Genomic DNA, 72,089 nt, shown 5'->3' with positions numbered 1-72,089 from the left:
GTTAGTTTATAACTTTAAGAATAGTTAAAAATGTGTATTCTATTTTTTGGATATTTTTATATTATACTGTTTATCTTAACTATTATACTATTTACAATATTTATTTTATTATTTTAACATTATAGTTAAGATATTGATAGATGATAGATGTTCATTTTATTTTACTTTTTCATTTTTTTCTTTTATTTTTAACATTATATTTTAAGATATTTTACTCATTACACTAATTAAGATAATGTTATTATGATGTCTACTTAAAAGTATGTGATTTCTACTTTTTCTAAATATTTGGTTGCAATTTCATTTTATAAGATCAGTAATAAAATATTTAATATGACATGGAAAACTCGCATGACAACGAGGAAGATGAAGAGGAGCAGCAGGAAGGTTTGATGATTCGGGAGAAAAACTTGGAGAGTATGATTGCCCGACTTTGATACTCTCTGAAAATGAAGAACACGGGATTGGGAGGTCTTGGTTGAGGGTTGTTATTGTCAAATTACTTGGACGAAAAATAGGGTTTAAAGCCAAGGTTAAAACAAAGCTAAGACTGGAGTTATAAGGTTGGTTGGTTAGATAGAAAAAAAAAAAGTGTAGTTTTATCTGCTAATAAAAAAAAACTACATTTAAGTGTCGATAAAAATAAAAACAAACAAAGCTAAGGCTAATCTATGACCATTATTTGGTGGCTCGGGAATGGAGTACAAATTTTCATCTGCCATGTGAAGCTATTGAAAGGGTGGTTGTTTGGATTAGGTTTTCTGGGTTGCCTATTGAGTACTATGATGTAGGGTTCTTTGTGCTGTGGGAGATCACAAAGGGATCGAGGAAGGCCAAGAAGACCTAGTAAGTTAAAAAAAATAATCAGATAATAAAAAAAATGAAACCTAGTTATCTGATGTAAGATATATTATTATTATTATAATATAAATAGATAATAAATATTATAGTTTATCAATTTTCTTTAATGTTACATTGCATTATGATAAATCATATTTGCTTTTTTAAATGTTTCAATATCGATATGAACAATGATACCTATTAAATAATTATATTTAATTTATGATAATGCCATCATTAATCAATAGTATACTATAATGTATTAGGATAATAGTTATTTTGTATAGATATTATATGTAATTAAAACTAATATTATATACTTATGTTGTTAAGAAACTAGTGTCTTTTCCTCCCGTTTAATTTTAAAATTTACAAGAATATAAGATTATATAAGATGAATTTAATTTATAAATAAATAATGACAGTAAAATTATATATTTCTGTTTTATACTTTTATTCTTATCAGTATATCTAATTAACATTAGTCGGCCTTAAACTAATGAGTAAGGAAAACAAAACAAAAAAATTTAATAACATTACTTGTTTAAATACTATTACATAAAGTTAAGCATTTTGTTTGGCACACAATTCATACCATCAGAGTTATTTTTTATATGCCTTTCCAAGTTCAATCTTGTGGAAGCATGACAACAAGGATTCCAATTTAAAAATTAGTATCATTTTCTTCTCAGACCATTTTGAAAAGGACTGTACAACAAGGTTTGAAACTTCACATAAAAAGTAATTAAATAAAGAGTATCTACTGAATGAATGAGTATATCAGGTACATAAATTTTGGCTTCAATCTTTTGGTCCACACATTTCAAACTTAATAAGATGTGTTGAAGATATTGAGTAATCATGAGACCAAAGATCCTCAATTGGTACAATTGTTCAAGAACAACTAGAAGGGTAAAATACATAGGCTGTCCTCTTTCAGTCTTGAAGCACTATGGAAAAAAGGACTAGCAGTTGATAGACCTCCTCTCTTCAAGGGTCAACACTCAACACTATGAGTAACAGAATTCTTTGATGCTTGTCATATAGACGTGTGGGATGTAGTGGAAAATGAGAACTACATTCCCATAGATAAGAAAGGTTAAGAGAACCCTCGATCTGCATGGACAAATTATCATTAGACCAAGTATCTTCTACACTCAAAGGCTAGGAACTCATTCATGTATGCTTTGTCTGAAGCGGAATATGGAAAGGTTCATAGTCCTAAATTTGCTAAGCAAATGTGGGACACCTTAACTCTTGCTTATGAAGAAACCTCATAAGTTAAAGACTCTAAGATATTCATGCTAATTCACCGATATGAATTGTATAAAAGGGAGGACCCTGAAACCATCGAACAATATTGTTTGGACAATTCCAAACCATTATGAACAATTTAAGGTCCTAAGTAAAACTTATGATAATCTTGATCATATAACAAAAATTTTGTGAAATTTGCTTAAGCAGTAAAAACCATAGGTGATAGCTCTATGTGCCTCAAATGATTTTAAGTCTGTACCTGTGGAAGAGCTTGTTGGAACTCTCAAAGTTCACGAGTTGGAGCTGATGGAGGATGAAGGACAAAGAAAAGGCAAGTTTATTTCCTCAAAGGTCCAAAAAGCTTTAAAAAGGTCCTTCTCCAAAGCAAATGGTTATTTTCAAGCAAAATAAATAATTTTTTATTCTACTTGCTTATTAATTGGGCAGGGGATTTCAAAGACCTTTGCTTGTAGAGATTTAATATATTAATTACATATTTATCCGTAATCATATATATGTAAATTTTTCCTTTTTTAAACTTTTGGTTGGTAAAGGAATTGAATTTTTTGGCTTTTGGATTGAGATTTTCCGATTAATGTATTGGTTCATGTCTTTCAACTTAGGGATATTTGATGAATGTATTTAAAGAAAAATATCATGTTATTGATGCTATAATTTTAAAAGTTTTGTTGTTTTTAAACTATGCAATTTAAAAGCCTGTGTTGTTCTGTACCTTAGTGTGAATCAAACGCATTCTTTAGTATTGGAGAGTAGCAACTACTGCTCAAATCAAGCAGCAAAAGATCATTCAAATTCACTGTGTCCGTGATACTCTTCGTGGCTGCAAAATGATATTTCATAAAAAAAAAGAAAAAAAAAACAACAACAACAACAAATAGACTTAAGGCTGATCATTAGCGGTCTCGCGCTATTATGGAAGTATCTTAACAAAATATGTACAGTACTCAGTAATGTTCAATAGACTGATAAAGTCCTCAAAATTCAAGAGCAAATGTTTATACCCATTTCTGTATTGATCCACGTTTAGGAGTTCAACACCCTCTCATCTCTCAATGGCGGCCAAATTAAACTATATTAGCATGGTATCACATACAGTGTAACTGTAACATCTCCAGTCATTTTTGAAAAACAAAACCATTGGTACAGCCTTAATTTGCATTTCAGTGTCTGTGTTGAGAACATAGCACCGACTTTGCCCAGGGTGATCTGTTGCAATCTCATCAATTATGGTCAGAACATGGGTGCCTGAAGCCAAGGAGGAACGAAGGGCGGGAAAGGGGAGAGGGATGTCAATGAGAAAGAGTTGCAGAAGTAACTCCAACTAAGGTTATGTTTGGATTGAAGTTTGGAAAGTATTTTTGCGAACTTCAATGTAAAATAACGAAATGAAGAAAGAAAAAGTTGTTGCTTCTAGAGTAAAAATATTTTGAGCTCTCCCAACTATAATCCAGACATGTACTACATACAAGACAACAAAATAGGAGAAAATTGTTTGCTAGTAATAAACTAGTCAGGTGTTGAGAACAGGAAGCTAAGTAGACATCATTTACAAAATACTCAGCAACTCTAACTAGAAATCGATAGAATAATCAACTAGCCATCACGCAACTGCTTGGAGATTTAAATGAGCAAAGGACAAAAACATTAGAGGGATCCTGAGTTTTAGTTCTCCTAATTTGTAGTAACAAAAGTATATAATCAAGAAGGGACTTGTAAACTGGTTTTGTAGGTCTAAGCATCACAAATTTAGGTACCAAACCATACATAATTAGTAACCTGTCATTCCATTCATACGGTTGGTGTCATTTACAGTCAGCAGGGATCAAGTTTTGCATAATTTAGCCTCCAATTACCAAATCCTTGTTAACTTCAACTCCCATGCTTTGTGTGTGCAGTCTGCAAAGCACAATTTCTCATATTGAAATTTACACATTCCATCAATCTCTACATCCATCATCCCACAGAAAACCCTGAAGAAATTAAGTAAAACCAAAACTAAGGGCAACACAAACAAGTTCAATTGTCTCTGCAATTTGTTGAAAATAAAAAAGATTTGTCACATGGCAATATCAAATGGTTGCAAAGCAATGATTAATGAATCGAGAATGCACTCTACAAGCAGTCGTGGTTTTTTCTTTTTATTCTTTCAAGCAGTAGTGGTTTGTCTAAATGCTAATGGGGCCAACAAAACTAAAAAACTACGGTCACAAAAGGTGAGAAACACTTTCACATAAGCCTAGTACACCAAAGTTGGGTGCACTGTGATTCCTTTTGACACAAATTACCAAATGGGCAAGACACAACTAAACAACAGAAAACTCTGAGTTTGATCACTACTCATCAACCAAAACCCAACATAAACGATTAAAACTATCCATATAAACACCATGTCCATGTAAATTGAACCCAAAGGTGTAAGTAAAATAAAAAATATAAATCAATGGCCTCAGACATTGTAGACGCGGATCAATTCACTGAACCAAAGAACAACAATTTCTCGAGTAATAATTAAACAAAAAACCAATGCTCAAGAGGCAGTGATATTTACACTCCCCACGTCCACTCTAACAACAAATTGAGCCCCAAAAAAATCGCATACACCTGGAAGCATCACCCATTCACCAATCTTTAAACCAATCAAGAATTCTTCGAATCGCGACAAAACTCCTTGGCCATGTTAGCCAAATTGTCACGCAAAGCCAAAGCCACGGAAGACACAGCCTCACCCTCAAATGCAGCAGCATTACAAAAACCTTGATTACAATCCTCAAACTCGGAAGCCAGAGCCGAAAAATCCTCCCTCATCAGCAAACTATTATGAAGAATGGAGCAGGCGCCAATGTAAGCCACAGCCATCTTAAGCTCCTCAGTCACGGGTTTCCTCAGCACCCCCCAATTCCTCAGACTGGCCGATGCCCTAAGCGCGGCAAGCCGCATAATTTGATGAGCAGAGTTGAAATTCTCTTCAGCAGAGCCAGGAGCAGGGTTTGTGTAAGGAACCATAAGCCAGGGAAGCAGAGGATACTGTGAATCGCCGATTAGATACTGATTAAACGGTGCGTTTGGGGCGTTCAGGAGGGTTCCTTGCTGGATGTCGTTGTAGAGAGAGGAGGCATGTAGAATTTGGGAATCAGATTTGTGTCCAAGGAAGCCAGCGACGATGGTGAGGATCCGCGAGGAGGAATCCACGACTATTTGCGCGGCTACTTGAGAAATCGAGACTTTGTTGTTAGGGATGTTGGCGTTGACTAAGATATTGAAGCGAGAGCAAAGAATGGAGCCACAGCAATTGGGGAGGCCGGAGAGGGTTTGGAAGGACTGCGAGACGGATGGGAGGTCCGAGGGAGAGGGAAAAGAGACCCAGAAGCGGAAGTTGGTGCAGAGGACGCGGCAGAGTTGTTTGACGCAGAATTTAGCGACGGGGACGGAGACGGAGAAGCGGGAGGAGATTTGGGGGTAGTCGGAGCCTTCGGCGAGGCGGGAGAGGCCGATGGCGAGGCGGGCGCCGGAGGAGAGGTTGAGGGAGTGGAAGAGGGCGGCGGGGTCGCGGCACTCGAGGAGGGGATCGAGGAGGCCGGAGAGCCACTGGAAGGAGGAGGAGGACATGAGGAAGGTGTTGCGGAAGGAGTCAGGGGTGCGGGTGAGGGGATTGGGGAGTTGGAAATGGCGTTGGCGTTTGCGTTTGCGTTTGCGTTGGAGGAATTTGTGGGGTTCGGGGGAGAGGGTGGCGGCGAGTTGGTGGGAGAAGAGGAGGAGGGGGAGGATGGAGTTGTTTGGAGGGAAAGGGAAAATGTTGTGGAGGAGTAAGAGGAGGAGTTGGGAGACAAGGGAGGAGAGTATGGCGGCTAATTTGCGAGATTCCATAATCAAGAAAAGGGAACGGGAATCGAGGTTGGAGTTGGAGTGGGAGTGGCTTTCTTAATGTTCTGACACAACTGCCCTTTCATTGGCTCCAAGCGTATCACGATGAACCTTCCATTTCGGCGCAGGTCTCAGCTTTTCGAACCTTCCATTTCTGCCGCACGTGCCACACCTACGATTCTCAATTCACTATACCCAGATAGATACATCATTTCCACAATGTCTGTGCTAGTTGTCTAACCATTATGTCAATCTGTCGGATTCTTGGTGGACAATGCTATTTTTTTTTAGAAAAATGTGTTTTATTTGCGAATTTTTTGTTCCACTTGAGGAATATTAGGCAGAAGAAATTATGTTGGAATCCAATATAATTACTGTATGCAGCAAATTTTTATTTTTAAATATTTAATATAATTATGTGTTTTGGACTTTAATTCAAAACATCTAATATGTGACTAAACTTCTTGAGAATGAGGATAGTCATCTTGCTCCCACAATTTTCTTGTTCCCTTTTAGTAAATATAGATTTTTTTTTTATTAATATTATTTTTTAAGTATATTTTTTTAATCAATTCCCCACCCTCCTAATTTTTGGCCAAAATCCATCGGTGTCTTTGGATAAGCTTGAATAATTGCATGCCAGATAATCACGTGCTTAAAGGTAACTTTATTTTTTGTTCCTTATATTTTAATATTGATGATTTTAGTTTAACTTTTAAAAATATGTGAATTTAGTTCATCTTTTAATTTTATGATGCCAAAAAATAGCCACTAAATGCTGAGTTTTAATTAATATTATTTCTCTTATTTAAGTTCACTTGAATCTTAAAACTAATTTATTCATTTGAGTTATCATTAAAAGTTGAAATTAGACTAAAATTGTAAAAAAAATTAAATATGAGGGTCACTTGAACCCTATTGTACAATTAAATGTTAATTTAATCTTAAAAAATACAAATCAAATTGATCCTTGAATAGTATATCACATTAAAAAATGATCTTACAAAACTTAACAACATAATATAATTATCATACTTTTATATATTGAGTGACTAAATCAGAATTTTTATTGGAATCAAAATAGTTATTTTACCAATAATGAATACTTTCAAATCATAATACCATAAATATCAGTGCTACATGCCCTTCTGCCCTTACCGACATCAAATAGTTATGTACTTATTTTAATCCTTTTATTATTTATTTATTTTTGAAAGAGAATTATATTAATAAGGGTCGAGAGACTTAGCCCGATCCAAAACATCTAGTATTTTCTTACTATATATAACAATATTTGTTTTTCAAGAAAAAGGAATAAACACGAGTAAGAATTCTGTCATCTAAGCCGTAATATATTTATCTATTTATCTTTTTTTTTACAACATATATATATATATATATATATATATATATATATATATATATATATATATATATATATATATATATATATCATTCATATTAATAAATCTAACCATCTCCTGAATACCCCAAAAAAAAAATCTAACCACCTCCTGCCACATGTCAACTTCTGGCTTTTTTTTGTCATTTCTCTATAAAAACAATGGCAATAACTTGAATGAATTTGTTTTGTTTTTTGCCTCGCACTTTTTAGACTAAACTATTAGCTAGTTATAATAAATATGTCCTAGTATTTGTTTGATACGCATCAATTTCCTTAATTCATCCAATTATGATCTATATGTAATTTATTGAAAAGTATTTTATGTATAATAAATATAACCATCCTCCTGCTAAATGTCAACTTTTGGCTACTTGATTTCCTGCCAATTGAATTTGTTGTCATTTCTCTATAAAAATAATGGTCATTACTTGATTGAATTGCTTTGTATTTTGCCTAATGTTTTTGCTAAGAACTAGTAATAACTAGTTATAATAAATATGTCCTAGTAGTTTTCATGCACCAACTTCCTTAACTTGTCCTTTAAAAAAAAAATATTTCCTCCTTAACTTATACTAGTAACAATATCAATGTCATGTAGGGACAATTTATTTATATATATAATACTAATGTTTTATATATATTTATTAAATTCTTATCAAAATTTATGCTTGAATATCATAAAAATAATAATATAAATTTTATATTAATTAATAATATAAATTTGAATTCATTTAATAAAATCGTAAACATATTAATGGAAATAACTTTTTCTAATCGTAGACTATTAACTTTATAAATCATATAATATTTATGCAGCGCAGATCATAAATGACGTATTGGCATATCAAACAAATTTTTTTTTATCAAAATATATAAATCAATAATAAAGTTATTTATTCAATATTATAACAATTACAAATTTTCAATATTTAATTTATTTGGAAATTATTTTATTTGTAAGAATTAAAATACATTAAAACGTCACATAAAAACAATAGTATAAAAGAAAAGTTTCTGGTGTATTTAATTTTCATCCAAAATAATCTTTACTCAAAATCTCTCTCCCAACTTGGGATGAATATATGGGCTGACTCCATGGATCGACTCATCTGGCCTGTGCTTTGTGCAAATACAAGCCTAAAAAAATAAACTCATCTATTTAGAGAGGATTTCAAGCCCAAACTTGTTTAACCCGAAGACATTGTGGGCTTAATTCATGAAGCCTGCGAGCTGGCCCACCTAAACACTTACTCTAAAAAAAGTTATTTTTCTATACATAGCATTGATTACATATTAAATTATCATTAATATCCTTTACAAATTTGTAATTTCCAAACTCCAATTAATCCAAATCTTATCATAAATCGTTCTCTATAATTTTGTCTCACTACTAAAAGGTAATGAATAGTTTATCTTAAATTATTTTTTCCAACTAAAGCAAATTAATGCTTGAAATTAAAAATATTTTTCACCGTAGGTAATTTTAATTTCTTTGAAAGAGGTAGCTGAAATTTTTTTACATACCTAACAATCATGATTCCTAAGAAGGTATAAAATAGGTTTGGTTATTCAGAAATAAATATTTTTATATTTGGTTACATTATAACTTTTTTGGATATATAAGATTTTTTGCAAATATACTCTTTATTAAAAAATGCATCTTAAAGATTGAATCATCTCCTCAATAACTTAGGACGTTTTTTATTGTATTTTTGGCTTTATATTATAGAAGTCAATGATTAACTTTTATCGTCAAAATTAGTATGACAATAGGAAAATAAACGCAAGTGATGTATATGGTATAATGCTTAACAAAGACAATGTCAAATATAAAAACTTTAGACAATGAGAAGTTTAGAAATAAAAAAATTAAAATACACATACCATAAACAAAGTGTAACAATAGTTAAAAACTGAAACTTTTGAATAAACAACATACCATGACAAATTCTAGCCCCCTCCCTTGGGAATGTTTTTGTGGGAAGTGAGCTAAAATTGATTCCCAAGAATCATAATGTCTTGGAAACCTTTTTTATTAATTACATACCAAACTTGGGAATCATAATTTTTTAATGTAAGATTCCTAGAAAAGTATAAATTTCCCAACAATCAAATGCTTCCATTTAAAGTTTCAATTCTTACCAAAAATATAATCATGTACTTAATAGATTTTTCTTCCTTTTTTTATAATTTATTTTTAGGTATTAGTTTTGGGAATGTTCAATATTTTATTTAAAGTTAAATGTTTAATATTTAGGTCTTAAATGGGACAACCTGACCGGGAAACCCAAGCCTACCCATAACAATATTTTTTTTCTCATTCAAAATGTTCAAGATCATGGTTAAGGAGATCAAATTGAGTACTATTGGGATCAATAATTTATTGGTATTTATGATACTTTATTATTAATGTTATTGAAAATATTTTAATTACGAGCCATTAAATGTTGATTTAAAATACAAAATTGATTATGATTTACTATTTATTTAATAAACTTCAAAGTAACTACAGATTAATATATTAATCATTATATACTAAAATATTAATAATATATTCAGGTTGTTACGTTCCACCTTTGCTACATAACTTCTTTTTTTATCCGTACAAATCAAAGATATGTAGTAAGTAATTTTTAAACTCACATTTATTCAATCAAATAGGTTAAACTGCATTCGTTACATAATGAAGGTACAAAGTTTATTTTATTTAAAAACTCTCTAGGTATTACAATTGCATTTTTCTCAATTCCAAAGCTACAAGGTAAAATTAAAAACTTAAGATATAAACTACTCATACACAATTTAACTAATATTTGGTAATACAATGCACTTCATATATATAGCGCAACGTATTATATATCCATACATATTTTTACAAAGTAAATTCTTAATACTCTTAAGTTGGTTCATTCTATACATAAGACTAAACAAAGGAAAATATTATATCTTTAATTTCTACATGCTCCATCTATGATGTCTTTAAAAGGAAGATCCACCTAAAAACTATTTATTCCTCCAAACAAATAGGTCGAGATCATCACAATCACAATTCTATGTGACACATGCAAGGATAAACTTACTAAAACAAAATTATACCTATAATATAAACAGATTCAAGCACAAGAAAAAAAGGAATAAAAGTAAACTTAAAAAAATACTATGTATAATAACTAGAAATTCACAATAAAATTTAATTTATAAAAAGTCATCTCATGTATGTACATTTATAAACACAAACAAACAACATCATCCTAGTTCAATCACCAACTAATCACCATAAGACATCGTACATCTTGTTTTACATTTAAACATTAACTATAAAAAATCTTCATCAAAATTCATCACGACATAGTCTTAATTATCATCATCACATCTAACTAAGACAACATCATCCACAAAGACTCTATTCCATGGAATTTTCTACATTATATGGATGGTTCCTATAGATCCCATCCCTTACCATGGTCACACAATTCAAGGAGTCTCCTAAGCTAATCATATGGAGGAAAAGTGGTTGTATCAAAATAGACAAGCGTAGATATTTCACGATCTTATATCTATAAGAACTCACTGGCTCATCTATTTTATAAGTTCATTCCTATTAGCCATTACAAAAACTCATAATTCTAAGTTGAGAGCCCACCAAGCATTGTCAACTTATGTGTTCACCCATAATCAACACCAATTGTGCTCATACAACGTACCAACAAAAAATCATATTCAGAATCTCCTATGACCATAGATACGATACTCTGTACCTGTCATCTCTAATGACTTGATTTAAGGGTCCAAATACATCTCACCAATAATTATCTCATTGCTCGCGCATTTAAATGAGTCAACTAAGCCTTTCATAATTTAATTTCATCACTTCGACACACTAATCAAAGTTAAAGACATAGGGGGTGAATACTTAGGATGATATTCACTGAGCAAAATCCCTAGGTCACTTGAGTGGATCAAAGTTTTTCATTTAACTCTCTCTCCCAAAGCAATATCTTATTAAAATCTTATAAAAGGGCAGAGTTAGCTCATTTTTACATGTACAAAATAGCTTTAACATCAAAGTTTATTCACAAATACATATATCATCAACTTCAACAAATAACAAATATATTTCCTCATGGACACATAAACATCTCAACAATAACTTAATAATCTTATAATTAAACATATTACATTTATAACATCATTGGTTGAATTCACAACTTATCTAGGTTCACCTTATCAATGAATGATATTTCAACAAATTATATCACCTCAACCACAAGTAGATATCTCATGGATAAACTTACTATATTTGTTTAAACATGTATAGGATTCCTAATTATATGGATTCATCTTTTCATGACAATACTTCAATTAAAAGAAATAATCCTCATTTAGAGGTTTGGTATGTGCAAATGTAAGCGTTACTTTTTGTGGTGCTTATACTCCCTCTATTACTTTTTAATTGTCAAATTTTTTAAGAATTTTTGTTTTTATTTATCTTTTAGTTGTAAAGATCAAAATCACATTCATTATTCTTTTATCATGTCTCCTAATCTTTAACTAATTTGCACATGAATATATGATGGAGTGGATAGAAAAGAGGGTAAAATAGGAAATCTCACAATTATTTTATTAGAATAAATAAAATTGATTGTACTTCTTTATTTTTACATAACAAACTTAAAAGACAGATAAAAAGGAACAAAAGTAGTATATAACATTTATGAGCTCCAACTCACTAAAACACTATTGCTTGATGTTCTTCGTTTTTCAATTGAATCACAAATTGATCATCAGTATTGGAAAGTATAGGAGTAAAAGGGGAAAAGAAACCTTTTGTTTAAGTTTAGCCATAACTAGCAGTGCTAAATCAAGCTTAAGGTTTTTCACGTTTAATAAGGGTATTGAACCAAGCATTATGGAAAACTTCAAAGCATGAAGTATGAAATTTCCTAATATAAAATGAACCGCCAAAAATTAGTTAGCAGAAAATAATATGGGTAAATATACAAGAATATGCAAATATTGATCATCTATTTAGATATTTTGTTATATTACTCTTATTTCATTTCATTAGAGTTTGTCTTTCTCTCCATGTGCATGTGTGTGTGTGCATGCATTATTCATTTTTTAAAATTTTAGACAAGTTTGTTGAACATTTGTGTGTTTGATGTGTGAGTGTGTTGCATGTTATTCAATTTTTAACTTTGAAAAAGTTAGTTTATGTGTGTATTATGTTGGGATAAATGTATATACCTAAGATCCAATCTATCATGTTATCAATTTTAGTAAAGAATTATTTTTTATTTTACTATCATATTTATTATTTTGTTAAATTATTAATTTGACAAGTTCTTGATTAAAATTAAAGATTTATTATCATGATAGAGATTATGATAATGAGAAAAAATCCTTTATAATTTTAATATAAATTGTTTTTTATCGTAAGATTATTGTAAATATGATATCAATACTTTGGATAAAGTAATATATATGTAACATGTGCATGTGTGTGTGGTGTGCACATTTGTTATTCATTTTATTATTTATGTGTTGTGTATATGTGAATGCATGCATATGCCTATGTGATATTCATTTTTTAATTTTTTTGTATTAAAAATTGTGGAGAAGAAACTCTCTAGTCCATGGAGTTAGAACAACATGGATAAACTCTTTACCCAAAAAGAAATTTTTCGCAGGAATCGAGCCAAGGACCTTCTTGTGAAGTATTCTTGTAGACACTCTCAAGTCATGCATACCTAACATATTTCCACAAGACCAAAATGGGTTCATTTTTAAATCTTTAGAAATGTTAGCTATGTGTCAGTCATTTTCTAAACTTTAGAAAAAGTTAGCATAAAATATTATTTAACATTGTATTTTAAACTATGGAATTCATATGATAAATGTTTGTTTTATATGATTTTAATTTAAGATAAATAAATGTTGTTGAATATAAATATATTATAATTTAATCCATAATAAATAAATATATTTTAACATATAAATTATATTTTAAGTGATTAAAGGATCTTATTAGATGGGACTATGTTATTTTAATTATTTGATTCATTTATTTTAAAATAATAAAAAAACTGAAAAAGAATAAATAAAGAAAAATGGTTAGGATAGTTAATTAAAATGTTATTTTTCTTCCTATATAGAATAGAATAGAATAAAAAAAACAAAAAAGTCAAAAAATAAGATAGAACGTTGCAAAAGAAGACAATTTTTTTTATTAAAAACAAAAAAAATTATAAAAATATTAGAAAGAGTTCCATTAGTAATTGAGGATACAATTTAAATGAATTATCTCAATATTTTTATTTTAACTTTTATATTTTCTAGTTTTAGGTTTTGAATTTTTACGATAGTTATAGTTCATGTCCTCTAATTCTTCACATGTTTTATTTAAATATGCTAAAGTAAAATGAACATTAAAATTTATTTAACAAAAAATAATATGGGTGAGGTTATGTTTAAAGTAGGCGTTGGATACTGAAATAAAATAAAATAGTAGATTATAGATTTGAAACCATGCTACCACTTTAGATTTGTGAAGATTTGTGAAGTGATCATTGAACATGAAAAGTTCCAATCGAAGGATAAAAATGTGTCATGCAAAAGTAAGATTAATGAAATTGATTAACATTGACATCAATCTCGTAGTTGGTGATTCTAAAATTTGGCATAATCATTCAATTACTTGAAAATCAATGATGCATGCTCAAAAGTTAAATTAATATTTTTCTTATACATGGGTTACTTTAATATGATGTAGTATTATTAGGATCACTTAAATTAATATAACATAAATACTCAAAATGATAATCTTAAGTTGAAAGAATTAGAAACGCTCTTAAGAAATAACTACTACAAATGTTAATGTCTTTCATTTTTTTAGAGACTCATTATCATAGAAAAAAACATAGAAAATTAGTTTAAGAAGATAAATATATCTTTTATTGAAAGATATAACTTTCTTAAATTTTTTTGGATTATTTTATAAAAAAACACTAAATATGAAAGAACATACAAACATTCTTTCATATGTGTAGTGTCTTGCTATCCTATATTATTAGTCGTGTTAAGAGTGTCATGTTAGAGTGGAGTCCTCCACTCATTTCTTTCATACACCTCTCAGCACCATACAACAAATATTTCAAGTTACCGAGCTTGCTTTATGAAATATTTTTTACCATTGCCTGCTGCCACTAACATAATTCTAGTCACTAATATTTTTTTACATACAAGTTCTACATTCATTTGTTAAGTCTTCCCTCGAGACGCCTAACACAACAACTTGAGTAGCTGAGTTTAAGTTAATCTAATTCAATTTCAATGTTAGGAATGCTATCAACACATAATACATAAATTATCCTCCATCAGAACTCAATCTAAGACCTTAAGTACAAGTCCGACTCAATGTTGAATAAGGCTTAGCAAACTATAAAAAAGACTTTTTTTTTTTTTTTTTACTTATGTTGAGTCTTTTTGTTAACATGTGTAATCTTCAGCATGATATATTTTTTTTTTATCTTTACTGCTCTTGTAGCACCATGATATTCAGCATTGGATATAGGCTCTACATGGGCGAATTTGAATATATACAGCTATTACTATATAGTCAAACACACTAGGCTGATCAACGGACATAGGTCACAAAAAATAGAACAACGGTTTAACAAGGGAAACAAGCACAAGGTAAATCAAATCTTAGCTTCCGAATAACAACTGTTCGAATCAAGTACCAAAGGAACACTTAAATTTCAACTATGATATTCTCTATAGCTGAAGAAGATTTTCCCTAGGAAATATAGCTATTGAAAGTGGAACATTCATTACGAAAGAAGCAGTCTCACTTGACCATGCCTATTATGGGAAAAAAGGAAACAAAATATGTACAAGAACTCATCAATGCCTGCACTGATCCATGATTAGGGCTTGAGCACCCCCTCTATAGCAGCCACATAAAACTCCTTTGGCATGGTACCAATTACAGAATCACATTTCTTGCCATTTTTAAACATCAAAACCACTGGTACAGCCTTAATTTCATAGTCCTCAGCAATTTGCATGTCAGTGTCTGTGTTGACTATAAAACATTTGAGTTTCCCAGCATACTCTGTTGCGATCTCATCTATTATCCGGTGAACCATCCTGCACGGGCCGCACCAATTTGCATAGAATATAACAAGGACTGGGATTTCACTTTTCAGAATTGAATTATCCCACAGGTCTTTGGTAACTGGAATAGCTGCCAAATAACAACTCCACATGATTAAAGGGAAATCCTATTGATTCAAGCCACAATAAACACTGGCATCCCATAAATGATGAAACTGAAACCAGGACCAGCTAAAAGTAAGAAATAAACAAACAAAAAAGCATGAGCCTTGAATCACTGAGTGAAATATTTCAACAGAAATTCCCTCCTTAGTCAGGAACATAGTTACATAGAGAGGAAAAACTTTCTACTCATTAATAAACGCAAATGATTTCAGACGCCTTCTACATGGTTGACTTATTCTTTTCTTTTTGTGTCAGAGGGGACATTATGTATCTTATTCCATAGGTTATTCCATCATCATTATTTAATTCAAACAAACTAGCAGTCTGAAAAGGAAACGATTTAAATATATTTTAATATACAGTAATGAGATCAGGTAGCCCAAGCAATAGCATCCAAGCCTATTGATAAAATAGCCATCAGAAGGGGAAAAACATGGGGGGACAAATGAACTTCTCAAGCTCTTCAGATGAGAAAACAAATATGACAAGTCAAAATTGTCAAATTGACCTCAAAGTCCTAAAAACGAGAAGAAAAAAATCAACTATTACAGTAATGCTAGCAACTCAAACTAGGAATCAATACAATGATGAATGATAAACTAGGCTACACAATTTCCTTTGAAATTTAAATAAGCAAGGATAAAAAGATCAAAAGGATACTGAGGCTTATAATGCTTCTGATCTGAAATTACAAAAATCATCATTGTGACAGGTCCTGTATGCTGGGTTTTCTAGTGGAAGAAAGATAATCACAGGTAACAAACCATATGTTACACGCCAATCCTTCCATCATTCCATGCCTCTGCAGGTTATTTGGGGCACAAATGATTTACAAGGAAAAGTTTTGCAAAACTTAACCACAATTCAAAAGAATGAATCTATTCCAACTGCAACTTATACTTTGTGAGTAGTTCGGACATTTTTGACATATGCATTCATTCTGAAAAAATAAGAGTAAGAGAATACAAAAGGAGAACTATATTCTTATTTTTAAGAAGATCCAAAATGACCATTTCAACATTTCCAATGTTTCACAGAACTAACATTTTTTTCCAAAAGGTTTAATTAAACTTTCCCAGAAATACTTTTAAGGACATTGTTTGAGTTTATTTCTTCAAACTTGAAATGGGTACCAAAACAACACCTAAAATTGTTTTTTTCAGTCACTCCAAATCTATCATTCAGCTAAACTCACGAGGTAACATATTATACACACCTTAGTAAAAACCTAAGCTGGAAAATGCTAAAAAGTATGAAAGTTAAGCGACAAACAACACACTTTAAGTCTAAAATGATTAAAGGAAAAAAAAAATACATTAAAAAAAATCCCAAATGTTACCAACATAGACACCAAAACACAAAAGACAAAGCATCCAATCGATCAATAACAATCCAGAATTCCACAGCAAGAAAAACATTACCAATGAAAGATTGAAATCCAAATCAATAAATCACGAATGCGCTCTATAACACACACAAAACACAATCTTGGCCTCGATCTCAAGAGCTTAAAACAAGAAAACCCCAGAAGCGCAAAGAGGGAAAAAAAGAAAAAACCTCTAGTTTCGTTGCGCAAAGATTGAATCTTGGGCAAAACAAGAGGAGTTTGAGGGCGATGGGGTTGGTGGGGCATGCGTAAAACGAAGGGAGAACGGTGAGGGAAGGCGTGGGAAGAAGAAGAAGAAGGGTCGGTGATAGTGGCTTTGTGAAGGGTGGGAGGCGAGGAGGTGATAGAAAATGAAGCCATTAGAGAGAGAGAGAGAGAGTGACAAGTTAAAGAAGACAAATGCAAAACAAAGAATGGGACCGCACGCAACAACAGCAAAATGAAAACTCAGAAACAATAAAGGCACGAGGGAGAAAAAACGGTGGGTGGGTGGATGGATGGATTCTTGTGACTACTCACTACTCAACTTTTGAAGATTGGATTCTTTTTTTTCACTCTCAACAATCTCTATTATCCAAATGTTTAATAACTATGTTGCTATATTTGTCTTGTATCAAATCAAAATACTAGTAGTATCAAATTATATTCATTTATTGCACCTGTACTAGTATTTAATTATAATTACATGATGATGCACTTCTAAGTCATAATAACTCCTGTTTCCTCCGTACATTTTTATCTTAAAACAAAGTCTCTATTTAAATCTTATTAATGAAAAAAAAGTATAATTCAAAAGAAAAATCTCGTGATCATTTAATTTTTTTTTATAAAAATTAATCATTAATAATATTATGTAGCAGTAACATTTTTTATAATAATTTTAAGAATTTATAACATTGACACACATATTTAACCAATTTAATTTCATCTCTCAATTTTTTAACCAATAATGTGATAATCCAAAAATATATATTTCTAATTTAAAATATGCAAAGTGAAAGGTTGATGCGTAATGTGTTTTTTACTATTTTTTTAAAATACAAAAATACTAGTATTTTTGCATTGCATAAAATACATTTTTATTTTATAAAATTAAAATTTATAATAAGCAATTATTACTACTTTCTAAATATATAAATTATATCACAATTAAAATATGTAATAAATAAATGATTTATATTGTGATTTATTGTTAATTTTATTTAAAATATTGATACTTAAGTTAGAACTAAAGATATTAAAAATGTAGACCAAAAGATAAAATATTAAGTTAAATCATTTGAAGAAAAAATATATAGTTGAAATTAATTTCTGCTAGTCAATCACAAGTTTACAACTTGTTAAGCAAAGCTGGATATTAAAAAGTAATAACAAAATTTAAAACACGCCCAGTGGGACTCGAACCCACAATCGCTTGATTAGAAGTCAAGCGCCTTATCCATTAGGCCATGGGCGCTTCTTGATATTCAATTCTTTAAAGTATTATAATAATGTTAAAACATTGCTCCCACAAAAATCCTTCTTGTTGTATTTGCGACCGAACAACATCATCCATTCAATTCTGATCTTGCAGTAACGAATAAACTGAAAAAGAGTGAAAACCATCGCACTGTACGTCTGTACCATAACTTCCACCACCGCCGCCGGCGCCGATCACCACCATTTCCGGCGACTCCACGCTACAACAACCGGTGACTCTCTCTCTCTTTTTCTTTTCTTCGCCTTCTATTTCGGAGGACTCTTTGTTTCCCTTCATATTTATTATTATTAGCGCGAACGTGTTTGTTTTCGGTTCTTCGCGTTTGCGTTTCTGCCGCAGAGAAAGAAATTCGTGTTGCGATTCCTCGAAACGGTGGCGTGTGGTTGCTTACTTGTTTGTGTTCTCAACAGTTTTTTTTTTTTTTTCTACTGAAATTGGTTACTTAGAATGGGACAGTGGCAAGCAAATATTCACGCGGAAGCATTGGTTTTCTAGATTGTTTCTCTGTTAGGTTTTAGAAAAAGGTTAAAAAAATTTAATTGCTATGACCTCAATTAGGACCTGTCGCATTTTAATTGCCGCGATATCAGCGAACGCAATAAAACCGAAATGTGACCGCGATCGATATTTAAAACCCTAGAATTTTATAATTGCAAATATCTGCTGTTTGTTTTATGACTCTTCTAATCTCTAGTAGGTTTCATAACTTTTTTAGTTTGAAAAGGATGAGGTGTTGATTGTTGAGGCAGAATTTTTAAAAAAGCCATTAATGAATTTTGCAGTGTTTGAAGGACTACAAAAGTGAGCATACCATGGCTTTGTCCCTTTCTTATGCAATCACAAAGCCATTTTTGAGGGTCCAAGACAGAAGCAGCATGAACTGTGAACTTCAGAGACCCAAAAATGGTGTTGTAGCTTTGATAAGGTGTGAATCAAAAGAGTCATCATCAGAGTTGCCAGAAAAACATTTCAAGTTGGAGATAGGGTCACCCATTATTTTCATTGAAGCTCCCAAGATGATCAAGACTGCAGCTACTATGCCCTGCCTCAGGGTCAATTCTGGTCTAGTCAAACCTGGTGATGTTGGAAGGTATTTTTTTCACCTCATCATCCACTTATCTCTTAATAGGAAAATTCAATTCTCCAAATATTGTGTCAATTTAATTCATGGAACTAATAATAATTGAATCAGTAAAGTCTAAAAGTATATCCAAATACTATTTGAGTTTAATTTTTATAGTGTTGTAGGTTTTTACATTGTCAATAAATTAAAAATTATGATAGGTATAAATTTTAAGTAACTTTTGTAAAGGTCAATGAAATTACTATATACGACGAGTATACATTATTTATTTACGTTATCAGTACGTTGACTAGTTTCTCATATCTATTAACAGTGTAAATCCAATTACAAACCCCTAAATTTATTGTTTTTTATAAATTAAAAGTAACTTTAAAATGTGTTTGGATAAAAAAAAATTAAAATTATGAGGGTGAAAGAAAATGAATGTAAAGAGAAGAAAGATATGTTTGGTGTGTTTCCAAAGAGAAAAATATTGATGCAGCATGAGGAGTCACATGAGAACTGGGACACGATGGTGTACATTACCATACCTCGACCACGACATTTAGTAACGATGCAAGACATGGTACAGGCTCTCTGCACCGACGAGCACTTTCATCGCGTGATAGGCAATGGCGACTGCTCCCTTGATCAACGGGTGCAGTTCTATGTGCCCTCCTACGCTCGCATTTGATCAACGTTCCGCGAGCTCAGACGGTGTTTCTTGAAGTAAAGGATCATCAGTGTAAAGGGAAAAGTCGCGAGTTCGAGAATGAGATTTCAAAAACTTATGAAAGAGAGGATGAAGGTTATAAAAGAAATACAGTAACGTTTTGGAATGATCTTTTATCAAGAATAGAATTTCAATTTCTTACCTTTTAGAAGGAAATTAAAATTCCATATTTTTAGTTGTTTAAAATTCTGTTTTAAAATTCTAAAAATTTAAATTCTTCATAAAAAATATCCAAACAATGAATTTTAGATCAAAGAAATTTAAATTCTCTTGATAAATTATTTTTCTCAGTTAAAATTCTCTATCCAAACACACTTTTAAACTTATATTTAAGGTTTCACTGACAGTATAGATTTTCTTACAACAATAGTGCGTAGAAATTAATCTGATAAGTTCATGTAAATTTAAATCATTGAGGTCCGAAATGTTAGTTTAATTCACTACTATTTGTTTAACTCTGGCATATAAATTTGTGAGCATCAAATGCTTATAATGGCAGTTGGTTTATTACTTGCTGCAGGATTGTTTCAAGAAAACCCAAAGACGTGTGGGCAGTGCGGCTAAGAATTGGAACTTATCTTGTAGATGGAAAATATTTCAAGCCCTTGGATTTGGCTGAGTATAGCTGAATAATGACTGAGAAATTGCTCCCAAAACACAAAGACTCAATGCCAACTTGTTAGATGACCCGTGGCATACCATATTTTGTATATTTTTACTGCATTGTGCAAATTAGTTGAGCAAACTACATGAAATTAATGTTTCTCGTATTTCTTTTAAATTTCCTTATTTTATTTATTTATTGGTAAAAATGTTTACGTAGAGAAGCTTAATAATGTGTATAATGTCTAAATGACCATATTAATATTAAGCTGTTTTTATTTGGGAGTTGGTTGTAGAAAACTAGAAATCATAGTATTCTAATATTCTTTGGCGAGATTATAAATTTTAGTAAACAGAATGTGACATCCCCTGCATTCTATTTAATAACTTGCAAAGTTAAGTAAAATGACATTTTATTTTGTGTGCTATTGTTCCAATTCTTACACAGTGAGTTTGCTTTGGAACGAATCCGCATGCAAGATTTTGTTGTGAATACAAAGTGACGTGCAAGAAACATTTTTATTATAAAAATATATGGTGCACCACTCAGCTTGTTCCCTTTCATATCGTTGTCTTGCCCTTCATTTCAACAACGCGCTCACCATTTTTCTTCTTATTAACAGTAGATAACCACATATTTTAGGGCAGAATAAATTTTGAGATATGGGGCTATACACCGAAGGCAGTCTACTCGGTAAAGAATGCGTAAAAAGTGATAATGAATTAGCTAGTGGATAATGAAAACCTAGCAATGACTATTGATTGGAGGTTGATTTGGAAAGTGAATGTTCCACCATGAGTAAGAAATTTGATGTGGATAGTATGTATAAGTCGTATTCCAACTAGAGAAACTTTGAATTCTATAGGGTTGTAGTGTTCCATTATTTATCTGCTATGTGAAGTTGAAGTTGAGGCAACTATTCATGTGTTTTTTACGTGCACAAAGAATGAAGATTGTTGGCCAAAGTTCAACCTAAGTCATTGCCTGGAGGAGGTTGGTCTTGTTACAAACTGAATCATGTAAGGAATTCTTCTTCACATTGTGTTTGAAACTGCAAGAAGAAAGTAAAGATCAAATGGCTATCTTGTCATGGAGCATATGGAGGAGGAGGAATGACAAGGTCTGGGAAAACAAGGATGTCCCAAGTTAGTTTGTGGTTAGAAAAGGGGGGAGTTTTGCCAGAGTTGAAAGTGTGCAAAGACAAAAGATCAATTGGAGAGAATTGACACTTGAAACCACGTCATTGAAAGTTGACGAAAACCAGAACATGGATGACTCAAATGCAACGTGGATTCTAACTTTCGTATGATTTGCAATACCACTAGAATTGATTTGTGTGTTGGTGATGATCAAGGGAGATTGGTTTCAACAATGACATCATGGAGACAACCATGCATGAATGTTCAAGAAGGTGAAGCATGTGGTCTATTAACAACTTTTTGTTTTGTAGCTACAATGAATTTTAATCATGTAGTGTTTGAATTAGATTGTAAAATAGTAATTGAAAAAATAAATACTACATGTTAGGACCTCACGGAATTGGAAAATATTGTTGTTGGGTATAGAAAGATTTTAGTTACTTATTCATACTATGCAATAGGATTTGTTAAGTCACAAACTAATGGAATTGCTCATGAGTTAGTAAGGTTGACTCCATTATTACCTAGCCTCTACTCTATTGATAATACAATTCCTTGTATTGAGTATTTGATTCATAATGAAATGAGATAAGTACTATTAAGTAAAAAAAAATCGAATCTAAAGAAGTTATATTTTTTTGTTACTTGTATTAAGAGGTAGTGTTTTTTTTTTTTAAATTATACTTACGTATTATATATATATATATATATATATATATATATATATATTATGTTTTTAAAAAATTCTTATATTATAAATTAGAATACATAATATGGAAAGTGAGACTCCTTTTTTTTCTACTCTCTTAATTAGACATTATGAATATTCCCACTTTTCTTCCATTTAATTTTAATATTTAAAATAATAATTAAGTAAAAATAACATTATATTACAATTTAAACTTTTTATTGAAAATGTAAAATATAATTTTTATATATATATATATATATATATATATATATATATATATATATTCAAATATGTTTATCTATTATAAATTTTAATTACAATATGAGTTTAGTATACATGAATTATAAATATTATTTTTTGCACTACTAATAAAAATATTCTTAAAATTATTTTGAAGATAATTATTATAAAAACAATTAATTTATTATATTTGAAGTTTCCAACTGGACGATAGTATAAAGAGCTTTTATGTTATTAATACATATATTATTTATTTATCAATATAATGTATATGCTAAAAATATTTTCTAATAAATTTTAATCATATGAAATAAATATTTATTCTAAAAGTACTAATAATCTACTCATCAATATGATGTGAAGGATTTTGACATTTGTGATACACAAAATAAAATGGAGTGTTTGAGAATGACTTTTCCTTATAATTATAATTATAACAATTTAATAATATTACATTTTTGTTATAATTATCTTTATATGCTCAACAATTTTGTACTTAAGTACTTCTTCTGATTTTAAATATAAGAAGAAGAAAAATATGTCATGTTAATTAAGAAAGTTAGTTAAATAATTTAATTACATTAATTTCAATTAGAAAATATTTTTTTTTCAACTTATCTTTCTTTGAAACTTGGTATCAAGAAAGAGTCATTGAAACTAACAACTCAATTAAATGAAAGGTATTTTACATATAGTAACATTAAATAAGATAAACTTAATTGAAATTTTCTTATATTTAAAATCAAGAAAAAATGTATTTTTTCTTATATTTTAGACCAGAGGGATTAGTTAATAAAATGCTTAAATTTTACAAACCAAACAAAAACCATTGATATAGGTCTCCAAGGATGTTGGTGAGTGGATGATAATGTGAGAAAACTATAAGTGTAAGGTGGTTGTCAAGTAACAATTATCACAATTCAAATTGAAATTAAACAATTGGGAGAAGACTAAGATTTGATTTGGGAAAGATTTAAAAATTATGATTAAAAAGATAAAGATTAAACAAAAGATAGAGTAAATATTCAAAAAGGTTAAAATCAATAATAATAAAACTTTTAGGATTGAGTTTCACACCAAGACTTCCTATTGACTTCCTATTAACCTAAGCTAACACTTGTTCACTCATAGTATATAGAGATGTATCTACTTGAATTAACCTGTCCTCTTGTGTTAGTTATATTCAATTAAACTCATTAACTTCTTTGTCTATTCATTGATTCCTTGAAGGGTTAAACCTACTTTCCTGATTTAACTCCTAAGTTCCTCCTTGTGGGTCCAATTATTAGGTTTACTTTTCAGTTCTCCCCTAAACGTCTATAATTATGAAACGTCTATAATAATGAAAACAATGGTCATACGCTTTGCACATATGGAATAATAGACGAGAAATCAAGAGGAGAATCCAAAGGAACACAAAGATAAATTAATTATGCACCATTAGTTGTTAAGTGCTAAGCCTCAATCCTAGAATAAAGAAGCTACCCACAAATAGTCATGCAAGCAAAATCAAGAAAAAGAAAGAACATCAAACCAAAATAAAGAGAGAAGAAATATGGTGAATCTTATGCTCTCACTCTATGCCGTCAATGCATAAAGATTTGGATTGTGGAACACTTTTCTAAAGTTCAGACGGGTTCTTGAAGATAATGGGCTAAAAGGTTCAGTCCCAATTAGGATGGAGGCGCTGGAGCTCCGAGTGGGAGGTGGTGATGTTGAGAGGGAGATCGAGAAGAAGAGTGTTAGGCATAGATATTTTTTCTTAATTTTAATTTAAATCAGTTTTTAAAAATTAAAAAATATAATGATGTGAAAAATCATAAGAGAACAACTCATCATCCCAACTTGATGTTACAATGATGACATAACACTTCATCTATCATATCATTATTTAACATAATCAAATTAATGGTGGGTATCAAATGGAACAGATTAAAAATGTTAAAAGTACCAAAACCAAAAATATATTTTTTAGGTAGTAAATTGAAAAAAAGAATATTTTTCAAATATAAAAAATATTTAGAGAGAGAGAGAGTAGGAAAAACAACAATAAATACTAAAAACAAAACTTGAAAACTTTTACAAACTTTTTTTACTCTACTGACGCTGTATTGGAATAATATCAAGATTGTGGAGCAAACCACTTAAAAGAAAAACAAACAGACAGAAAAAATGGCATAGAATCTCTTAATAAAAAGGACATAGAAGAAGAGAATAATAAAACTTTAGGGTTTTGAGAAATAAAACCTTGCGTTTTTTTTGGGATGAAAATGAAAAACTTTTCAATCAGTAACTTAATTTATGAGTCCTATAACAAATTTTAAAGTAAAATAAAATATTATAAATTGGAATGAATCGTATAAGGATTATTAATAGAAATCAATTTTATGATATTTTCCTTATTTCATTATATTATAAAGTATACACGCAAAAATCAATTTAAAAGCTTAATTGAATTTGTAAGCAAAATAAAATATTAAAATAATTGATTGGATGAATCGTACAAATATTATTAGTGGAAATTAATTTTTAGTTATTTTCCTTATTTTTTTATATTATATATTAAAAACTTGAGTGATTAAAAATTTATTCAATGAATAATTTTTTGAAACCATCACTTACTCCTTCAAACCGTCACGTTAGCACCAATTTATGCGCCAACTCCTTCATTAGGGGTGGTTTCAGATTCAAAATACCTATCCGACCAAAATCGAAAACTCTTATTCCAGAGCCCGCATCACACGAAATGGTCAGACACAGTGAAGCATTAGAGATGATAGAAGAAGGATGGCTTGTGGAGGAGAAGATGGAAAGCTTTGCAAACAAAGTGTATGACTTTTAACAGAGAAAAAAAAAACAAAGAAACCTCCACTCCTCTCGCCTCTGCTTCGTCCTTCACGAGCAACCAACAAGTTACACTAAAACACTAATAAACTCTGCAATGAAAATAAAAAATTTAGTCTTTAAAAATATAAAAATTATGATAAATATATTTGATTAATAAAATAGTCAATATTCGAATAAGTGAAATATGAGATATATTTATCTTGTATTTACCGTAGATTGTCACTCATTATTATAATTTAAAAAAATTTGTAATGATTAGTATACTATTATCATGTTTATTTTGGATAATTTCTATTATGACACACAAATTATGGTTGATAATCAATATTATCATTATTATTATTATGTTTGTCAATATATTTTTTTAAATGATTATTATAATGTTATATTTTTAACGATAAAAATAACAAAAATTTATCTTAAAATTATATTTTACCCTTAAATGAAACAAAATTTCAGGTCTAACAAATTAGTCTAATAGAAACATACGAATATTTAAGTCCAATAAAAAATTGCTGACATTTTTGTCCAATAATGGTAATTTATTGACATTTTGGTCTAATAGAACGTACTGACATTTAGTTATAAAAAATTATTGACATTTTTCTCCAATAAAAAAATATTGACTTTTTTGTCTAATAAAAAATTACTAACATTTACGTCCAAAAATGAAATGGTATACTACTGACATTTTTGTCTAATCTACTCAGCATGATTATGTTGATAATCATTTCTGTGACAAACTCGTTCCTATGTGTCACGTAGACTATTTTATTAACGGTGATAGACGAAAGTTAATGACTAGATATATATTGTTGCACTCTCTACACTTCCGGAGACTAAATTTTATATTTTCATCTTTCAGATACACAATTGTCAACAAATTACACATTTAAGAACAAACGTGACTATTGAAATTTAAAACTAACTCCACAAATCAAAACCATAAAACCCTTGAAAAAAAAGTGTTCATTAAATTATTTTTTTTTAATGCATGCCCTTCAAGTTTTGTTCCTAACAAATGTTGTGCGATATTGTGTTAGAAGAAAAAAGAAGTCCGGTATTTCTCTTGCAAATTAGGAGATGAGATTTCTTTTAAAAGTTTAATTAAAGCAAATGGACATGGATATTTTATAATAAATGAGGTTGACGAATGAGTTAGTTTTTTTTTTTTCAACTTAGATTACCTTCTACATAAGTACTGGAAGCTGAAAAGTCTTTTATGACTATATTCGACAGGAAATTTTAGTTAATTTTTAGTTTTTTTTTACTAACTGAAAAACTCATTTAGTTGTTCGGTAAGCAAAGTTTTTTCAGTAACTTCTATCATTTTTTATATTTTTTTCCACTTTTATTCTCGATATATTTATTTATTTTTCTTATTACCTTTTTAAAATAAATCATTATATTATTATTTTTGTTATTTTACATTTTTCAGCTACTTCAAAAAAGGTAACAAAAAAAATATTGAGGATAAAAGTGAGAAAATATAAAAAATTTGAAATTAGAAACTAGTGTTTTAAAAAACGCTACTTCAAATAGCGTTTCAAAAAATGTTAAAAGTTATTTAGAAGCTACTAAAAAAGTTTATCTGATCCATATGACCTATACGAATCCGATGATTCGTATAAGTCATACGGATTACCTGATCCATATGAAGGACATTTTGAGAAATTTATTTTCTGTGCTGGATGCACAAACAATATGTCTGATGCACCTAACAACACCCTATGTCAAACAAACAAAGGCTCTGCCACACTATCTGGGCTCTCTTTGTTCAAGATTGGTTTTATTCATTTCTTCATAGGGCATTAAACAATGTACAACTGTTCACTAGCCGGTGGAAATTTTAAAGCTTCACATGATCTTCTAAGGATAAATTCCTTTCAATGTGTTGTCACCATATTTTCTAGTTACCGTTTTTGTGTTTTTTTTTCTTCTTTCTTTCAGTGTGGGCAGAGTATTCCCCCACATGATTGGATATATAATTGTTGGGTGAGACTAATTCTTGGGCCATCAGCAATGATAAAAACCTACAATGGAGAACCCATATATTCTTAATTTACTTTTAATTTTACACTCTATAATATTTAAGAATTCTAACAAACATTATTCTAATAATAATCCTTACAACATTAAAATAGATCTTATATCTTTATCTTTTAGTTGGTTTAGATAAATAAAGCATTTTTTAAGTTAGAATTTAATTTTTATATTTTCTAGAATGGACAGACATTTTTCTTATCGACAAAAAAAAATTATATATATAAAGAGGATATAAGTGATACCCAACAACAAATACAAATTATAGAGTTTTGGAGAGAGAAAAATGGTTGCATTACATTTAGCATATTAAGTAACCAAAAACCATTCCCCACGTCTCGGCCTACTAGCAGTGTTATCCTCCCATTAAATTGAGCCTTCTCGCAACCAAGCTATACAAACTACTCACACAATCAACAAAATAATCCCATAATCCCACACCCATCATACAAGCAAATCCGCATGCAATTTCCAGTATATGATCTCCACTAGCTCCCGTGCTCAATTGCCATCCAAGCTACACCGAAACATCCCTCAAACAAGCATTGTGATTCATTGACCACATAACAAAAGAATAGTTAAAGGATTTAACTTTGCTTTTCCTCCGAGACCAAGCCATGAATTCTACATCATCATCACAGATTCTACCTCAAATGTCTTATTCCTGAAAATACATTCATTCCTTTTCTTCCATACAGACCATATAATGGCATAACCATAGAACATACTGCCTTTCTTGCTCCACTTCATCTTTGATTGAAGCCCCATGTTGCCACATATGATCCTCCACATTTCTTGGCAACACCATCACAAGTTGTACCCACCTATAACAATGCTTCCAAATCAAATTCACTTTTGGACACATGAATAAAATGTGAGCAAGTTTCTACTTCAACATGACAAAGAGGACACAACAAATTGATCTTCAACAATGATACCGCCTCTTGTTAAGGTTGTCCCTTGTCGGAAGCCTATTCTTCAAAGGCCTGCAAACAAAACAAAATAACCTTTGTAGGCACCTTTAGATCCCAAATAAATGAGAACACATCTTGGGATTGTGAGATATAGTGTAGCTCATGTAGTGCTTTATAAGCTGAATTTTCCACCACCACTTGTCTTCCACTTCCACACATCTCCTTCCCACTGCCGCATATTTTTTTATAGACTCCTCATTTTGCTGAGTTTACAAAAAGCCTACCATGTGATGATGCTAAGGCACACCTCCTCCACCAAAGGTTCCCTCCAAAAGCTAATTTTCTCACCCACAACAACCTTCCAACTCACTAGTCCATCAAATCATCTAGTATTATCCTCACCACCACACACGGCACACCACCCTTAAATCACTCCACCAAATGGATGCCCCCTCACATGAGTTCACTTATAATAAACCCCTCTAACCCCCATATTTTGCATTCAATATATCCCCCAACAAAGTGTCTTGTTGATGAAACAAGTTCCACCTCCATTTTGCTAATAAAGCTACATTGAATAACTTCAAGTCCTCAACTCCCAATCCTCCATGACTTCTAAGGCAACATACATTCCTCCAATTTACCCAATTTCCTATTATCCCCCCTTTTCGCCCACAAAAAATCCCTAAGAATAGACTTAATCTATAGAACAAAGGTAAGGATGTGAATACCGAATTGATGAGGCATACCCTCCCCACCAAGGATAATTGCCTATGCCTCCAAGATGATAGCTTCCCCATTGTGAGGAGGCACCCCTTCTCCCAAAGTTACGGAGTTATTTTGCCAAGTTCATAGCTCCTTTTCCCTTCTGTCAACATTGACTGGTCTGTCCTCATGAGAAAGTTCATGTTGACTTTCTCTTACCAAATTCAAAAATTGCCTTTTGAGATAGACCTGTTTCCGTTACCGGAACAATATCACCAACCGTCATACCACCATCATCTATAGAACATTCAGAGACACTATCACTTGCTAAGGATGAGCTTTCCACCATAGAAGGCTGAAAATTCCACTCAACACACTTCCACTTCCTTTCTTTATACCCCACCTCATCAACCATACGTACTTGGTAAAAAAACCCGTTGATCCTAACCTAGGAGCACAGAGAGAAAGGTTGAACAACTTAAGTTTTAACCAGAATACGGGCTTCATTGACTTTGTTCATCTTCATTGGGTCTTCATCTGTAGTTACCAGTGTTCCACAAGCTGCCACAACTCTCAAGGTCCCATGCGTGTAGTGGCAAACCTTTACACTTCAACCAGATTAGCCTATAACCAAGTTGTAGTTTAGGGCTCCACTTCTTAACACAATGAAACAAATAGAGAATATCATCTTCTTCCTCTTTTAACATCTCTAACATCTTACTATCCTCCACATCAGAAATTAAAACCAAATCATCCCCATGATACTTCAGCCTGCTCAACCCCATCCACCAAAAACATACGCCTCATTAACCTAGTCATAAAGTGCTAAGGGATTGATCAGAAAAATGATTAGATGGTTACAACGGATAGAGTCATCTCTATATACAGAGAGACTAACTGTAAACAATTCTATTAGTTACTGTAACAACTAACTGACAGCTTACAGATAACAGAAAACAGAAGACACTAAGTAAAAAAGGCTTAGTGGAGTAAGTATACTCTAATACCTAGAGCTCTTGCTCTGAAGCATTATATGTGTTTACCTATAGCTGAAATTAGAAAGCCATCTCCCAGTCTGATTGTTATGATAAATAACAGTTGCATCCTCCAAGTTAACTCCACCATAAATACCAATCGTGTTGTCCAAGCTGCATCAAGAGATTATATAAATCCCATCCAGTCAAAATCACAATAAGATAAAAACCAGGTCCAATGCAGTTGGATAACTAATAATGTTTTGGAATCAAGTTATCAAGCAATTCTATAATTGGTGAATAATGAAAATAAAAGACTACAGCACCACACAAATTAGCATACCCACAACAATCCACCTACAAGGGCCTCGTTAATGAAACCAATTTCTGTACTGCAGAATCAACACCCTCCTTATTAGTTTTCTCTTGTAGAATATGTTATTGGTTCACAAGATTCATCCAGCCTAATTATTTAGACAAAAACTAAGAAGAAAATTCAACAGCAAAGCCAAATAAATCCACAGAACAAAATGTAAAAGAGTATAGAGTGGAAATTGAGAAGGAGTCAAAAGAGAGTAAGAGAAAGAGAGGTACCTCATTGCTGAACAGAGTATTGAAACATAATTAAAGAAAACACTAACCAAATTGATTAAAAGGGAGGTAGCTCATTTGGTCAAGCACGCCCGCGTTTGTCAGATCTGGAAACAGGTTTAACGTTGTGACTGCGACCTCTGTGCATCACACCTTCAGCGCATCTTCACATGAAAAGGGGTTTCATATCTCAGATCTGAAAAGAGTTTGAGAGTTCTCAGATCTCATTTTGCACTTCTTATACCTTTAAACAGATTAAAAACCCTCAAATCTCAGATCCCATTTTGCACTTCTCATGGGACGGAAGGCGAAAAACCCTGCAGGGATCCAATTTGCTGGTTGAATGTTACTATCAACATTTGAAGCTCTGACTCTGAATCCAAGCCTGAGAAGCTAAAAGGGAAAGGGTACCTGCGACACAAAGTGCTGTCACGGAGAGGGCAGCAGGCGGAGTGGCAGACATGGTGGAGTTCGCAACAGTGGAGGCACGAGAGCGACAGTGAGGGTTCGAGGGTACCTGCAAATGGCCACAATGACGACGGTGGCGGCAACTTAGGTGACAGTGAGAACTACGAGGGTTTGAGGGCTTTGGGTGACAGAGATTGACATAAGATTGGGTATTAGAAACATAAGATTGACAACATCAGTTCAAAAAAAATGATGTTAAGGGAATACTGACATCGGTTTTATAAAAAATTGATGTTAACTTAGCATTCACAACATCGTTTCTAAAATAACCGATGTTAAGTGACACGATATTAACAATGACACTTTATTTACAAAAATGCTACCACTTTTTTTAAAATTGGCTTTCCTAGAACTGATGTTAAATGGACGATGTTGAATCCATATTTTCTAGTAGTGTGAGGATGAAAAACATATTTTAGCCTACCTAAAAATATCCAAGGACTATTTTCTTCTATTTAAGCACTTGGGATTAACCATTCTATTTTAGGAGTGGAAACAATAATTTTTTAAATCTTAAGAGGGAAGTTACTTTCACTTAATATAAAACATATTGATTTTTATAACCCATTTTAGTTGTAGTAAGCAGCCACAGACTAGATAAAAATAAATTAATTTTAGCAAGTTACCCTCTAAATGAACTACTAGGGTCGAACTAGTGGTAGGGATTGAGATAATATGTATGAGGTTATAGGTTCGAACCTTAATGTGATTATTGTACACCAAAAAGTTACTTTCTAAATAAAGAAAGGAATATCCTCATTGGATAGCGGAACACATTGTGTCAATGTGTCTTACATTGGCTAGATTCCTCGCTGTAAATATAAAATATTTAATGAAACAAACTATTAGTGGTGGAGGATATTGTCATTCATCATTTTGCAGCCCATAATGAACATACAGAGACAAGAAATTAGAAAAATAAAAATGCCTATCTTTTGTACAACTTGCTTCAAATTTTAATTTAATTAATTAATTAATAAAAATAAAAACTAGTTTTGCTTCCTCCGTCTCAAAATCCCTGACAGTATACATTTAGATCTTAATATTCTAGAACCAGGTTTATTTCTCCATGTAAAATTTCTAACTTCAACCATCATAAAAATGAATTTAAGCTTGATGCTAGTACAACAGAAACAGAGCAAATCTTGTGAAACACTGCCCTATAAACTTGAAACTGTCATGTATCAATTCTCTTTGAAATTGTATGAAAGACAAGTATTAAGATTAAAAAGAAATCTTACCAGTAATCCTCACATGAACATTCTCCTTCTTTAAAATGATGAAAACAGTTTGAATCCCTCAATATGATATGACGAGTGAAAACTCCTGATATATATTTCATGGCAGAATGACAATCTCCACAAACTCTAAGATTCTTAAATATCCGAATTGGTGCACCTGGTGGGGAAGCAAGTAATCCAAAAGCAACAGCCAGTTTCTCACTGTGATAAGCAAGACCAGCCTCCTTTCCCTCTCTATCCATGTCATGCAATGAAAAATTCATATCTGGAACATAACCAACTTCCTTAATTCTTCTTATAATTTCATCGATCTTGGAATAAATCTCAGCTTCCCTTGGATGTCCTCTATCTTCAGAAATGAATGTATGCAGTCTGCTGTTCATCTCAATCCAACTGCATCCAGGCTCCTTTGTTATGCCTTTTGATTTCATCAACCTTCGTATTTTCGCAGCATCATCCCATTTTCGAGCTGCCAAATACATGTTAGACAACATAACATAAGGCATAGCATTCATGGGTTCCAACTCAAAAAGATTTGTAGCTGCCCTCTCTCCCAATTCTAAGTTACCATGCACTCTACATGCAGCAAGGAGTGCCTTCCATACAGTTGCATCAGGTTTCACATCCATTTGATTTAGTATTTCTTTTGCCTCGTCAAGTTTTCCTAAGCGTCCAAACAGATCAATCATGCAGGCGTAGTGTTCAGGGCCAGGTTCTATTCCATAAATCTTTTTCATTTGTTGAAAATATGTACGACCTTCATCCACAAGACCAGCATGACTACAAGCAAATAATAATCCTATAAATGTAATAAAATCTGGTTTTGTGCCACTTGAAACCATAGCATCATAGAATTTTAAGGAGTCTCTTCCCTTGCCATTCCGTGCATAACCAACAATAAGAGCTGTCCAAGTAATTACATCCCGAACATGCATTGAAACAAAAATTGCATCAGCATCATCCAGGCATCCACATTTTGCATACATGGTTACAAGAGAATTATTCACCGACAGGGATGATCTTAGACCTAATTTAATGAAGTCAGAATGCACTTGTTTACCGAATTCCAGAAGAGTCAATTCTGCGCAAGCACTCAAAATGCTGGCAACAATAAATTGGTCTGGACTTACCCCGGAAATTCTCATGTCACAAAAAGTCTTCAGGGATTCTTCATGGGAGCCATTTTGTGTATAACCTGTGACAAGGGAGGTCCATGAGATGACATCTTTCTCAAACATCTTTTCAAACACAGCATATGCACAATTCAAGTCTTCAGTTTTGGCATACATATCAACAAGAGCATTGCTAACAAGCTTATAGTTCTCAAATCCAGTTTTGATTACCAAACAGTGAACAGATTTACCATCAATTCTACCTACTATGCAACAATTCAGAACAGATGGAAATGTATAATGATCAATCTTCATATTTCTTGCATGCATTTTTTTAAACAAGAGAATAGCTTCCTCTTCAAATCCATGTCTTACACACCCAACTATCATGGAGTTCCATGAAACAACATCATCATCCTCCATATTTTCTAATACCCTTTTTGCACTACCTAAATCTCCACATTTGGCATACATATCAACCAACGCACTCTGAACATATGCATTGCATCCAAAACCATTCCGTACAATGCAACCATGCACCTGTTCTCCAAAACAATGAGCTGAAACTGAAGAGCACGCTGTCAATATGCTAGGAAATGTAAACTGATTAGACTCAACCCCTTCTGTGTGCATGTAACGAAAAAACTCAATTGCCTTATGGTCATCACCATTTTGAGCATAACCAGTAACCATGGCGGTCCACAGGACATGATTTCCCTTGTTGAAGGCCAACCCCTTGAAGAGAATCTCAGCTTCCGAAATGTGCCTGCACTTTGCATACATATCAACAAGGCCAGCGACAACATACACATTTGATTCAAATCCATTCTTCACCACATACCCATGAATCATTTCCCCCTTTTGTATCAAACCCAACGCTGAACACCCCCTCAGGATACTTCCTAAAGTGTACTGACTAGGTTTCTGACCCTCCAACCTCATCCTCTTAAACAAATCAAAAGCCTCAGCTTGACGCCCAAATCTACAATACCCGGATATGAGGGAGGACCAAGTGATAGAACTTCTACTTGAAAACCCATTAAAAAGCTCTCTTGCTTCAACCAATCTTCCCACATTAGCATAACCAGATACCATGGTGTTCCATGTGTACTCATCCCTTTGAAGCATTTTATCAAACAATTCTCGGGCATCGTCAATTTGGCCAGATTTTGACAACCCATTAAGAAGCTGATTGGAGTGAAATATAGATTGATAGGAATCAGCAATGCTGGTGTGGATAGAACGAAGAAATGACATAAGCTTAAATGGGTAACATGGGTTGTAAGAAAAGGCTACGACTTTTGACTTTTGAGTCCAACTTGTGCATAACCACTTGTTGCATCCCTGTATCATCAGAGTCTTCATTCAACTGCAAGAGATTGAAGCAGCAGATTAGCAGAAGCAAAGTAAGGAGAAAAGCTATAGGCAAGCCTGGGCATGAATTGGATTTTCAAAAATTCAATCCAAATGCAAATATATGGATTGGATTTAAATTTGGATTGAATTTAAAATCCAAAATGTAGTAAAAAAGATTCACAAAGAGGATGTTTTATTAGCATCAAACTTGACTGTTGAATCCCAAGTTGACAGAATCAAATTTTAAATCATTTGCATGTATGTTTTCAGAAATTCTCACCTACTTTCGAAAATAAAAAATATCTCTTATTTTGTGCTGATTGATATTAATTTTGTAGGTCATTGCTGTGTGCTTAATAAAATAGCAGGACAAGAACAACATGCCCTTTATGTATATATAAGAAAAATTAAAATTAAAAAATACTAATAAAAAAATATATAAGAAAAATCAATTTTGGAGTTGATATATGCTTAATATTTTTCAGTAGGTGATCATATATTTAGTTTTAAACATAAAATTAATAATAAATATTTTTGTTAAACTTATTATTTATTAAACAATTATTTATTAAAAATTAGATATTTAAATAATTGTGTGAAAAAAAAAATCGGTCCCTCTGAGACAATATTATTCAGTGAAGCTGCAAAGAAAACAGATTTCTCATCTGAGAGGACAAAAACAAAATCAGAATATCCAACCCATGATAGTAAACATGTTTAGGTGGTAAAATAAAAGCAGCAATATCCACATTGTTGCATGAAAATCTTGCACATATAAAAGCTAATGATCAACAATCTTGATCATTTGAACTGTAACCAAACAGCACAACATTTATTACTAACATACACCAAAATGTCATTTAGAAGGAATACCTTGGCATATAAATTTAATTTTCTCAAAACACCCGAAGTGTAACTTGTTAAGGTACTGGTACTCCTTCTAAAAAATAAGTTGTGCACATTAACATGTGTGTGCATGTGCATATATTGCTCAACTATAAAAAATGATTGTTATCAATCTCGAATAGTGGCATGGCGAGGAGTGACTGACTCCAATATCGCTATGCAGGATAGCGGGAAGACCACTATTCTGAAATTTTTTGTTACTATAATCAGTGTTGTTAAATGGCAGCCCTATGGCCACTTTGGCAGAATGGCACGACATTGTTTTTTGCCAATCGCCATAGGCAATTTGTGAAAGGATACCCACTACGGTGGTGCATAGGCCACAATGGTGTGTTTATATGACGGAATATTGGCCTTCCGCCATTGATAACACTGCTATTAATTTATTTTATTATGTTATATAGTGTTTTATTACTATGTTTAGTTTATTAATTATATTATATGTTATGCTTTAAATTTAAAAGAGATAATCTAAACTAGAGGCCCAAAAAAACAAAACAAAAAAAGGAGAAAAAACCGCTTTGGCACATTCCCCTAACCCTTTGTTTACCATAATCCTATGACCCCAGTAGCTATGCGCTGCCTCCCCCTTATCAGAGACTCAATTGTAAATGAATGAGAGCAAAACATAGAAAGAGAGATCACAGATGGAGAAGCGGACAACAGGACAGAAAGAGCTGTGCTGACATAATAGCCTAAAGGGATAAGGAACAGTGAGAGAGTGAACTGAATAGAAATGAATAGAAAAAGTAGAACAGAACATCAGATATAGTGCAGAGAACAGAGCAAGGCAAGGAAACACCAGGAAGGTGCCAAAAAACATCAGAAATTGCCGGAAATGTCACCAAAAAGTAGTGGGTCATGTTTCAGAGATACGAGGGTGGGTTACTGTTTCAAAATAGAGTTTTGATTTCAAATCTTGAAGAAGGGAGTGAAATAACTCAAATGCCTCCCAAAATAAACCTTACATGACACCATATTGTAGGGGTAAACAGGGGTTTCAACCATTAATCAAAGTTGCACCCACTAATGCCGCAAATGGCTGTGATTCATGACGCTCCAGGAACGACAGCGAACTGCAACGCACCACACTACATGGAGTGAACTGCAAAGCGACACGCTACAACAGTTCTAGAGCGCATGATTGCCAATCCGGGAAAACAGATATGAGATACGTATGCCAATTATTATTCTCTCACTGACATTAATATCCCAAACAGAATAGGGAAAATTATGAATTTCAATTCTTTAATTCAGTGTGGCCTTAGTGTTTGGAAGATTTGCCATTAATCCATCACCACTGTAGTATTTGAATTTTGCTTCTTTCAGTGTTGCACATGATTCTAACTGGCTAACGACTTAGGGACTTTCTAAGCTTTCAGGTTTGTTATTTGCTCCTTGTATTTATCGTTCACCAAGCTTTCCACTGATCCGGAATGAGACAACAGTACAATCCACAAAAGTAAACAGCGAATAACAAACTAATACAAGAATCAAACGCAAGTCATTGTCCAAGTGAGAATCACATGCTAACATAAAGAGCAAAATTCAGATACTCCAACAGATACAGATTAAAACAACATAACAAACTTGAGAGATATCAGTAAAAACATGTAACCCAGACGCTGCAGGGAGAAAAAAAAACATCAAGGCCCCAAAAACTATCACAAGTTAAAAAATTTCCTTGCCTGTGGCACGAATTAACACCCCTGTGACAAAACCCACTCTTCAGAATTAAATAATAAAAATAACAACAACATAGCAAAGGAGCCAAATTTTAATGAAAACGAACAAAACCAAGAAAGGATTGAGGGAAATTCATACGAAAAAGAAGTGGATAGCAGAAGAATACAGTTTCTGAGGGCAATACTGGACTCTTCGGTGTTGATGTTGTAGAGAATACCTTCGTATCTGATCTCACTCTTAAAGGTCAAGCTTATCAAGCTCCCAATGTACGAATCGGCCGCGGAACTCGATCGAGAAGCGCTCTCAGACGCCATAATCGCAAGTGAACCAGAATAGGGTTTGGGTTTTGGGGCCTCTTGTTTGAAGCCTCTAATCTAATCAGATGTTTGGTTTTGAGACTTGAGAGGGAGATAATCTAGTCCAAGGTTGGTCTTTGATTCAATAATATAAAGGTTAAATTATTATTTAGAATTTTTTTAATTTATTTTTAATGTTTAATTAGGTATTTTAATTATTGAGTGATTTAATTAGATCATCTAATTATTTAAAATAATTTAATTGGATCATTTAAGTGTTAACATTATTAACTGGTCACTTAGATAGGATTCTAGCATATACAATGACAAAAGATTCAACTAATGACTTATTAACAACTTAGATGACTCTTAACGACATTAACACTTTGACGGAAATAACTCAATTGAATCATTTTAAATAATTAGATAATTCAACTGAATCACTTAATAAATAAGAGTTTAATTATTATAATGTAAAATGATTTTATATTATTATTTAATTATAAATTATCATTTAAATTATTTTAAGACAATTATTTTAAAATTCAACTAACTTATGATGAAATATGATTAGATGACTATATAATTTTTTTTATACCATCAATTCATATCTCTTTTCTTTTTCATAAATAATTTGTAATTAATTAATACATATTTTTCTACTTTCATCTTCTAAACTTGGTTTGATAGGTAAAAGTTTTTTTATGGCATGATAAGTAAAAGATTTAGTTAAAAACTACTATTTGAAAATTATATTTAAAATATTGTTTAATTAATTGATAATGTAAAAGAAATACACAAAAATTTATTTAAATTAAACTAATGAGAAATCATTGCTTAAATATTATGTTTGATAATACAATTTTTTTTTATTGTTAGAAGTCTATACAAATATTAAAATAACAACTTTTATTGTTTGAAATCCTAAAATTTTTCATTTGCTTAAATTAATTCTTTTAAGATATCAAATTTATAATGTATAATTCACTTATAGTTGCTTTTTTAAAAGGATAATTTATAATTTCTTTGTAGTAATATTAACATTTTGAAGCTTCATTGCTTACAATTTACACTTCTTCACATATGAAAACTTTATTCTAACTCTTTAATTGAATTTTAGCACATGGTATGAATTTTATAAAATTTTATAACTGAATAAATTAATTTTTTGTCTAACAATTGACATGATCACATATGCTAGATTTTTTGATAGTGTAATGTGTATACAAACAAGAGAAAAAAAAAATCAAATTGAGCATGAAGGAAAGTTATTTGGCTACTATCTACAAATAAGACGTTGCAAATTTCATGAGGTTGAATTGCAAGAATATGCATCATATCTTCCTGATTATTCTCATCTTTGGTGGAAATCAACACAGTAATTACTTTCTCTAAGTGTATGATCCAAGTTAACTTACCAATCTTGTTGTAACTTATCATGAATGATTTGTATAATTTAGGCATACACTTGATATGGTGGGAAAATGGGGGTGATCTTTGAATAGCAAGCTTCGAGTTTATGCATAATTCCACCTAAACAGTAAGAATTTCAAATTCTCTCCTCCCACACCGTAGGCGGCCCACGCACCCTAGCTCTCGTTCTCTCTCACACTTTTGTTCTGACCGTTCTCTCTCACTATGACTGCAGGTTTCTTAACTCCTTCAATCTAGATTCTAGGCTTTGGACCTCGAAAAACTAATCTCTCTTTTTGTTTATCTTCGTTCCCTTTCTCTAATGATTTCACCATTCAACAACAATTTCTCTCCATAACCATTGTTATAATCATCAACAATAGTGCTTCAATCATCAAAACCCTAGGTTGGTTTCTCTTTTTCTTTTTCTTCTTTTTTTCTCATTTAATCTCAAATTGCACCTACAATCTTCTATGCCCTCATTTTTCAGTGAGTGAGATATCAAGTGTTTGGTTTTACATTTTGTGCAATCGTGGAATTGGAATTCGATAATTAGAATTATGCATTTTTGCTTTCATGTGATTTGATAATTTTGGGTCGATTTGGATTGTTGAAGTATGAATAATTGAATAGAGGGATAGAGAGAGATTGCATTGAACAACTCAGGCTTAGTAAGAGTGCATCTTTTAACTTTTGTAGAATTTTACAAGAGAAAGGTGGATTAGTAAGAACAAGAAATGTTCTAACAACTGAAGAAGTAGCAATGTTTTTACATATCCTTGCTCACAACCTAAAGTATAGGGTAGTGCAATTTAGTTATTCTAGATCTAAAGAAACCATAAGTAGGCAATTCAATGATGTCTTGAAAGCGATAATGAAAGGAAGCAAAGATTATTTGAATTTTCAATCATGTACTTTAGAAGGTGTAGAATCAAACAAGTGGAGATGGTTTGAGGTAAGTTCATCAATTGTTACGAGAGATTAGTAAATTATAAAATTTTCTTAGAATCTAAAAAAATTATCTTGTTTCTTGATGAGAGACCTAGATATCGTAATAGAAAGGGTGATGTTTCTACAAATATGTTAGCCAATAATAATCCGGATTTAAGGTTTATCTATGTGTTACCTAGGTGGGAAGGGTCTATAGGAGATTCTCGAGTATTATAAGATGCATTACATTGTCAAAACAAACTTGAAATTCCAATTAGTAATATCTTAGTAATATCTCTTGGAAATAGTTCTTTTTTTTATGACACTAAGCACATGATCACACTTGAGAATGAAAATTCTTGGAATGAATATTACATTATAAGTAATCTTTTATACATTGCTACTTGTTATTCAAAGTAGTCTGGGCTTGAGTTTTTTTTCTAGTCACATAAATCAGCTAAACCATTCCATTCAAGGTGTTTCAAAACTGGAATGATACTGTATTTGTGTACTAAAGATAGAGCCACTAATCATGGAGCTGAAAATGCTATGGATGCTGATGAAACGATGAGTAGAGAAACAAATGAAATAAAATTCATGGGTTTAGGTGTTACTGTTGCTATAGACTTAGAAGAACCAAGCTCTAATACAAAAGAAAAAGGATAAGGTTTAACTTTTTTTGGCACATATTTTTCACAAGGAAAAGATTGGAGAAAAAAAGTAATAACAATTTCTTTGGATAAAATGACCAACTCTTTTGACCAAATGGTAAGAAAGATGGATGATAAAGTCGATGATGAAAATATTCAAAAAAGTATTAAGTGAGACAACTTTGATACACCATCCAAAGCAATTGCTTGTGCACTAGCATTGCCCTCCACTTTAAACACCACCAAAGTCCATTAATAAAATCACTGTACCATTGCCTACCAACCTACCCATTTCATCATCAAGAACACAGGAATCCCTACACCCGTATAGGCTCATAGGGTTTACCTTCACATTTCACATGCACCCAATTAAAGTCATAATAAATAAATGTCTTTGCCTTGGAAATCAAAAGGTAGAAATGCCAAAGCCTCATTCCGGATTCTGTCTCCTAATTCCTCCTAACTTGCCAATTGCAAATGTTCATAAAATGAATAATTGTATAAGACACAACAAACAAGAACCCAACAAAAGGACAGAAAAAAAAAATTAAGTACAAAATTGTAGAACTAACAACAGATAACCACATTCAATTTGAGTTATAACTAGACACTATATTTATCTCAACTCCAATAATATTAAATAAAATCAAGTCAATTTATTGACATAATATATCAATATTACCTTTATGTACATAACTAAATTGTAGAACAAGTATAAAACTAAAGTTAAGGTGTATTTCATAATGTTAACAGTAAAAAAATGTTATTCTCATAATCATAAAATCTCATTTGACTTGGAAGTCGAAGTCATAGGTTGTTTATAGACATTATATTCTCTTAATTCACCAAAATATTTTTAACTAGATAGAAAAATGTAATGATTCACCAAACAAATAAGCGGATGATGCCTCTAATTAAGAATCCTAACGACATATGTAAACTTGTCATCTAAACAAATGTTAACAACAATAAAACCAATATGCCTTTTTTAGTTTACATGTTTTGTTTCCAAGTTTGTCATTAAGCTACTACATCTGTAAGTTGAAAAAAAATCCTTTAACTGCTATTGCAATTTTTTAATTGTTTTTATAGACAACTGCTTTTGCAAATTACTGCCTCACTATTTTATTTCAACTATTTGAATTCTCAGTCTCGCACAATAGTTCATTGTAATTATAAAAAATACTTAAATATAAAACAAATTCAATTTCAAAAAAATAAAACATGAGGGTAGACATACATTTGTTCTTGTCTTTCCGCTAGTCAATAAAAATATAATATTGTGATATTCAAATTACAAAATATTATCCATTAAGTCTTATTATTAAGACATGATTAGTGAACAAAATATATTTTTTGAAAGAATAAAGAATATCAAACAAATTGCAACAACCCAAAATATAATATAAATTCAACTTCAAGATACACTAGATATAATTTCTAAAACTTAAATTTATCAAAATTAACTTGAGTTAAGTTGGTAGGACACATCACGAACGCAATGACTCATAAAAAATGAGTAAGTTTGTTTAAACTTATTTCTTGAAGAAAAAAAAAACATTTATTTCTATAAAATAAACAAATTTTTTGTTTTCTTTGTATGTTTGTTTAAATTGTTTGTGCTTTAAAAAATTATTTTTTGTTTATTTTGATAAGCAAAGCAAATCCTATTTCCTTATTAAAAAAAATTAAAACATTTTAATTAATTATTTTTAATTTAAACAAACCAGTCCAGTATCGCTCCTCTAGGTTCCTTTCAAAATTCATTTTGTTCTTACATGATACACAAAGAAATCAATTCCTCTTAAAGCAACCCACATATTTTACTATTGACAGCAAAATTTTACCCGGAGCACAAATTAAATCAGCAAGGATAAGAAGATTAACAATTCCTACGTATAGTTAGTTACTTACTCACACTTAAAATGTGACTATTCTTAGCGCACAAAATACAAATAGTGAAATCGAATGATAAGTTCAATTATTTGTACGATAAAAACAAGTGTACCAAGTACCAACATACACTGTTAGGTTCTCGGCCATTAACAATCCCCTGTAGAACTGTAAAAAGCTGTAACTTGGAGACTATAAATTACTGTTTTGTATTCCATTTGTAGAGGGCCCCCGCAATGGTTTCTTGTTTGAACATTGGAAAAGCACGTATTCAGTACTACTAGTAGCGGTGACAAATTGAGAATAAAAGATTTGATAAACAATATCATTTATTCATGCAATTGTGATCATATTCTTATGCCCTCAGATATAAGTAATATTTTTTTTTCTCAAATATAAACAAATATCATTTATTTATGTCTTATTTAATAAAATTCTTTTTTAAATATTTTTCATTTAATAAGGTTAAAGATTTTTTTTATGATTGATATCAAATTTCAATGAAGGATAATTTAAGAAAAATATTTATTTTTTAATTAAAAATAATACAATATAATAAAATTAATTAATTTTCTTAATATGCGTGAAATATGTGTTTTTCTAGCTTATAATCAAGAATGGAAGAAATATTGGATAGTGGTTACTAGAAACTAATATGTACAAAATATTAAATAAATCAAATTGGTCCAATTAGTAAAAATAACTCTAGTGACATTAAACTCAAAACTTAATTCACCAAAATTTTGTTCAACAAAACATAAAATATGTACAAACATTAAATAAGCAAATTAAATTAGCTGAAGTAAAGTAAGATCAGGCCAACTAGCAAATTGAAAAAGACTGTTAACTTATATCACAACAAAATACAAAAGTACAATAGAGGTTGCTGTAATTAATACCCCTACTAAAAAGTTAAAGCCAAAGTTTCACTACTCTTGATTAAAGACCTAAATAAGAATTTAAGAGAACTAGAAAAATCCACCAGAAGCCATTAGGAGCATGGCTCAAAGAGGCCAGGGAATGGAAAGTCCTCTTCACATACCCATCATTTGTATTAGATTCTAGCAATTTGATCTCTTGCTGGCATGGTTTTACCCCATATGGAACATGACTTGTTGACATTACTCCAAGATGGTAGCAAAGGCTAGGGTTGTTCCAGGCCCCAAAACGTGTTCCCATTTTTCCATAAAACTCCATAGAGAATTTAAGCTCTCCTACCAAATTGTTGCCACTAACATATAGTGCATTGAGACAAGGAAGAGTAGATAGTTTTGGTGAAAGGTTGCCTGTGAGGTTGTTGTCACTAAGGCCTAAAAACCTCAACCTCTTTAATTCTGACATAGACTCAGGAATTTCCCCTTTCAACCCCATGTTAGATAGGTCCAAAATGACTAAGTTATGAAGGTTTTCCCACTTCAGGGTCCTGATATCTCCACCTATTCCATTGTTGGACAGAACCATTTCCTCTAAAGAATACATATCTTGAATACTCAATGTCAACCCTCCAGAGAATCTGTTATTCCTAAGATCCATAAGGGTCAGATTCTTAAGATCAGCAAGTTCTTTCAGCAGATTCCCCTCCAAATGGTTATGGCTCACATCAAGCTTCAAAAGGGAAGTTAAGCTTCCAAGTGTCGAAGGTAGAGTCCCAGATAGTGAATTTCTACTTAAATCAAGAATTAATAAGTCACTTAGTGCACTAAAAATATCTGGAATGTGTCCACTAAAATAGTTTCCAGCAAGAACAAGCCTCTTCAACTTGTTGAGGTTACCAATGTCTGGTGGAATTTCACCTGTTAAACCATTTTCTAATACTACTAGTGACTGAAGGTTCTTGAGGGCACCAAAACTTGAAGGAATTTTTCCAATGAGACCTCTATTTGATCTATACTCAAGTGATTCTAAGCTGCCAGCAAGCTTTTCCCAGTGAGCATTGGGGATGGTAGCTTGATGATGCTTGTGTTGTGATTCAAAGCACTTGAAGAGGGATAGAGCTTTAAGGTGCTTCAGCTCAAACAACTGTGGTCTGAATTCCAAATTTTTGGCACAACTTAGAGAATTGTCGTGGATTGGTCCAATGTTCAAGACAGTAACATACCAAAATCCATTAAACAGATCACAAGACACCCCCTGCAGCAGAAAACAATAATAAATACGAATTTAACAATATTTTAAGATCAAACTGTTTTGGAAATTTTATAATTCTTGGTTTAATAGTAAAGATTTTGATTACATGGCTTAATATGCAACAAATACAATGGCTACTTAACTTAATGCATGCAACATTTTTCAAGGACCAGTTTCATTTATGGGGAAAAAAAGATAAAATAACTGATACTCATACTTTTGGAAAGTATCATTCATCATTGTGTAAAAGAAGCTTTAAACAAGAATAATTTTTTAACTGTAGATTTGGCAAAATTAAGCCAAATGATTTTCTTTTCCTTTGGCTTGCTGCAGAATGCACAGAAGCTAAAGTTCATCTAACAATTAATTTATAAAATTTTCAAAGCCTCATTTACTTCCATAATGATAATAATAATGACTAATTGATTACCCTGGAATCTTTAAGGCAAAAAATAATAATAATTTGAAATGTTCTCAAGCAAGGATGGTTTCATAACTTAAATCAGAAATAATTTAAAATATCCAAGCATTATCCATAGCACAATATAAAGGTAGTTTCTTGGAAATTTTACAATATGATGATTCTACTGTCTAGTCATTCAGAAGGGTCAAAAAGTACCTGAATAGGAGTCCAACCACAAGGATCTGGATAGAGATCTGAGCCATTCCACCAATTACCAACAAAGCCTTGAATGGTGGAGTATAGAGCATCCCTCTCTGCCTTCTCCATTGGAGCCATGTCAAGTTCTACTTGTCCATAACACCATGCACTCAGAAAGATGATGAAGAGAGCAATGATGGCTTGACAAAAAGCCTTGAAGTTCCTCATGAGGTTATTGAGTCAAAGCAGCCCTATCAGGCACAGAATAAACTCAAGATGGATGGAGCAAAATTGATGAAACAAACACAACAACAGAAGGAGCAAACTTGGCTAGAACTCTAGTGCGCAATTTGCATTATGGTTTTCATAGACATATTCACTTTTTTTTTCAAAGAAACAACATCCAGCTAAATTACAAGAAAAAGGACAGACAAAGGAGGAGGAAGAACAAGTGACTTACTCCCTCAACAGTAAAGAGCATACCAAGACAAAACAAATACCAACATGGGTCCCTACAGAAAAACTAGTGATATTTTTAACTGGTGATACTTCGGTGCAACAAATGGAACAGATTCTAGCATCAAGAAAGGAAGAACAGGATCCTGAAATTGTGGTCAAAGTTAACAGAAAAAAGAGAGTAATGCTAGAGGAAAAACAAAAGCATAACAAGAAACCTGAACTCTTTTCTTCCTTGTGTTTATGGAAAAGCTAAGGAAGTAGTATATATCAGATATAAGAGAACAACACGAGATGTTATTATGCTAGCACAGTTCTCAAAGCTTAAAGTCATAATATTAATGAGTCTAATATGGCCAGAGCTGTAGCAAGTGACTGAAAGCCTATATATAAGATGAAAGCGAAATCAGGTCTGCAAATTGCTCACTCTTTCTGATTCTATTATTGAATTCTCATTATTATTAGTATTATTATCATTATTGTTGAGGGTAATGCTAACCTGTGCCAAAGACACTGGTTAAGAAAATAATAAATAAAAAGTTTTCATTAAAAGTTTACTTATGATGGGGTTGTATTAAAAATCACAGAAGAGTGCACTAATATATTTTTCGATACAAACTTTCTACTTTGATTCTTTAACCAATATCCCTAAATACTGATTAACATTTTCCTATTGTTAAAATTTAATTTCTATGTCTTGTCAATATAAACACTCTCAAGTAGTCCAAAATAGATATGACTTTTAAAGTAGATACTAGATACTATAAAAGTCAATAAACATACCATAAAACAATTCATAATTGAGAAACAGCATAAAAATCATTTACATTGTGTTTACTTTTATTATTATTAGATAGATGCAAATATAATAAGCCATATTAAGGTGCGTTTGGATTTCCACCAAAAGTACATGTTTGAGAGTAAAATCAGTTTAAGATCATGTTTAGTTACCACCAAAATTATGTTTGAGAGTAAAACTTTGTTGGGATATCCAATTCAGGAAAAGTAAGTCTTGTGATACTTTTGCAAACTTTAATCCAAACATGTACTAAAAAGTTAAGATAATTATGAAAAGTTTATGATTTTGGGAGAGGGGGGGATAGATGAAGATAAACGGTATTAGTAGGGGACCATGATGCATGCAAAAAAAATAAATGAAAGGTGCATGTAAGTGCATGCAAGACAAACTAGGCTTTTATCTGTTATTATTGCCTTGTTGTCTTGTTTGGTGGTGGTGACCTGGGGGGTTTTTAACAGCCCTCTGAAACTGCAGAGGAAAAAAGGACAACATACAACAGTGGCTTTGAAAATAGAAGCTAACCATATTGCTTGATTGCAGTTGGGTCGTGAGGAGGACCACACTTTGTACCCAAAAACAACCTGAGTCTTTGCTGATCCTCAAAATTTGTAGCCTGGGGTATGAATTGAATTCGTGTCTCAGCAAAAAGCAAAAAGAGAAGAAAATTGGCAATTGTGAATTCATTTCTTCCCCTGCTTTTTCTGCAGCGTATGATTACAAATAAATTAAAATAATCATTAAGTGCATGTTTGTTTCTTTCTTATGTGTTTATGTGAACGGAAGAATTTTTGCTTTGGCTTCACATTATTAGAGTTTCACGTAAAAAGTATATTTTTCTTGCTTTTATTCAACGTCCTTTGGAGCCTCTTTAAGTTCCAAAACAAACATTCCAAGTAGTTTGTGCACAATTTGTAAGGATCAACTTGTGTTGGTCATAATTTAATTTTTAAGTTTTGCATTAAACATTCCGAGAGGAAATTTTATCCAGCTAAAACAAAATTGATTCCAATGTTTAATTACTCATTTGTTCCTTATAATTTTACTATTCGTACATTTTAATTTATAATTTGAAAGTATTTTTTTAGTTTCTATAATTTATATTTTAATTTCCTTTTAATCCTTATCGTTTGTATTTTAATTCTCTTTTAGTTCCTATAATTTGATTGTGGTCTTTTTAGTTTTTTATCATTTATATTTTAATTAGCTTTTAGTTCTTGGTACAAATATATATATATATATATATATATATATATATATATATATATATATATAATTAGTTACAAATTAGTTATAAATTATCTCATGATAAATTTATGCTTATTAATATTTTTGTATTTAATTCTCATTGAGAATATTACACTCCTAAGAACTAAAAAAAAATTAAAATATAAATTATAGGACTTAAAAAAATTACTTTCAACTTATAACATTAAAAAAGAATTAAAATATAAATTATATATACGAAAAAGATCACTTATAAATCATAAAGATTAAAAGAGAATTAAAATATAAATAATAAGGACTAAAAAAATCCTTCAAACTAAAATTAAAAAATATGAATAATGGAACTAATAACCAAATGAATAATCAAACCCCAATAAAACATGACTGTGGTTCAGAAAAATATTGAAAGTGTTTTTTTTCCTCTGGTAACTGAACGGATATGCAACTACTTAATTGACTCATTTTAAATTCGTGTGCATCGGTAGTTTTCGTACTCTCTTAAAAAAAAGGTAGTTTTCGTACAAATTAGCAATCCTGCATTATACCATAGGTTGCATGTTTGGTACTAAGCAATAACTCTTTCTTAATAATAGTTTTTTATAATTATTTAAGAAATTATTAAAAAATTGTTTCCAATAGAATTTAATTTTTAACTGATTTCAATAATGTGTGATGGCATGTCCCTTACCATGCAAATGAGATTTTTGTTATTAAAAAAAGTTATTTTAAAATAAACTGATTCCGACACGCTTTTAATATTAAGCTTTAACGCTTGACTAATCTCATTAATAAGGCTTCACCATCAACAACGATACATCCACCATGCAAATGAGATGTGATGAGATAATGAGATAATAAACGAACTAAGTAGTCTATATGTACATACCACTAATGAAGGGAAAGAGGGGAAAGAGCAAAGAGAATGAAAACAATGATTAAATATATAATATTGGTAATAGTAATTTATTTTATTTTTAGTAAGTTCCCATTAGAGAGCATTGTAATATTCTCCAATTGTAGGAAGAATGGAAAGGATATGCTAAAATCACAAAAGGCTAAAGAATCCTAGCCAAGCCTACAGCCAACAGGCTTAAAGTTAGGCCTAACGTAGGCTCGTAAGTCTTTTTCTCCCCTATGTTTCCTCTGGCTACCCTCTAGCTAGCAAGTAATTTAGGATAGCACCATGCAGAAAAAGTCATTAATAAGTACTTATTTAGGATAGTAATTATTTTATTTTTATTTTTCCCAGAAGCATGCGATTTTATGCAGACTAGGGTCTAGGTGTTCACAATTTGTATTCAAGAGAAATATATCTTTATTTAATTTATATCGCATTTATAGGAAGCCTTTTGTTTAGATATGAACTTCCATTAATCACTGGCTCACTGCACATGCTCCAAATAAAGTTTTGAAACATCGAAGTACTTGCTTAATTTTATCAATTAATGCAAACATTAATACTGAAGTTTAATACGTGATACAGATGGATTCACCCCTTTAGTTCAATTTTGGGAAGAAGCAAGCACCATCCTTTCTTAAGCAGCAAATCTTTTCGCAAGAGAACAGTTATTGAGAACACAGGCAGCAGAACAATGCTTCTCATCTGCCAGTAATAAATGCCAAAACAAACATGGAAGTTACTCCGAAGTAATATTACATGCCTAATCTCCTAAATAAGGAATGATGACATATGTATATCTATTTGTGATATAACTACTTCCATCACGTTGTAAAAAATCTGAAGATCTTCTTTCCAATGGACACCTCACCCGGATGTTCCTCCTCTTCCTCCTCCTCCTCATCATCATCATCATTTTCAACTTCATGGATTGTGCTTCCATCTTCATCTTGATATTCTGGTGTACCATTTTCCTCCACACGATTCAGAGTCTCAGTTGCAGCAGCATTGTCATCAACAACATCTTTTGGTAGTTCAAACTGTAGAGGAAAAAATCTGTAAAAATAAAATAGAACATATAAAAATTTCAAAGAAATCAATCATCAAAACAAGGCTGTGTTACCCTAACAGCTCTATGATCTGAGAACTCCACAGTCTTTACTGTCGAGACCTGCACCAGGTTTGTGTCTTGTACATTGTCATCATCTACTGCTAATGAAGTTTCAACAACTTCAGGGGTGTTTTTATCACCCTCCAGTTTACCAGCAGCAGCTTCTTTCTCCACACTCTTTGTTGCATTTGATATGTTCTGTGTTGATGAATCTTTGCCTGCACTGCTAAAGAAAATGGGTGAAGTCAAACACTCAAGAAAATTATGACCACTGCACCAAACATTAACAGACATGATGCATGATGGTTTTGCTGCTAAATATACTTACCAGCCACATGCAAGACCTTGAAATAAAACCCTTAAGATCCTCTCACATAAATTCAAATAGCATTAAACAGTAGCTCAATCGAGCAATTCACTTTCCTACTATTTATACACACGTAAAATAATATTTACTATTGGGAAAGTATCCACCACACACTACAGCTGGACAGCCAAGATTGCTAAGCAAATGAGCAAACCAAGATTGTGTGGCTTCAATAAGGATCTTTCTCATTTCAGTTAAACATTCTGAATAATAAAAAAAACTTTATCTCACTATGTAAGGTCTGCTACATGGATCACAATACACCATTATGCAAGGTCTGCTACTCAGTTACAAACCAAATTCTTATCAACTTGAGGTCATATAAACAAATCAGGGTCAGTTAGTTTAAACTTTAAAAATCAATTTTTAAAAAGTGTTTTTTATATAAGTGCTTTTTAAGAAGCAAATAGGATTTGCTTCTTAAAAAAAGCATAAAACTGTTTATTTTAAATAAAAACAGTTTAGACAAACACATCATAAAACCATATAGCTGCTTATTTTATTTAAAAAGCACTTATTTCAAAAAAATAAGCTTAAACAAACTAGCCCAAGAAGTCTCTAACCTTTCATCATTAGTAAAAGAGAATTTATTTTAATAAACATACTACAGAACAGAAACTTCCATCTCAATAATATTTTTTTAGTATCTGAAAAATAGTAATTCTGTCCATATATTAAATAATCTAGCCACTTGAGTGGTTTACGCCGAAAGAGTTCATTTCCCACCACAGTTTAACAAAGACAATATAATAAGTACCATTCTTACTAATGCTGAAATCTAAAGATCACAATGACTAAGCAATAAACAGTTAGAAAGATCGATTGACATTATGATCTATTATTACCAAACGAAGCAATCTTCGAAATCACAATGATAAAATCAAGCCAATCAGTGCAACAGATTGGAACAACACATTCTTTCTTTATTCCTTTTTAGGAAGGGGGCAAGGGGAGGAGAAAAAAATGACAGATTAGTCCTTCAGAGTAAAAATTAACCATGAATTTATTTCAAACATATCATTAATCCAAACAGCAATACCCACATATATTCAATTTACACCTCATCCTAGATAATTATCCCCAAAAAATAAACACAATCAGTATAACATATAATGTAAACTGCTATTGATCCCAGATGAGGCCTGAGACTAAACTTACATCTTATGCCGCCTGAGATTGTATCGCTTCTCCCCAGTAACTTGCGTCAGTGGAGCAACTGTTTGCCTCTTCTTCCTGCGCCCACCAGCTGTAATACTATCTGATTGTCCTTCACTATCACCAGCATTCTGCTCACTTTCTGTAATCCTAGAAGTTTGTGCCCGTTGCCGTTTCCTTCTAGTGTTACCAATGGCTTTCTCAGTGTGACTGGAGTCTTCTCGACTGTCTTCTCTGATATGATCAGTATTGAGAGACTGCAAGCTTGCATTTTCTATTTTCTTTGGGGCTTTTCCTAGGAACTCCTTGGCCTCTTCAACAACAGCCTTCACTGAGCGTGTTCTAGCAATTCCAGATTTGCTTTTCCTCCCAGGTTTGCGCCGACCAAGCTTTGGAACAGACTGCTGCGAATCACCTGGATCTCCATCTACAAAACTATCCACGCGGCTGTGATCACCCACGGATAGAGAGTATTCATCACCAACCTCTTTACCAATGTTATCAGATTGGAGGTGTGGTGTATCTGAAGAGTGATGTGCCATCCCACCTGCTGGTTGACGTTCGTCAAAAATAACTCTAGCTCCTATATTAGGAAGAGATGTAGGCAGCTCCTCATCTATGTTCTCTACACTAAAATTGACATCTGACAGTGGTGATGTCCCAGGCATGTCTAAAGCACCAACAGCATCAGCTCTTTTACTTGGGGACAGATTGAAAATCTTGGTTGTGCATTTACGGAGCCAAGACACAGGCTTTACAGATCCAGAGATGTTAAACTCAGAAGCAGCTATATTGTCCTGGGAGTTCTTAGGAGGATTGTCATTCAGAACAGGGGAGATAGGTGAGGGAATGGCCACTCTTTCCTTAAAGTCAGGTAACTGAATATCAGATACAACAAAATCCCTAACAACTTCACCACAGCCCTTGCAACTCCTTAGCTTCTCAACAAGTTCAAGAAAATGTTTTCTTTCAGCAACAAGGCGCTCACGTTCCTTCTTAACCTTCCGGCTGAGATTCATAAGCATTTCAGAATCTTCATGCATCTCATGTTGGCCTGACTTCAGTTGCTGCTTGTTCGACTCAAGTACCTTCCTCTCATTTTCTAACCTAATCCCCTCAGCCTTCACTTCTTCCCATTCCTTCTCAGTAACATCCTTCAAGTTATTAATATTATCAAGCTCTCTTTGCATCTCCTCCTGAAAGTTTCTCTCCCTTTCCTGCAAGTCTTTCTCCATTTCCTCCTGTCTTTTCTGGATTTCATTCTCAAGATTCCTCATCTTCAATTCAAAATCTTGAAGCATTTGTGCCTTTTCATTTTTCACCTTTTCAGACAAAAGATGTTTCTCTTGCTTCATTGAATCTCTAAATGATTCCTTCTCCGATTCAAGCATCTCCAGTTCTTTCTTTATATGATCTTGCATATGTTGTTTCTCACTTTTCAACCTTTCTTCTTCACTGTTCTGAAATTTTCTTAAACTTTCTTTCTCCATATCAATACCATGCTGCTTATTAGTAATTTCTGCTCTTTTTTCATCCAGCACTTCCCACTCTTTCTCAAACCTCTGTCTCTCCTCCCTTAAGTTTTCAGCTTCCTTCATAATAAAGTCCTTCTGCAATCTGGTATGCTCTATCTCCTGTTTTAGTTCCAATTGCAAACGAGAATGCTCTGCCCTATCATCTTCAGTAAGCTTCAAATTCTCAGTCTCTTGGCATATTTGCAACTCCTTCTGAGAAATCTCAGCTTTCATCTTCTCAAGTTCAGCATTTAAATTCTCCAGGCTCTCCCGGTCAGCAAGCAGTTGTTGTTTTTCCTTCTCCAACTCTTTCTCTTTAATTATCATAGTCTTTTCTTTCTCCTTTAAGGATTTCAACTTTGCTTCAATCTCCTTATTTTGCTCCTTTATTCTCTCAGCCTTCTTATTCAAGGCCTGCTCTTCTTTTCCAACCTTTTTTTCCCTATGGTTGACTTCGACCTCCCTCTGCTCCAAGGCTTCCTCCTTGCTGCTAAACTCCTCAACGAGGGATTTCTGCTTTTGTTCCATTTCAAGTTCAACCTGCTGCAACTTTAAATCCAGAGTAGCCTTTTGTTCACCAAGGAGCTTCTCGATCCCCTCCTGTAGGAAACACAGGTTCAACAGTCAGAATGCAATACAATCATGTAAGTTACTCAAGACATACATGTTCTGCTCACAAAAAACATTATATTTAGATGTCACAAGACTATGGGTTTATATAGTGAATTCGCATTTTCAATTTATTTCCCTACTTGGCAAAAGTTGTGTAAAGTTGTCATTCCCATATTGACCATATAGGCATTCAGTTAAGCAAATGATTCTTTAAACTATCATTAATGTATAATGCCTTCAGTGTTTGATCTCTCCCTATGATGCAAACTTTATCCTTAACAAAGTAGTAAGTTCTAATTAGTTAAAAGTTACTCTGATATTTCCTTTTCCTGTAAAAAAGTTAAAAGAAATAAACGAACTGATAACACGTATGTAAGTATGCTATTTAAAATATTAAAATTCTTCGATTTTACTATGAAATACATAAATGAAATTTGAAAAGCAGATGTCAAGATAGCAAAGCATTTCTAATATTACAGCCAGAGTTTTTAATTGTGAATTGTGGAATAATGTCTGCGTGGGACACTGTAGGATGCAGAAACTAAAAAAAACGTCTTAGCCCTAGAAGCATTCATTCATTCAAAATGGAGTTTACTCTGTTCTCTTAGAAATGATTAAAAGATCAAGTCATCTCACTTTACATCACAATATCACTCTTGCATCTCAGCAAGGCCAAAAGCAGATGCATCATGTTAAGCATCTTTGAAATCTAAATATTTCAAAAAGATACACGTGTATCTCAACAATATCTTTCTTGGATTTCATTTCTAGGCAGCATGTATTAAGCAATTATAAATTGATGTATCATGCAAACAACTTTGCACAACATTTTATTCTATTGTAAAGTCACCAGGTTCCCAGACTCACTCTTTCTCTAGCACTAAGCTTTAGTTCCAGTGCAAGCAATTCTTTCTCTTTCATCTCCAGCATGCTCTTTAAAGAATTCACTTTCTGCAACCAGAATCACAACACATAAATAATGGAAAGGATCAGGAAATACATGTTTGCATAAAAAAACAGAACACACAAGTCATTGATACACAATGAAAATGCACAAAATGCACCTTCTCTTCCACATCTAAATCTGCTACTCTTTGGATTATCTCAGCTTCCTTTTCTTTCACTAAAGAATTAGATGAATCAATTTTCTTCTCCAACACTTCAAGGTCTCTTTCTTTCTGCTTAAGGTTCTTCTCAGTTTCAACTATCTTTTCTTCTTTCTCACCAAGATTTTGCCTACCATCACATAGCATATCTTCTCTTTGCTTTAGCTTCCTTTCCCAGTCCTTCAAATCTTCCCTTTGTTTGTAGAATGTTGCCTCAAATGATTCTCGACTGCAACGTACAATACCAACTTAATGAATTAAGCCACAATGCAAAAGAGCTGAAATAACATGATGTATAGAAACATCCATAAAATGTAGTGCATAGAGCATACTCAGTAGCTAAAGACAAACGCTCCTTTTGAAGCAAACTTTCACGAACATCCACCTGTCGCAATTTCATATCCAGCTCTGCATTTTTTCTGTTTATCTCAGCAAGCTTAGCTTCTGCATCAAGCAGTTTCTTGTCAACCACCGAAGACTTCTCTTCAATTCCATCAACCAATGCGTTAGCTTTAGCTAGCTTTGTATGAGAGGAAGACTTGACTTGGGCATGCTCTTCTTGCATTGCACGCAGAGCTCTCTCAAGCTGCAATTGATTGATTACCAAAACATCAACATCAAATCAAGGACCATCTACACAGACATCTCAAGCGACAACCCAAACAAATCCAAAAATGTCGTACAAATCTTGTCATAAAATTGAAATAGAAATAAATTGATGAGGTATTGAACAACATGAAGATCCATAAGGAAAGAGAACATGTATCATGGCGAATAATTTAAGGCCTACTTGGTTTGAGAAAAATCATTTTTATTTTCACTACTCCTGTTTTTTGTTGTTTTCACCATTTCTTATACAAATCTTCGAAAACAAGAAACCTAGTGAATATAAAGTGACATTTTTGTAATAATTAGTATAGGAAGGAAACAAAAACAGATAAAATTATGGTTTTAAGCACGCCATAATTTTTATCCAATATCAATTGTGGTTTTTATGGAAGGGTAATGCCTAAATACTGCATAATGAAGCTCAAGGTAAGGGGGAAAGTGCAGAAGAGAGGAAAAATTTAAATCCCAATCACCTATGATTAGCTCTTCCAACACTGACCAAAGTAAAAATGAAGACAAGATCAACAGAAGAAAGGAGCAAATAGCAATGCACGCAAGTAGACAAATCTAACAATCATATATATAATTGATGATAAAAAAAACATACATCAGCCCCACATTGCCTCTCTGTGCTTAATGCTTTCTTCAAATTTTCCTCTCGCTTCTCAACTTCAAATAATGCAATTAAATGTGCTGACTGTTCTCGTTTTAGAATCTCTTCAGTTTCAGCTAGTTCTTGCCTCAGCTGATCAAACTTTGAATTCCATTCTTTCTTCTCAATCAATAGGAGGCCCATGTTGTATTGGTAGTCAAAAAGCTATAAAAAATGAAAGGAACCAAATAGTTCATCAATGATCAATCATCAGAGATAAATGATTTCCACAAGAACATGCTTTTGCAATAAAATTCAATGATGGGAAAGTTAGCAACCATAAAATATTTCATAAATTGTAATGCAAAGGCCACCAAAGAATTTGTTTGGTTACACACATAGATATGTTCATGTATTGGTTACAAATGTAGATATGTTCATGTATTAGTTACAAGCGTAGATATGTTCATGTATTGGATGCTTCACCAGTACATATCATGTGTTAGAAACCACTAATTACAATGAATCTTAATTTTAAAGTGGGTCAAATTATTTTCTTTTCTCAGTGTTTTGCTACCAGTGGGCAATAGGCAGTGGTTTATGTTAACAAGAAGATGTCCAAGAAGTGTGCACTTAGTTTGAGTTTGAAGAATTACAATTACATATTTATTATGTTTTATATATTAATATGTATATTATATTATTCACATATCTATATACGTATCTTCCCCCATATCATTTTCTATATACCATAAGAATAGTTGAATTGCATCACCATAGAAAACTTGAATCGTATTCAATGGCATATATACACATATCAGTATCTGTTTATCATACTTTCATTCCTGTAAAAGTCCTTTTACACATTTCCTACAATATATATATATATATATATATATATATATATATATATATATATATATATTTGCTTTATAAAGTACTGGAAAGCAACTGACAAGGATTTGAAATTTATTGCAGTAAGGAAACTTTTATATGGTCCTCTTCTACCCACTGTTGGCCCATCCAAATTCAAAACCATGTTATAGTTTCAACCCCTGAATCACCCATTTAGATGCAATAGCATAAAATACTTTGCCTTCATTACTCTACCAACTACAACGCTTCTTTCACAGCCACATTTGCCAGTAATTTCAGCAACAAATAATGGCTGCATTTTTGGGGAAATGGGGGATCCAAACTCATGTACTTGCTCTCAAGTTCACAGTAGAATCAATCAAAATAGTTCCTTTCTCTAAACCATATCAGCATCGATAGTGACATCAATAACAATATTCAAAACATTGGCGACCAACTGCAACTATAGATTCAAATTGATCAATCATAAATACCAAATACCAAATGCCAAGTGCCAATCAATCATAAATTTAAACCACAAAATGTATCTTAATAAGAAAAAAAAAAATCATAAAATAACAAACTAAGCAAAAACGCATTAAATCAAACGAGTCAAACCCTAAAAAAGGGTCTCAAACCAATAACGATGAAAATTTGAAAAATTATTGAAACCAACCTCTCTTTCGAGCCTAGAAACCTTCTCCACGAGCGCTTCGTGGTCCTTCCGCTGCATCACAGCCTCGTCCAGCAACCCTAACTTGGTGAACCGTTTCCAGTCCTCGGCGTCCCCCGCGGCGTCAAGCCCCACCGCAACGGTGGTTTCCGTCAGAGACCCCAACGGCGGCGGCGGAGGACCCTCGGCGACGGCCTTGCCCTTCGCGGAGGCGGAACCGCCCCGAAGGGGAGTGAACGCCGCCGCGGCCGGCCACGCCTTTCTCTGCGGCGTGAACATTGCGCCCTCGATGCAACGAAAAAAATCGCCGGAAAAGTGAGAGAAAACGAAACCACGGTGAGGGTTTCGCCGGAAAAGAAATAAGGGAGGGATTGATTTGCGTTTTGGTGAAGTGTGTGAAATTTTTTGAAAAGGGTAATAAAAAGGGTTTTAAAGGTTTTTTGCGAAGAGAAACTCTCGTCCTTTTAGGCTGTAGCAGAGTCTGTATTTTGTACTACTACACCAATTTGGATTGCAATAATTTGAGATTTTTTGTGCGACAAATGAGGATATTAAATTGGGGAAATTAAACGGTCCATTTTTGTGCGACAATATTGTTTGAAGACACTTTTCTAATCTAAATGTTATCATTTAATAGTTCATTGAAAAGTCTTTTTTCAAATACATAATTTTTTTTTATTTAAATTTTTTTATTTTGTAAATATTTTGTTTACATGAAATAATTTAATTTTTTATATTTGAATTTTTTTATTAGAATAAAAGTAATTTAATCTCAATGAAATTAAATTTTTCATTTTTAAATATTTATTTTAAAATTAAAATTTCAATATTGAATAAAAATAAATATTAGTCATTTTTTAAATACTTAAATATTTAAAATAATTTTATTTTAATATTTAATAATTAAAAACATAAAAATAAATAAATAATAATAATTGGATTAAACAATTTTAAATCTTACATAATATTCTTGTATTAACGTTAAAAAAACTAGGATTAAATAATATTGTAAAATTAAAGATGAATGATATCTAATTTCTTGTTCAATCTAATTCCTTGTAAAAACAATTCAATTATGCAGTCTCCCAATAATTTTTAAAAATATATTGAAAATAAACAATTATATAATTTAAGGACAATCATCTCATACAAAATTCAAATATTAATATTAATTTCATTCTTAATAAGAGAAGAAAATACTTCAATACATATCAAGACCTAAAATCATATATTATTCACGTTGATGTAATTCCACTAATAATATTTAATCATTCACGAACTATTTTAAAGATTAGAGGATTCAAAACAAATAACATAGTTAAACATTGTTTGAAGGATCAACTTTTTTTCTTGTTTTGTAAGAATGTAATTCCTCTATTCCTTGTGCACGATAACCTGACATAGAATAAACAAAATAATATAAACCACAACAGGAAGGATAGATAACTTAGTATGACATATGATTCCATTCAATAAAAAAATTAATTGAAATGGGAGTGCAAATTATACCAAGGAAATCACTAATAAGATCTAAATATCTAATCATCTACAATTTCTAGAATATGACAATTCATTCCATTTTGTAAGAGAATGCTTATGTCTAATATGTTCATAATGTTGTTAGTTTAAGCATAAAATTTAAGTTACTCGTATTATGTTGGATATTTCATCATTTCTAAATGCTTTCCATAGGACTTGTAAATGATTTTTCAAAGTGAATTCATTCTCAATTTTGAAGTTGAAGTATTTAAAACACTGCATGTGATTTGGTATTTCATGCTTGCAAATGAGTTGAAGTTGAATGAAAGAGATGTGTCGTTCTCTTTAGCAAGCAAGAGAGGACTAAAAATGGATGAGAACATAAATCTGAGGAACAACTTGCTTTGCAACAAAACTTCCTTGTTAAAATTATCTGACATAATATCTAAGTATTAAATTAGAGTATGGCCGTTTCTATCCAAATAATGAGGCATGATGATGAAATAAAATTCAATAATACAAGCAAGAGTGCATGAATGTAAATAACCAACTATGAGAAGCACATAACAAAAACACATTGCTGTCAAGTGTTGCTAAAATTTTATCACACCTAAAACCCCCCTGCACCTATTCTCACTCTTTCAAATAGATCCCTAACAAAGTGATCTTTCATTACAGAAAATACAGTAAAATCATCATAAATAAAATTTTTACAAGAGTGAAAATATCACTTCAATTAGGCATAAAAAGACACAATTTTTTTATTTGAAAGTGAAATCCTTTAAAAATGACCTAAAGTAAAATTTCAATTCCTACGATTTTAAGTTGGGCCGCCTACGGTGTGAGAGTAGAAAATTTGAAATTCTTACCGTTTAAGTGGAATTTCAATTCCTACGATTTTAGTCTATTAAAATCCTTTAAAAATGACGTAAATTTAAATTTTTTGAAATCTCGTATCCAAACAACTAAATTATAATAGGGATATTTCAAATTCACTAAAAAAATGAATTGTCTTATTTAAATACCCCATTCAAACCTGATGAATTCCAAAGAATTGTTTTCAAGCAATATTGGCAAGGTTAGGATGAACATTATGAATGATACCAAAAGGATGTGGATTTGGAATATAAAAGCTAAAAAATAATTATATCTTTAACTAGCTACCTACAATGTTGCTTAAATCATGTAAGGTTTTTACCATCAAGGTTTAGTCTTCAATAACATTTGTTAATGTTGTTACTAAGTTGATTAAATATTGTAGATATTATATGTGACTGTAGTCTATCAAGAAGACTATAAATTTTGTTGGTGCTTGATTCTTATGATTTCTTCCATCAAATGGATAATATACATAGGTTAAGATGATATTCGGGATCCAAAACAAGGAATTTTCCTTGTTGGTCCTTGGTAGGCACAAAAGATACACAACTTGCAAAGCATGACGAACAAAAATTATATGTCTTCTAAGCATCTAAAATAAGTTTGTTGTCTCAATTGCTTGTAATATATTTTCACTCATTTCAAATGTGTTTCCACTTAGGAGGATGAGTCTCATAGCACCCTTCTTGTGAAACCATTGTAGTGATCATGTAGATCATAATAATTTTGGGAATCCTAACCATGTTGGCTTGGGAGAACTCATTTGAATTGCAAGTGGCCGTTGATTATGAGATTCATTGGTTTCAATACTAACTTACAAGTTGAACTCCTCTCCATATTGCAAAGGCTTAATTTGACTTAGGATTAAGGGTTTTAATATGTGCAATTATACATAAACTCAAAGCTTGCTATTCAAAGATCACCCACATTTTCCCACCATACCATGTGTATGCCTAAATTATACAAATCATTCATGATAAGTTACAACAAGATTGGTAAGTTAACTTTGATCATACACTTAGAGAAAGTAATTACTGTGTTGATTTCCACCAAAGATGAGAATAATAAGAAAGATATGATGCGTATTCTTGTAATTCAACCTCATGGAATTTGCAACGTCTTATTTGCATATAGTAGTGAAATAACTTTCCTTCATGCTCAATTTGATTTTTTTTTTCTCTTGGTTGTATACAGGTTACAATACAAAAAAAATATAGCATATGTGATCATGCTAATTGTTAGACAAAAAAATAATTTATTCAGTTATAAAATTCATACCATATGCTAAAATTTAATTAAACAGTTGAATAAAGTTTTCATATGTGAAGAAGTGTAAATAGTAAGCAATGAAGCTTCAAAATATTAATATTACTACAAAGAAATTATACATTATCCTTAAAAAAAGCAACTATAAGTAGATTATAGATTATAAATTTGATATCTTAAAAGAATTAATTTAAAAAAATGAAAACTTTTAGGATTTCAAACAATAAAAGTTGTTATTTTATTATTTGTATAGACTTCTAACAATAAAAAAACTGTATTATAAAACATAATATTTAAGCAATGATTTCTCATTAGTTTAATTAAAATAAATTTTAGTGTATTTCTTTTACATTATCAATTAATTAAACAATATTTTAAATATAATTTTCAAATAGAAATTTTTAACTAAATCTTTTACCTATCATATCATAAAAAAATCTTTTACCTATCAAAACACGTTTATAAGATGAAAGGAGAAAAAAATGTATTAATTAACTACAAATTATTTATAGAAAAAAAAGGAAATATACACTACCAGTATAATTTTTTTTTTATAAAGTTATCTAATCATATCTCATCATATGTGATAAGTTACTTGAATTTTAAAATAATTATCTTAAAGTAATTTAAATGATAATTTAAAATTAAATAAGAGTATAAAATCATTTTACATAATAATTTTTAAACTCTTATTTATATTACGGTTAAAGTAATGTTTAGGTCTTCTAATTTATTTTTAATGTTCAATTAGATCATCTAATTATTAAGTGATTCAAAATTCTCTAATTATTAAAATGATTCAATTAAATTATTTTTGTCTATTAGGTGTTAACGTCGTTAACAAATCAATTAGTTAAACCTCTATTATTATTCATGATAAAATCTAATGTAAATGACCTGTTAATAATGTTAACACCTAAATGATTCAATTAAATTATTTTAAATAATTAGATAATCCAATTAAACCACCTAATAATTAAAATACCTAATTAAACATTACAAACAAATTAAAAGACATAAATACTAATTTAACCTTTATATTATTGAATCAAAGACAAACCTTGGACTAGATTTTCTCCCTCTCAAGTCTCAAAACCCAAACATCCGCTTATCTCTAATTTCCATGTAAGGCAAAATCATATGCTATATATATATACTAAATAAATATTACATCATCTCATTCACATTGTATCACCCCAGTTCAAAGAAACTTGACACCGATTAGATTAGGGGCTTCGAACAAGGAGCCCCGAAACCCAAACCCTAATCTGATTCGCTTTCGATTATGGCGTCTGAGAGCGCTTCTCGATCGAGTTCCGCGGCCGATTCGTACATTGGGAGCTTGATAAGCTTGACCTCTAAGAGTGAGATCAGATACGAAGGTATTCTCTACAACATCAACACCGAAGAGTCCAGTATTGGCCTCAGAAACGGTATTCTTCTGCTACCCACTTCTTTTTTCGTATGAATTTCCCTCAATCCTTTCTTGGTTTTGTTCTTTTTCAGTTTAATTTGGCTCCTTTGGTTTCAGATCTCTGAATTCGCTGACAAAATTTGATCTTTGTTATGTTGTTGTTATTTTTATTATTTAATTCTGAAGAGTGGGTTTTGTCACAGGGGTGTTAATTCGTGCCACAGGCAAGGAAATTTTTTAACTTGTGATAGTTTTTGGGGCCTTGATGTTTTTTTTTCTCCCTGCAGCATCTGGGTTACATGTTTTTACTGATATCTCTCAAGTTTGTTATGTTGTTTTAATCTGTATCTGTTTGAGTTTCTGAATTTTGCTCTTTATGTTAGCATGTGATTCTCACTTGGACAATGACTTGCGTTTGATTCTTGTATTAGTTTGTTATTCGCTGTTTACTTTTGTGGATTGTACAGTCATCTCATTCCGGATCAGTGGAAAGCTTGGTGAACGATAAATACAAGGAGCAAATAACAAACCTGAAAGCTTAGAAAGTCCCTAAGTCGTTAGCCAGTTAGAATCATGTGCAACACTGAAAGAAGCAAAATTCAAATACTACAGTGGTGATGGATTAATGGCAAATCTTCCAAACACTAAGGCCACACTGAATTAAAGAATGGAAATTCATAATTTTCCCTATTCTGTTTGGGATATTAATGTCAGTGAGAGAATAATAATTGGCATACGTATCTCATATCTGTTTTCCAGGATTGGCAATCATGCACTCTAGAACTGTTGTAGTGTGTCGCTTTGCAGTTCACTCCATGTAGTGTGGTGCGTTGCAGTTTGCTGTCATTCCTGGAGCGTCATGAATTACAACCATTTGTGGCAGTAGTGGGTGCAACTTTGATTAATGGTTGAAACCCGTTTACCCCCACAATATGGTGTCATGTAAGGTTTATTTTGGGAGGCATTTGAGTTATTTCACTCCCTTCTTCAAGATTTGAAATCAAAACTCTATTTTGAAACAGTAACCCACCCTCGTATCTCTGAAACATGACCCACTACTTTTTGGTGACATTCCCGGCAATTTCTGATGTTTTTTGGCACCTTCCTGGTGTTTCCTTGCCTTGCTCTGTTCTCTGCACTACATCTGATGTTCTGTTCTACTTTTTCTATTCATTTCTATTCAGTTCACTCTCTCACTGTTCCCTGCTCTCCCTCAGAGATTGTTCTGCCCTTTCATTTTGTTATACACAGCGCTCAGTGTTGTGAACGCCATGGATGCTTTTCCTGCTGGAATAGCAGGAATCATGGCATAATAGAGCAGCTTCCATGAGTGCTGCGCCTTATCCCTTTAGGCTATTATGTCAGCACAGCTCTTTCTGACCTGTTGTCCCCTTCTCCATCTGTGATCTCTCTCTCTCTCTCTCTCTCTCTCTCTCTGTTTTGCTCTCTTTCATTTACAATTGAATCTCTAATAAGGGGGAGGCAACACATAGCTACTGGGGTCATAGGATTATGGTAAACAAAGGGTTAGGGGAATGTGCCAAAGCGGTTTTTTCTCCTTTTTTTGTTTTGGTTTTTTGGGCCTCTATTTGAATCCAGTTTAGATTCTCTCTTTTAAATTTAAAGCGTAACATATAATATAATTAATAAACTAAACATAGTAAGAAAACACTAAATAACATAATAAAATAAATTAATAGCAGTGTTATCAATGGTAGAAGGCCAATATTCCGTCATATAAACACACCATTGAGGCCTATGCACCGCCATAGTGGGCATCCCTTCACAAATTGCCTATGGCGATTGGCAAAAAAACAATGTCGTGCCATTCAGCCAAAGTGGTCATAGGGCTGCCATTTAACAACACTGATTATAGTAACAAATTTTTTTTAGAATAGTTGGCTTCCCGCTATCCTGCATAGTGATATTGGAGTCAGTCACTCCTTGCCATGCCACTATTCGAGATTGATAACAATCATTTTTTTATAGTTGAGCAATATATGCACACACGCACACACATGTTAATGTACACAACTTATTTTTTAGAAGGAGTACCGGTACCTTAACAAGTTACACTTTGGGTGTGTTTTAAGAAAATTAAATTTATATGCCCAGGTATTCCTTCTAAATGACATTTTGGTGTATGTTAGTAATAAATGTTGTGCTGTTTGGTTACAGTTCAAATGATCAAGATTGTTGATTGTTAGCTTTCATATGTGCAAGATTTTCATGCAACAATGTGGATATTGCTGCTTTGATTTTACCACCTAAACATGTTTACTATCATGGGCTGGATTGGTGGAGTGATGCTTTTGTTTTTTGTGTTGTAGTGCGGTCTTTTGGAACAGAAGGAAGGAAAAAGGATGGCCCACAAATCCCTCCCAGTGACAAGGTTTATGAGTATATACTTTTCCGTGGGACTGACATCAAGGTATCATGCATGGAATATATACAAGTGCTTTTTCTAAATAGTTAATGTATTTGCACCTGATTTGGTTGAGTGTACATTAGAAACAATAGCATGCCACTTGTGTGACATTTTGTAAAGAAACTTTTTTGGTTCAACTTGGTTCTAGAATCTTTGAATACAAATACTGGGAGATGGAACATTAGGAGGATGATTCAGATTTTCTTGTATGTTTTACGAGTTAATTTAATAGCTCAATAAAATCTTGTTTAGATGTTACTGTGTGTAAATGTTTTCTGATTTATGTCCATATTATACAAGAATCAGATCAGCTGAGACATCTGTCTTAATTTTTTCTGCAGGATTTACAGGTTAAATCTTCTCCACCTGTCCAGCCTACTCCACAAGTCAACAATGACCCAGCTATTATTCAGGTGGATGAGAAAATTGTTGTCTGAATTAAGAACCAGTTAAATTAATCACATCCTAATTATATGAAATTGCATATGCAGTCTCACTATCCTTTCCCGGTGACCACATCTACAAGTTTGCCTTCTGCTGTAAGTGGGTCTTTGACTGATCCTAGCTCTCATACCACACAACTTGGACTTCCCGGGTCAAATTTTCAAGGGCCCTTACCTTTGTATCAACCTGGAGGGAACATAGGATCGTGGGGAGCTTCTCCACCTGCTCCTAATGCAAATGGTGGTCGGCTTGCTATGCCACCAATGTATTGGCAAGGATATTATGGTGCCCCAAATGGGCTTCCTCAATTACACCAACAATCTTTGCTTCAACCGCCACCTGGTTTATCAATGCCTTCATCTATGCAGCAGCCAATGCAGTATCCCAATTTTACCCCCCCTTTACCTACTGTATCTTCTAATTTGCCTGAATTGCCATCATCTTTGCTGCCTGTGAGTGCTAGTACCCCTAGTGTAACATCTGCTTCCTTGCCTCCTAATTTGCCTCCAGCACCTTCTGCTTTGCCTCCTGCTCCTTCAGCCTTGCCTCCTGCTCCTTCTGCTTTATCTCCCGTTCCTTCTGCAACGCTTGCTTCTGAAATTTTTCCAGTATCAGTAGCAAATAAGGCACCCAATGTTTCAACTTCCGCAGCCATGTTAGCTTCTAACTTACCATCACTGGCTTTGCTGACCAATCCTGCTCGAGATATCAATGCTATAGTGCCACCCATTTCCAGCAAATCGAATGCAATTTCAGGTTCAAGCTTGCCCTACCAATCTGTATCCCAGTTGTCTCCTGCAGTTGTTGAATCATCGACTTCTATCCACACAGAAACATCAGCACCTTCTTTGGTAACCCCAGGACAATTATTGAAGCCTGGACCAATTATAGTTTCTTCGGCTCAGCCTTCACAAGCACCTCATAAGGATGTTGAAGTTGTTCAGGTATCATCAACATCATCTCCTGAGCCATCTGTACCAGTTTCTGTGGAAACTCAACCACCAATACTGCCATTGCCAGTAACTTCACGGCCCAATCACAGGGTATCCTTCTTTCTCTTGATCTATCAGTTTGTTTCATGCAGACACACACACACACACCCACTTGTTATGGTTTTGCATGTGCTTGTATGTTTTTATACAATATGTTAACATGGTGGAGATCAGAGCCTCGTAAATTAACTAGAATAATTTCATCATCCAAAGGTATTTAGTGAGTTTGGATGAGCATTTTTTGCAAAATTGATTTTGGTTAGAAGTAATGGTTAGAAGTAAGTTTGTTTGGACGAGCATTTACAAAATTGATTTTGAATGAAATTAATTTTGTATAATTGATTTTGAAGGAAAGTTATTCATGATTGGATGTTTTTATCTTGAAAGCAAGTTTGATGTAAAACATTGTCTAAATTTTTCCACTAAACCCAAAAGTTATGTTTTATCACTAATAGTTAAACTTAAGTTTTGCAGCAAAATCACTTTTTCCTTAACAAATAACTAAACATCTAAATTTCTACTAAAATCATGTACTGGAAGGAAAATCAATTCTAAAGCTTTCGATCATGAAACCAAATGCACTAAATTCCAAGGGACTTGTATTTGAAAACACTTATCTAAAAAGCAAGTTTGTAGTGAAAGTTGATATAAAATTTTCAACTCAATGCATGAGTTATATATTTTCATTTTAGTCCAAGTTGGATGTGCATTTGACGTGTTCTAATGTTGTTGCAAACATGGCAATTATATGACACTTTCACTTTAATCTTCCATGGCAAGTTGCACCCTTCCCATCCTGTAAGCTAGGCTATGATCTATTCTGGTGGAATATGGGGAAGTTGTGTTATGTAATTTAGATTGTTTACAAACTCTTCCCTCTTGATCAACTTTTCTGTTTTCTTTCCGTTTCTTTTTGCAGAGTATTAGTGTTGGATTTGTTTTGGTTTGTCTATGGTTTTAATTGGTGACTTCCATACTTGAATTATGATGATCGATGAACCTTTCTTAATTTGTTTGCTTTGTGCTTTTATCGAATAAAATTTGCACCAAGTGATTAATACCTAATACCATAAGTATGAATGTTTAATTATATTATGATTATTATCTTATTTTGTTTACCATCTATTCTGATTGAGATCAACTTCTGACACTACTTGGTTGCATTTTTTTAAGCCTGGTGGAGCTCCTACCCAAACTCATCATCATGGCTATAGTTATAGAGGACGTGGAAGAGGAAGAGGAACTGGGGTAACTTTCAATTTACTGTTTCATTTATATTTGTAGGCATTTTTAGAATCACTTGTACCGATAGAAATCGAGAATGTATTGAATGAATAATGATTTGGAGTTTTAAAGGCTTTCTTGTTTTGAGGGGAAGGGGGTGGATGGGCTTGGGGTTGTTACTTTCGAGTTTTCAAACTTCAATCATCACTTATTATAAATATCTACAATGAAATATGCTCTATTTTATGTTTTTTTTTATAGTAAATGTTGGATCATTAAGATTAGCTAAATGAATCTGCCAGAAAATTGTCAATATTTTGATTTTGTTTTCTTCTATTGATAAGATTATAATTGTAATATTCAGTTGAGTTCATGAAAAATTTGATTAATGTTTGCAGGGTTTCCGCTCAGTCACAAAATTCACTGAAGATTTTGATTTCACAGCAATGAATGAGAAGTTCAAAAAGGATGAAGTATGGGGTCATCTTGGTAAAAGTAAGTCTCATTCAAAAGACAATAACGGGGAAGAAAATGCCTTTGATGAAGATTACCAAGATGAAGACAATGACGATGTATCAAACATTGAGGTTAAGGTAATGTTATCTAATGTGCAGCTTTATATGCATCCAGTTTTTACCGACATGTATTTCTGTAATTTGTTTTCTTGTCTTCCTATCGTGTTTGTTTCTCTGTTTTTCATGGTTTTTGCAGCCTGTTTATAACAAGGACGACTTCTTTGACTCGCTCTCTTCCAACATGCATGGTAATGCTTCACAGAATGGAAGGACTCGATACTCCGAACAAATCAAGATTGATACTGAGGTAATTTCTCTCGTTCTTAGATTTCATATTTTGGGGTGACAATGTTAATACTTTTGGTGATTTGTGGTTCAGACGTTTGGCGATTATGTGAGGTACCATGGTGGTCGTGGGGGCCGTGGCCCTGGCCGTGGTGGACGTACTCGAGGTGGTTATTATGGAAGAGGAGGAGGGTATGGCTACTCTGGACGAGGGAGGGGACGCGGCATGCCAAGTCGCACTTTGTAGGTGGCAGTTAATGTTTAGTCATGAACATGGTGGAGAACAAGAGCCTAGGTAGCCTTCCATTAAAGAACCATAAGTATGTTAGAGATTATGCTTCATTGTTGTGTTGCCTGTTATGTGTTTGTTTCACAGAATAAGTAGGACATTTTTTTTTCTCTCGTCATATTACCCTCTTGTTACTCCTCTACCACTTGGTTTGATGGAAAGATGTTTGTACAACATATTATTTTAGCTTATATCAACAGGCAGAAGTTTAGACTAATTTATTGCAGGATTGTTGTTTATGCATGTAATTATTAGCTAGTTATTATTCGCTCATCCATTTCTCTGTTGGTCATTTGGCTTTAATGCCTTTTATTTGGTAATAATGGTTGTAAGTTTTTAGTTTTCAAATATAAATTTCGAAAATCTGTTTGGTTAAATAAAGACAATTGGTTTTAATTTATTTCAGACTTTTTAATTTAATTTTAAAATAAAAAATTAGTCTTGGATCTTAGTTGCAAAGATAATTTTTATCGAAAGACTTGTAAGTTGCAAAGATAATTTTTATCGAAAGACTTGTAAGTTGTAACATTACTATCATTATTGTTATTGTCTTTGTTATTTAATTGTTATTGTCATTGTTATGTTTGTTGTCACAATTTGTTATAAATGTAAGAATTAAAAATAGAAAAAAAGGTTATGTACTAAATTGTAAAAGATTTTACAGACATTTAATTATAATTTATCATATATAATAAGTTTAATAATTATCTTAAAATAATTTAAATAGTATGTGACTTAATGGTAATATAAAATTGTTTTATATTTTGATTATATAAATATTAAACTCTTAAAATATATATAAAAAATCATATATCATTGTTGATTGATTTTTATAATAAAAATAGATTTATATTTAATTGGGAAATTATTTAACTCTTGTGCAATATTTAACAATAAAGTGTTTACTACACAATTGTAAAAACGATAACTCTTGCGCAATATATTATAATTAAAAATATTTTTCTTAAATTTATAACATTTAAGTTTATAAACAATATTTTGAATAAATTACGATATTTAACAGGGTCTACAATGATGCAGGTTAATTATTTTTTTCAAAGATCAATTAGAAGAAATTTTAAGATATAATAAATATTTTTTGAGAGAATATAATAATTTTAAGATATAATAAAATAATTAATCAGCCCAAAAGTGTTCATATTTCATATGCTAAAATTTGGTGAAGGATATATTCTATTAAATAAAAGACCACCCACGTGGCTAGTGAGAATAACAAAAGTGATAGTGCAAATAGCAACTCTCCGTCCAAAATTCTCAAAATGTAAAATGAACTGTTGTGTTGTGTGCGCGGATCCGTTACACTACGCTTCACTCACATTGTGGCGCAACTTTTTGTGACGACGGCACCATTAACTCAACCGGCGATTCCAACGACCTTCTCTGGTGAGTTTAAAAGGATTTTCTCGTTTCCGTGTTGCGACTTGCGATCTATCATCATCAACGTTATTATTATCTTTTTTCATTTTTATCACCAGTATAATATTTACGCAATTATCTCAAAATGTAAATAAAAGACCACCCACGTGGCTAGTGAGAATAACAAAAGTGGTAGTGCAAATAGCAACTTTCCATCCAAAATTCTCAAAATGTAAAATGAATTGTTGTGTTGTGTGTGCGGATCCGTTACACTACGCTTCACTCACATTGTGGCGCAACTTTTTGTGACGACGACACCATTAACTCAACCGGCGATTCCAACGACCTTCTCTGGTGAGTTTAAAAGGATTTTCTCGTTTCCGTGTTGCGACTTGCGATCTATCATCATCAACGTTATTATTATCTTTTTTCATTTTTATCACCAGTATAATATTTACGCAATTATTTCAACTATTATATTTAATAAAACTAAGGCCTCCTTTGGGTTGGTTTTTCGTTTTCCGTTATGAAATATTTGAAAATCAAATCTAGTTTTCGTTTTGAATTTTTAATTTCAAAACCATTCCCAAATTTCTCGCATGTATCTTTAATATCAAAATTTTGTAATCCAAAAAAAGGTCAATAGAATGTATCGATGACCAACAACCCTTGATCATGTTAGAACCAGAGGAAAGAATTTTTTGTAATGTGCAAAAAATACTGTGCACCAAATGTAATGTATTATTGAGAAGTTATTTCAATTACAACATGTATTGAGTCTATTTATAGGCAATAGTAACCATGCCTATTTACAAGGTTAACCAGTAAACCTCTTGGTTACAGACTAGAGGTATTGAATTACCCGTTTAACACCCCCCTATAATTCAAAAGTTCTAGACTTATACAATACTGAACACTGCTAAAAAAAAACATCAGAAACACACAATGTTCAGCATCTTTCTCAGCATCAAAAACCTCTGAGTCTTCAATCCTTTGGTCAAAATATCAGCCACTTGAACTTCTATTGGACAATGATGCAAACCTATCCTTCCTCTGCACACTTGATCCCTGAGAAAATGAAACTTAGTCTCTAGACTTATACAATACTGAACACTGCTAAAAAAAAACATCAGAAACACACAATGTTCAGCATCTTTCTCAGCATCAAAAACCTCTGAGTCTTCAATCCTTTGGTCAAAATATCAGCCACTTGAACTTCTATTGGACAATGATGCAAACCTATCCTTCCTCTGCACACTTGATCCCTGAGAAAATGAAACTTAGTCTCTATATGTTTGCTTTTCCCATGGCTCACAGGATTCTTGGCCAAATCTATGGCAGATTTACTGTTAATTTGCAGCTCAATCTTCTCAAAACTGCCACACTTCAACTCAGCTAGTAAGGACAATAGCTAGAGACCTTGACACGATGCATTGCATGCAGCTACGTACTCGACCTCACAGGTTGACAAAGCAACAATATCTTGCTTTCTTGAACTCTAGGATATTGGAGCACCTGATAACAAGAACACAAAACCAGAAATGCTTCTTCTATCTACTTTATCTCCACACCAGTCTGAGTCTGTATAACCCACGAGATGTAGATCACCATTCTCTTTCTGATTTGGAAACAAAATACCACAGTTTTTTGTCCCCTTTAGGCACCTCATGATCCTTTTGGCTGCTGCTAGATGAGATTGCTTTGGACGAGTCATAAATTTGCTAATCACTCCAACACCATAAGAAATATCTGGTCTACTATGACAAATG

The 72,089-nt window shown here is 32.3% G+C and overlaps 6 protein-coding genes and 1 non-coding gene across 19 annotated transcripts; 2 read left to right on the top strand and 5 right to left on the bottom strand.

Moving 5' to 3' along the window:
• Window positions 1-15,030: 15,030 nt before the first annotated feature.
• On the bottom strand, window positions 15,031-17,587 carry LOC114386099 (thioredoxin M3, chloroplastic-like). Its single transcript, XM_028346108.1, has 2 exons — window positions 17,225-17,587; window positions 15,031-15,632 (listed from the first exon to the last, which is right to left on the bottom strand). The coding sequence occupies exons 1-2, from the start codon at window positions 17,412-17,414 to the stop codon at window positions 15,313-15,315; spliced, it is 510 nt and encodes a 169-aa protein (XP_028201909.1). The 5' UTR covers window positions 17,415-17,587; the 3' UTR covers window positions 15,031-15,312.
• Window positions 17,588-18,437: 850 nt separating this feature from the next.
• TRNAR-UCU lies at window positions 18,438-18,510 on the bottom strand. Its single transcript has one exon. It is a non-coding gene; the product is annotated as a tRNA-Arg (tRNA).
• Window positions 18,511-18,593: 83 nt separating this feature from the next.
• On the top strand, window positions 18,594-21,218 carry LOC114386088. Of its 2 annotated transcripts, none has more exons than XM_028346095.1 (3): window positions 18,594-18,745; window positions 19,317-19,624; window positions 20,851-21,218. In XM_028346095.1, the coding sequence occupies exons 2-3, from the start codon at window positions 19,347-19,349 to the stop codon at window positions 20,957-20,959; spliced, it is 387 nt and encodes a 128-aa protein (XP_028201896.1). In that variant the 5' UTR covers window positions 18,594-18,745; window positions 19,317-19,346; the 3' UTR covers window positions 20,960-21,218. The 2 variants fall into 2 exon arrangements, with proteins under 2 accessions (XP_028201896.1, XP_028201900.1); XM_028346099.1 differs by lacking the exon at window positions 20,851-21,218 and adding an exon at window positions 20,100-20,440.
• A 6,267-nt stretch (window positions 21,219-27,485) lies between these two features.
• Window positions 27,486-38,249, bottom strand: LOC114386050 (pentatricopeptide repeat-containing protein At2g03880, mitochondrial). Of its 11 annotated transcripts, XR_003661035.1 has the most exons (6): window positions 38,014-38,249; window positions 32,788-35,268; window positions 31,490-31,595; window positions 30,831-31,395; window positions 30,557-30,661; window positions 27,486-27,884 (listed from the first exon to the last, which is right to left on the bottom strand). XR_003661035.1 is itself a non-coding variant. In XM_028346067.1 (4 exons), the coding sequence occupies exons 2-3, from the start codon at window positions 35,262-35,264 to the stop codon at window positions 31,508-31,510; spliced, it is 2,565 nt and encodes an 854-aa protein (XP_028201868.1). In that variant the 5' UTR covers window positions 35,265-35,268; window positions 37,986-38,249; the 3' UTR covers window positions 28,093-31,395; window positions 31,490-31,507. The 11 variants fall into 11 exon arrangements, 6 of the variants coding, with proteins under 6 accessions (XP_028201868.1, XP_028201872.1, XP_028201862.1 ...); XR_003661033.1 differs by having other exon boundaries at window positions 30,557-31,395; XR_003661034.1 differs by lacking the exon at window positions 27,486-27,884 and having other exon boundaries at window positions 28,093-30,661.
• Window positions 38,250-43,832: 5,583 nt separating this feature from the next.
• LOC114386042 (piriformospora indica-insensitive protein 2-like) lies at window positions 43,833-46,537 on the bottom strand. Its single transcript, XM_028346054.1, has 2 exons — window positions 45,776-46,537; window positions 43,833-45,159 (listed from the first exon to the last, which is right to left on the bottom strand). Exons 1-2 carry the CDS (start codon window positions 45,983-45,985, stop codon window positions 43,969-43,971), a joined length of 1,401 nt encoding a protein of 466 aa, XP_028201855.1. The 5' UTR covers window positions 45,986-46,537; the 3' UTR covers window positions 43,833-43,968.
• A 3,115-nt stretch (window positions 46,538-49,652) lies between these two features.
• On the bottom strand, window positions 49,653-58,227 carry LOC114386029 (protein CROWDED NUCLEI 3-like). Of its 2 annotated transcripts, none has more exons than XM_028346042.1 (8): window positions 57,732-58,227; window positions 56,216-56,425; window positions 55,332-55,585; window positions 54,958-55,228; window positions 54,761-54,844; window positions 51,771-53,881; window positions 50,258-50,471; window positions 49,653-50,174 (listed from the first exon to the last, which is right to left on the bottom strand). In XM_028346042.1, the coding sequence occupies exons 1-8, from the start codon at window positions 58,005-58,007 to the stop codon at window positions 49,959-49,961; spliced, it is 3,636 nt and encodes a 1,211-aa protein (XP_028201843.1). In that variant the 5' UTR covers window positions 58,008-58,227; the 3' UTR covers window positions 49,653-49,958. The 2 variants fall into 2 exon arrangements, with proteins under 2 accessions (XP_028201843.1, XP_028201848.1); XM_028346047.1 differs by having other exon boundaries at window positions 50,258-50,468; window positions 57,732-58,226.
• Window positions 58,228-62,513: 4,286 nt separating this feature from the next.
• On the top strand, window positions 62,514-69,216 carry LOC114386021 (protein decapping 5-like). Its single transcript, XM_028346035.1, has 8 exons — window positions 62,514-62,785; window positions 65,097-65,197; window positions 65,536-65,607; window positions 65,686-66,681; window positions 67,804-67,878; window positions 68,253-68,447; window positions 68,566-68,676; window positions 68,749-69,216. Exons 1-8 carry the CDS (start codon window positions 62,638-62,640, stop codon window positions 68,899-68,901), a joined length of 1,851 nt encoding a protein of 616 aa, XP_028201836.1. The 5' UTR covers window positions 62,514-62,637; the 3' UTR covers window positions 68,902-69,216.
• The last annotated feature ends 2,873 nt before the right edge of the window (window positions 69,217-72,089 follow it).

Source organism: Glycine soja, chromosome 2, assembly GCF_004193775.1.
Source record: "Glycine soja cultivar W05 chromosome 2, ASM419377v2, whole genome shotgun sequence".
Taxonomy (NCBI): Eukaryota; Viridiplantae; Streptophyta; class Magnoliopsida; order Fabales; family Fabaceae; genus Glycine; species Glycine soja.
This window is presented reverse-complemented; position numbering and strand designations above follow the sequence as displayed.

Coding starts and splice junctions, on each gene's coding strand:
- LOC114386099 (XM_028346108.1), bottom strand. CDS start 17,414: ATGGCTTCATTTTCTATCACCTCCTCGCCTCCCACCCTTCACAAAGCC. Junction 15,633..17,224: donor TTTGCGCAACGAAACTAGAG/GTTTTTTCTTTT, acceptor GTTATTTGGCAG/CTATTCCAGTTACCAAAGAC.
- LOC114386042 (XM_028346054.1), bottom strand. CDS start 45,985: ATGAGGAACTTCAAGGCTTTTTGTCAAGCCATCATTGCTCTCTTCATC. Junction 45,160..45,775: donor GTGGTTGGACTCCTATTCAG/GTACTTTTTGAC, acceptor TTTCTGCTGCAG/GGGGTGTCTTGTGATCTGTT.
- LOC114386050 (XM_028346067.1), bottom strand. CDS start 35,264: ATGAAGACTCTGATGATACAGGGATGCAACAAGTGGTTATGCACAAGT. Junction 31,596..32,787: donor TGTTCATGTGAGGATTACTG/GTAAGATTTCTT, acceptor GGCCATTTGCAG/GTACCCTCGAACCCTCACTG.
- LOC114386029 (XM_028346042.1), bottom strand. CDS start 58,007: ATGTTCACGCCGCAGAGAAAGGCGTGGCCGGCCGCGGCGGCGTTCACT. Junction 56,426..57,731: donor TTTCTAGGCTCGAAAGAGAG/GTTGGTTTCAAT, acceptor CATTTTTTATAG/CTTTTTGACTACCAATACAA. Junction 50,472..51,770: donor AATCTCAGGCGGCATAAGAT/GTAAGTTTAGTC, acceptor CATTTTCTTTAG/CAGTGCAGGCAAAGATTCAT.
- LOC114386088 (XM_028346095.1), top strand. CDS start 19,347: ATGGCTTTGTCCCTTTCTTATGCAATCACAAAGCCATTTTTGAGGGTC. Junction 19,625..20,850: donor AAACCTGGTGATGTTGGAAG/GTATTTTTTTCA, acceptor TACTTGCTGCAG/GATTGTTTCAAGAAAACCCA.
- LOC114386021 (XM_028346035.1), top strand. CDS start 62,638: ATGGCGTCTGAGAGCGCTTCTCGATCGAGTTCCGCGGCCGATTCGTAC. Junction 62,786..65,096: donor CAGTATTGGCCTCAGAAACG/GTATTCTTCTGC, acceptor TTTGTGTTGTAG/TGCGGTCTTTTGGAACAGAA. Junction 65,608..65,685: donor ATGACCCAGCTATTATTCAG/GTGGATGAGAAA, acceptor TTGCATATGCAG/TCTCACTATCCTTTCCCGGT.